This window comes from Hevea brasiliensis, chromosome 10, assembly GCF_030052815.1.
Source record: "Hevea brasiliensis isolate MT/VB/25A 57/8 chromosome 10, ASM3005281v1, whole genome shotgun sequence".
Lineage (NCBI taxonomy): Eukaryota > Viridiplantae > Streptophyta > Magnoliopsida > Malpighiales > Euphorbiaceae > Hevea > Hevea brasiliensis.
This window is the reverse complement of record NC_079502.1, coordinates 14,096,991-14,166,874: the sequence shown is the minus strand read 5'-3', so window position 1 is coordinate 14,166,874 and position 69,884 is coordinate 14,096,991. Positions and strand designations below refer to the sequence as shown.

Below are 69,884 nucleotides of genomic sequence, written 5' to 3'. Positions count from 1 at the left end.
AGTCCTAACGACTGTAGATTCGGGACCTAAAAGCATGGTGGGCTGACCCCTAGTGAGCTAGACTCTATGAGCTGAGCTAATCAAGCTAGATTCAAATGGATCCCTGGGCTAGCCCAAGGAGCTAGACCTTGAGGGGAGAGTCAAGAGGAGCCAGACCCCAATTAGATGGGCCACCCCATGCAATATAAAGTGGCAACTGAGCCAGTGAAGTCTGAACCAAGCTTAGTTGCACTTGAGGGAGGGTGTTGAAATATATGGCTTGTAGGAACAAGTCCCACATTGGCAATGTACAAGAAAATTAAAGGGTATATAAGTGTTAGCAAACCAAACCAAAATGGCTTGGTCATGGAGAGCCCAGTCCAGCATGAGACTTACCTGTTTATTAATCCACACTTCTTGGTCCTTGATTTCAGTAAAAACAAATAAAGTTATTTTATTGCATTAGATATATCCTCACATATTCCAAGTATTATGAAAAAGCTTAGTGTTGGTGGTTGTAAAGTGCTTGTGTATGCTAAAGTAATTGTTGCTGGAAGTTCTGAAGTGTGGTTCTAAATGCTGAGGGTTTAATTGGCATAAATCAAAGGATGCATTTTATAGCAAGTTATGTGAGCCTTTTATCCCTTGTCAGTGGAGCAGCAAGGAACTTGCTTGGTGAGTCTATGATAACTTGTTTTCTATTCGTTTATCTTTTAATACGCTAGGTAATGATACTAAATTTTGGTGGGTTTGAGTTGAGGGAGAGTTTATTATATCTAATTATCTATCAGTCCTTATATTTTTCTGTGAACCATTTTAAGGTCTTCCTGAGGTGCTTTTACATAATCTTCTGTTTTAAATTTAGGTGAGGGATGATTATTCTTTTTCTGTCCATTTTTATTTTTTACTGCAATTTGAGTTTGGTCAAGAAAGCTGTTTGTTTATCTCTCTTGAGAATGCAACCGTGCTGGACTGAGGGAGTAAATAGATTTGCCAACTCGAAGTTCAATCTAGACGTATCTGTTGCTCATTTCATGTGGGTTTAGACTCCAGAGTTTTTTATACGATTGAATACTTGTTGTCATTATACTAAAAATATTGAGATATTGGCTCAGCAGTATATCTGTGTTATAGATGCCAGTTTTCTTATGCGGTTGGTCTGAATTTTTGTTTATTTGTGTCTCAGGTGAGCTTGATAGATAATTTTACCAACAAGAAAGGAATGACAAGTCACTGTTATAGGATAGCTTATCGCTCTATGGAACGTTCACTAACAGATGAGGAAATTAATGATTTGCAGGTATTTCATTGAGGATTGTTCATTTTCATTAATTTATTTATTTTCCCATATGGTTAATAGTCTGAAATATAACTATCACTTGAAAATCTGATTGCAGTGGAATGTGAGAGAACAAGTGCTGAACAAGCTAAATGTTGTTTTAAGATGAGACTTTCTTGGCATCTCAAAATGTGTGAAGTTCTTTGGTAATACAGTTAGAGATGACAAGCCTTTATTTTGTAGCAATTGTCATTTTGTTTGATAAATCCATGCTATTATTTTTGTTCTCTGTAAGGCATCCTGATATATTTTTAAAGGTTTAGTGAAAAAAAAAAAAAAAAATTTTGCATTCATATTCCATACTTTTAAGTTTGGAAAAGAATATCAATAAGTTTTTGTATTTTCATAAGAAGGCTAATTAAGTCCAAAAATTAAGTTTTAGTTCAAATAAGTTTTCGTACTTTCTAATAAGTTTAATAAATTTACACTTAATAAAATATTATTTTTTAATAGTAAAATATTTTTTTTAAATTTTAAATATTAAATATTATTTATTAATTTTAAATAAAATAAAATTAAAAAAAGAAATTGAAAAACATGTCAACAAAAATTGTTTGATATTAAATTTTTTATTTTTAATATTTCTTATTTAAAACCATAAAAAGTTATTATTTTATTATTAAAAAATAAAATTTTATTAGATATAAATTTATTTGGAGTCTGTTTGATTTAATCATAACTAATAGTTATTGTTGATATTTCATATCTATTAATAATTAATTTATATTAGGTGTTTAATAAAATTGTATTTAATAGTTATTTTGTTGATATTTAAAATGATTAATAATAATATATTTTTTATAATTTATTTTAATATTGAGATAAATGTATTATTTATGTTAATAATAAAATAAATATATAATTATTAATTTATTATATTATATTATTTATTTTATTATTAAAATATAATTTTTAGAATTTATTATTATAATATAAAAATTAAAATTAAATAATTTAAAAAATGTAATTGTAAAATAATTCTTTATTTAAATGTGTTTAAGTATCCATATCAATCAAATGCAGTAGCTAAAATTATAATTAAACTTAAAAAAATATATATGTATATATAAATCCAATAACCTAAGAAATAAGCAACAACCAAAGATTTTCTATCATGAAAAATACTTCATTCATCAGACACGTAAGTGTTAAAGAAAAAGGAAAATTGAAGTAATATAATATTGGTCAGATCCATATTTGATTGATATAGAAGCCAGCAGCATATGAGGAAGAATTTATAAATGGATTCTGTAATAATTAAAAATATAGTGGGTATTTTTGTCAAAAGTGCACAACAGTTCATGAACGACTGTATAACTAGTAGTCTTTTTTAAATTTTTATTGAATAAATAAATTTAATTATTTAAATATTTATCAGATATCAATTATTGAATACATCTGATAGTTGATAAACACTTAAATAGCTAAATCAAATATCTCTTAGTCTTAATTAAAAATAAATGGATTTATTTAATTCAAAACTTAATTTTAAATTTATTTAGCCCTTCGTTAAAAGTATAAAGAGTTATTTGATCTTTTTTCATTTTAATTTTAGTAATTATTTTATATAATATATATAAATGATAATTAGAGGAAAATATTAGAATTTCCCAAAATACTATTTATTATTTATAATTATATTTTTTTTCTTATCAAAATAATTTTAGAGTTTATATAAATTTAAAATTTTTATTCTTATTTATATTTAAATTTTACTTAATTAATTTTTTTATAATTTAAAATATTTATTTATATTTATAAAATTAAATATTCTTATATAATATATAAAAGTAGAAAGGTTGAGATTTTCAAAAATACTTTTCATTATTTTTATCATTTTCAAAAATATCAAAAATGTATTTATAGCAATAGGGAAATAATTCATCATCAATAAAATCTATTAATGACAAATTCATATCACTTATCACTAAATACCATTTAGCAATAAAAAATTCGTCACTAATAATTTTAACAAATAGAAGCTTTTTATATATTATCATCACTAATAACTTTTAGCAACAAAAAATTTATCTCTAAGTCCCTAATAATGTCAATTTATATGATATATTATATCTTACTGATAACTTTTCACGATGAATTATTTATCATTAAATATTTAATAATTTTAATTTCTATCATTATAATAATTAATATAAATTAAAATTTTATATTATTTTAATAATAATTCAACTTATATTATAAAAACATATTATAATTTAGTCATAAATGTATAACCTATTGATATTGATAAAAATATAGATTTAACTAAACTTAAAATTTCATTTGTTTCATTTTCTTTAAAAATAAAAATAAAAATATTTTTATATTCTTAAATTATTTTTAAATATAATATCAAAAAATAATTTTTATTAAAAACTTTAATGAAATTATTATAATTTCACCTAAATTTTGATTAATGTGGGTAAATAAATAGAATAAAATTAATTAGAATATTAAATAAAATTAAAAAAATTATTATAATTTTTTTAATTAGTTATATTTTTAAATAAATTTTATTTTTTATATCAATAAAATATTATAATTTATAAATTTATTTAAAATTTTAAAAAATTATAAAAATTATTTATACTTTATTTAAATAATTAATATAATAAAAAATTATAATATTAAATTTAAATGCTCATTTATTTCAAATTTTTATCTATTATTTAATTACTAAATGATTAAAAAAGTCAAAACGATATAATTTTTTTTTCTAAACTTTTTAATTTATTAATTTAATCTCAAACTTTTACATTAATTTTAATTTTAGCAATTAACCTAATTGGATTACTTAATTGATAAAAGTAATTTAAATATTTACCCACATTATTAATATTAGCTAATTATTTTATTTTTATATCAATTTTAGCAATTATTTTCAAATTAATAAAAATATTATTTTAATTAATTTCTCAATCATTTTGAAAATTATAATTGCATTTATTTTGGTTATTTTATTTGTTCACATTTTATGTTTAAATATCTGATTTTTATTTGTTTTAAATTTGAAATAAAATGATAAAAATGATGTGAGTTAAAAGTATAAGTAGAAAGAGATAAAAAAAATTAAAAATTAAGATAATAATATTAGATATATTATTCATTTATTATTTTTTTTTATTAACATGAACTTTGTTATAATTAATAAAAGTAATAAAATTATTGAATATATTAATAAAAATAAAAGGAGTAGTTAAAATTGATATAAATGAAAAAAAAATTGAACTATTTTTGTCAATCGATGACCATTTTCCTGTTTTTAGCATTTTTTTTTCCATATGGGTTTTGTTTTAGCTTTCTCTATTAGTTATTTTATTATTATTATTATTATTATTATTATGAAATTTCAATGAGTCTAAATTCTTATAGAATAATTTTTTTAATGAAAAACATAATCACTTTTCATTATCATATTTGATAAAAAAAAATATTGTCACGACCCAACCTATGGGCCGGACCGGCACTAGAACCTGGGCCAGCCTAAAACTCCTGAGGCCCGTAGTAAGCCTAACTATTCCACAACCCAACTCTAAGGCCCATTTGGGCCCAATTTCAAGAATTCAACCGGATAGAGTCTGGCCATAAAATGGACCTTTTAACGGGGAGTTTTTGACTCACCCGACCTGTAAACACAATATAAAATCAATTAGGGAGCTAAGCTCACTCTCCACATACTCATAATAACATAATGTCCAATGAGAGCTCAGCTCCCTCATCCAATCCAACATACATGCATATAATAAATCTACAGGTCCAACATAGTAAATTATATTACAGACCCATATCAAATAAATATTTCTAACACATGCGAAAATTCTAGGAGTTAACAGAATTATACAAATATTACAGACATTAATAGAAGACCTGCGAAAAAGAAAAGCAGGTTAACCACAACAATAATCCTCCTGTAGCCTGGAAAAATAATGAACAGGAGTAAAATATCAATTTTAACCATAATCTCTGTAGCTATCTAAAGCTAATGCACCATGTGAAGTAAAATGCAACATCGTCATAAATTTCATACAAATCACATCAAAAAGGCAATTTAGAGCTCTTACACACCCAACACTGTCAAACAATACATATATGGGAGCTGATCCCCTATACATCCCTCTTAATCCATCTTCTGCTAGCGAAGATCTCAAGCCGGACTTTCGCTTAATAAACCAATACGGGGTCCCAGCGAAGAACTCCCAGCGAAGGACCGGGTCCTAGCGAAGATCTCAAGTGGTGTCTGCCCGTCCTATCCATATCCAACACTATACCACACGCACGCTAACACACACACTACTCCAAATCACCACAAATGAGCTCTAAAATTCTAAAACTTTGCCCCGCGGTCTTTAGCAATATTACTAAGCAAATGCAAAAGGAATCATAATTTTCTGAGCTACCATGAATATTTTATGGATTTTTAATCCAATTCAAGCACTAAACAATTAAGAAAAAGTAAGGTTCCGGTTTACCTATGCCGATTCTGACCTCGGGAACGCGCTCGAGACGTCTAACAATGGTGGGGTAGCTAAAATCTTGACCCAATTCTGAGACTTTTTCGGCAGCCTGTCTGTCTGATCGAAAATTCACAAATTCGGGCAACCGTCGAATTTCAGCGAATTGAAGGTACCTACACGAAGCCCACAACACGGGGTTTAGTGCATAATTTTTACGGAATTTTCTAAGCTCATTTGTGCTCGGAAAAACATTACGAAGTTTCATGGGACCCATCGAAAAACAGTGTCGAAAAATTTTGAAATTTATATTGTTGCGAAGCTCTCGACAAGTGGAGCATTCTGGTACTCTCGGTTTTCTCGTGGGGTTCACGGGTTGCGAGAAATCTTGCCCAAAAGTAAAAATGGGCTAAAAATTTTCGGACAAAAATTGGACAAACCGCTTGATAGATTTTGGTGTTCTTGGTGTCTATGGAAAGCTCTCGAGGTGTAGATGATGATTGACACAAGACCCGACCCAAACGGTGGCCTGATTGTTCGAATTTTGGCTGGGAAGACGAAACGACGTGCGCGCTCAGGTGGATTTTCGCGCACATTTTTTGGCTGTCTAGGACTTCGGCCGACTGTGGGGAGACACTAGGGCGGCGCGCCGGCGAGGTGGGGAGGGCTGGGTGACGGCAGCGCGGTGTGGGGAGGAGGGAGGAGAGAGAAAAAGGGAGGAAAAGGAGGGACGTCGGGCGCGCGCGAGGGAGAAAGAAGAAGAAAAAGAAAAGGCCGGTCTGATTCAAGACACAAAATTTTAAATTTTTACTTTGCCTTAGGACCAAAAACGAGACCCAAAAATTCCGAAAAAATTTTAGAAAATTCAGAAAAATTCATAGAGTCCAAATATATTTTTAGTTTTGTCACGTGGTCTTTAAATAAATTTTTAAAAATCATCAAAGTTTTATAATTTCAAAAAATCGAACCCTATTTCTAAAATCCGAAAAAATTTCAAATGATTTCCTAAAATTTAAATAAAATAAAATATTAATATTTACTCACAAAATAATAAATTTAAAAATTTGGGGTGTTACATTCTTATCCCCTTACAGAAAATTCGTTCTCGAATTTTACACAAAGCAAAATAAAGTACAGAATTGCACATTGAATAGATAAGGGTACTTGCTACGCATGTTCCGCTTTGACTCCCAGGTACACTCTTCCACTGACTGGCTCCTCCACAAAACCTTAACCATTGGGATCTATTTTGACCTTAGCTGCCTCACTTGGTAGTCCACTATGGCTACAGGTTGCTCCTCAAACGTCAAATCTTCCTTCAGCTCTACTATATCCTACTGTAGCATATGAGAAGGATCAGGTATGTATTTTCTGAGCATGGAGATGTGAAATACAGGATGAACGTGAGAATGGTTGGATGGTAACTCCAACCGGTAGGCAACTGCTCCAACTCTATCAGTAACCTCAAAAGGTCCAATATACCGAGGTGCCAACTTGCCCTTCTTTCCAAATCTCATGACTTCCTTCATCGGAGAAACCTTCAGGAATACGTAGTCGCCTACTGCAAACTCTACATCCCTCCATCTAGGGTCTATATAACTCTTCTGCCTACTGAAAGCTGTTTTCAATCGTTCCCTGACTAAAGGAACTATCTCTGAAGTGTACTGCACTAGGTCTACATCATGTACCTTCGCTTCTCCCATTTCTGTCCAACACAGAGGAGACCTATACTTTCTTCCATATAGTGCCTCATAGGGTGCCATCCCTATGCTGGAATGATAACTGTTGTTGTAGGCAAACTACACCAAAGGTAGTTGATCATCTCATTGACCTCCAAAATCCAAAACACTCATGCGAAGCATGTCTTCCAGTGTTTGGATTGTCCGTTCGGACTATCCGTCTGTCTAAGGGTGGAAAGCGATACTAAAGTTCAACTGCGTGCCAAGTGCCTCCTGCAAATTTTTCCAAAACTAAGAAGTGAACTGGGGCCCTCTGTCAGATATTATGGAAGCAGGAACTCCATGCAATCTGACTATTTCCCGAATATAGAGCCCGGCGTACTGTGCAACAGAATATGTGGTCTTCACAGGCAAGAAATGAGCTGATTTAGTTAGGCAGTCTATAATTACCCATATCAAATCATATCCCCGCGTGGTACGAGACAACCCAGTCACAAAATCTATAGTAATCATTTCCCACTTCCATTCTGGGATAGGGAGCTCTTGCAGCTTTTCTGACGGTCTCTGGTGTTCAAACTTCACCTTCTGACAAGTCAAGCACTTGGACACAAAGTCTGCTATGTCTCTCTTCATGACATTCCACCAATAGCTATCTTTCACATCATGGTACATCTTAGTGGAGCCTGGGTGGACATTGTACAGTGTATAATGTGCCTTTCGCATGATTTCATTTCTGAGATTATCCACATTGGGTACATATATCCTGGAACCTTGCATAAGGGCGCCATCATTAGCAAATCCAAACTCACCACCTTCACCCTGCTGTACTCTTTCTATAATCTTTATCAATTGTTGGTCTCTGTGTTGGGAAACTCTGACTCTGTCTTGCAAGTCTGGCCTCACTGAAAAATGGGCCAACAATACTCCCTCATCTAAAAGATCTAAGATCAGACCTTGATCCATCAACTCATGTACTTCCTGAATCAACGGTCTCTTCTCCACTAATATGTGCTCCAAGCTACCAGAAGATTTTCTGCTCAAAGCATCTGCTACTATATTGGCCTTCCCAGGGTGGTACTGGATGGTACAATCATAGTCCTTCAGAAGCTCCATCTATCTCCTCTATCTCAGGTTTAAATCCCTCTGTTGGAAGATGTACTTCAAACTCTTGTGGTCGGTGTATATCTCGCACACTTCACTATACAGGTAGTGTCTCCAGATCTTTAGTGGAAAGACTACAGTCGCCATTTCTAAATCATGGGTGGGGTAGTTCTGCTCATGCCTCTTCAGCTGCCTTGAAGCATAAGACACTACTTTTCTATTATGCATCAAAACACACCCTAAGCCAACTCTGGAGGCGTCACAATACACGGTATATCCTTCACCACTCATCGGTAATGTCAACACAGGGGCGGTGGTTAGACACTCCTTAAGCTTTTGGAAACTCTCCTCACAATCATCTGTCCAAATGAATGGAACATTCTTCCGAGTTAACTTAGTTAAGGGAGCTGATATCCTAGAAAAATCCTGCACAAAATGCCTATAGTAGCCAGCTAAGCCTAGAAAACTTCGCACCTCAGTGATTGTTGTAGGCCTAAGCCAATTAGTTACAGCCTCAATTTTCTTGGGATCCACTTGAATGCCTTCACTAGAAACCACATGTCCCAAGAATGAGATGCTTTTTAGCCAAAATTCACATTTTGAAAATTTGGCATATAGTTGGTGCTCCCTCAAAGTCTGTAACACCATCCTCAAGTGCCACATGTGTTCTTCCTTAGTCTGAGAGTATACCAAAATGTCATCTATGAATACGATGACAAAACGGTCTAGGAATGGCCTGAACACCCTGTTCATCAAGTCTATGAAGGCTGTTGGTGCATTGGTGAGTCCAAAAAACATCACCAAGAACTCATAATGACCATATCTTGTCTTGAATGTTATTTTGGATACATCCTCATTCCTGATTCTCAATTGATGATAGCCTGATTATAGGTCTATCTTGGAAAAGAATCTAGCCCCTTGGAGCTGATCAAACAGATCATCGATCTAAGGAAGTGGATACTTGTTCTTCATAGTCACCTTATTCAACTGTCTATAGTCAATGCACAACCTCAATGACCCATCTTTCTTTCTCACAAATAGAACAGGAGCGCCCCAGGGTGAAGTGCTCGGACGTATGAAACCCTTGTCCAAAAGCTCCCATAGTTGCTCCTTTAGCTCTTTCAATTCTGCTGGTGCCATCCTGTAAGGCGACATTGATATGGGGTTTGTACCTGGAATAACATCAATGCAAAACTCTATTTCCCTTCCTGGTGGCAACCCTGGAAGCTCCTCAGGGAAGACATCCATGAATTCTCTGACAATAGAAACATTTTCCATGTTGACACCTTCTACAAATGTATCTCTCACCAATGCCAAATACCCTTGACATCCACGCTTCAACATTTTTCTAGCACTAATTGCTGACACCAAATTATATGAAGCCACGCTCTTGTCACCATCAAAGCTAAACTCTTCCACACCAGGTATGTGAAAATACACCTTTTTGTTCCTACAGTCTAATGTGGCGTAATGAATTGCCAACCAATCCATTCCCAAAATTACATCGAAATCCATTACTGGTAGAGGAACCAAGGCTGCTGGGAGGATTCTTCCATCCACTACTACTGGACTACCTAGAAAAATCATATCTACATCTATGTTGTCACTAAGCGAGGTAGCTACAGACAAAGGGCATTCTAAAGTTGTAGGGTTCCTACCCAATCTCATGGCAAAAACTGGAGAGACAAATGAGTGGGTAACACCCAAATCTATCAAAACACGAGCCTCATAGGAACATACTAGAAGAATACCTGCCACAACTACATTGGAAGCCTGAGCATCCTAGAGGGTCAGGGTGGAAACCCGAGCTTGACCCCTACCCTGGGTTGCAGAACCCTGATACTGACTTCTACCTCCTGATCTGTCTCCAAATCCACGTCCTCCTTGTCCTCGGCCCTGTTGGCCACTAAATTGACTGCCTGCCATGCTGGAAGCACCAGGATAAAACTAACGAGGAACATTTGTAACAAAACCTTGTGACCCCATCTGTGGCTTACTGAACACGGACCATTCCCTAGCAAAGTGACCTTGTTGGCCACACCTAAAACATACTCCTGAATCCATCATACAATGTCCTGAATGTCCTCTTCCACACTGTGCACAAAGTGCCAAGGAGGATCCTGAACCAAACCTAGAATTGCTGTATCCCGAACTATGACCACTGCTGGATCCTTACCCTAGTCTGAATCCTTGAGATTTGTGTCTAAAATCACTCTTCTTGTTTCTACTTCTTCCTCTATAATTACTTTGGCCTCCGTTATCCATAGTACCCATGTGGAGAACACCTGAAGAACCCTCTACTCTATTTTTCTTTGCCCTTCCACTGTCATCTCTTGTACAGCTAATCTCAATCTGTCGGGCTCAATTAACTACCACATCAAAAGACTGATCAGACATCATGGCCAGGTTTGCATACCTCCTGTTCAGCCCCTTTAGGAACCTTTTTACCTTCATACTTTCTGTAGCCACTACTGTAGGGGCATATCTGCTCAATTCTAGAAATTCTGTAGCATATTCATCTACAGACCTGCCATTCTGCCTTAAGGCCTCAAAGGCCCACTGCTTTTGATCTCTGAAACTTTCTGGCACAAACCTGTTGATAAACAGTTCCACAAACTGGGTCCATGACAAACCTTCCATCCGAGGTAATATGTAGTCATTCATCCATTGTCTAGGCATAGGCCCTATGACATGCTGCACACACTCTATAAGTCTCCTATCAGTCAACTGTAACTCCATCCCTACCTATTTGCAGGAATCCAAAAACCGATAAGTATCATCTGACACATCATAAGTACCCGGCACCAACTTCTTGAAATTAATTATTTGTTTATAAGGTTACCCTCTTAGTGCAGTGGACTGCTGCTGTTGGGGAGTGTGGAACATATACTGTGCCATCATATCAATGGTTCTCTGTAACCCGGCTAATGTAACTGCCATTAGGTCCATGGGACCCTATGCCATAAAAGACTGATCCTAAACTGGTGGCAGCTGCTCTTCTACTTGAGTAGCTCTAGGCCTCCTACCTCGCATCCTCGGGGCAGGAGCCTCATCCTGTGCCGACACCTCGTCAGACACATCTGATTCTGGTGCAGTGGCAGCTCTCCTGCTTCTACGCATTTTCCTAAAATTCAGCAGCATTAGCCCACAAAATTTCAAAACGGCATGTTACACAACTCTATAGACTTATATTTACACACAATTATATGAAGCAGAAATTAGAAGCAAAAATGACAATGCAAGATGAATGTGGACCCTATTTTCCGCATGTGACTACTAGTAGACTTTTTCCCAATAGTTTAGACAAATATTCCCCATGAATCTAAAGCCTAAGCTCTGATACCACATTTGTCATGACCCAACCTATGGGCCAGACCGGCACTGGGACCTAGGCCAGCGTAAAGCTCCCGAGGCCCGTAGTAAGCCTAACTATTCCTCAACCCAACTCTAAGACCCATTTGGGCCCAATTTCAAGAATTCAACTGGACAGAGTCCGACCATAAAATGAACCTTTTAACGAGGAGTTTTTGACTCACCCGACCTGTAAACACAATATATAATCAATTGGGGACCTCAGTTCACCCTCTACATACTCATAATAACATAATGTCTAATGGGAGCTCAGCTCCCTTATCCAATCCAATATACATGCATATAATAAGTTTACAGGTCCAACATGGCAAATTATATTACAGACCCATATCAAATAAATATTTTTAACACATACAAAAATTATAGGAGTTAACAGAATTATACAAATATTACAGACATTAATAGACAACCTGCGAAGAAGAAAAACAGGTTAACCACAACAATAATCCTCCTGTAGCCTGGAAAAATAATAAACAGGAGTGAGCGTTCGACTCAGAGAGTAAAATATCAATTTTAACCATAATCTCTATAGCTATCTAAAGTTAATGCACCCTCTGGAGTGAAATGCAACATCGTCATAAATTTCATACAAATCACATCAAAAAGGCAAATTGGAACACTTACACAACCAACACTGTCAAATAATACATATATGGGAGCTGATCCCCTATACAGCCCTCTTAATCCAACCTCTGCCAGCGAAGATCTCAAGCTGGACTTTCGCTTAATAACCAATACGGGGTCCCAACGAAGAACTCAAGCCATGTCTACCCCGAAGGACCGGGTCCCAGCGAAGATCTCAAGCCGTGTCTACCCATCCTGTCCATATCCAACACTATACCACAAGCACGCCAACGCACACACACTGCCCCAAATCACCACAAACAATATCGAAATTACAATTAAAATTAATATTTTACTCACAGACTTAACCGCAGTCACTGTGGCGGCTGAGCAGAGGAAGAAGGCTGTCCCGGCTCACCTGACAATTTTTATTATAATTATTTAGTATATTTGACTCAATACAAACTATGAAAAAGACTGAAAATGTCTTAAATCGTGCCGAAAATCCGACAGAGTCTCCCCTATACCTAGGACCTACCCAACCTGCAAAAGGGCTCAAAACGCACTTCTATATCCACAAATCATATACTCACAACTCAATAATATCACGCAGCCCCTCCTGGGCCCATCCAAACAATCATCAATCACAATATGTAAAATTACAGTTTAGTCCTTATAATTGACCCTTTTGCAAAAACTATCCAAATGAGCTCTAAAAATTCTAAAACTTTGCTCCGCATTCCTTAGCAATATTACTAAGCTAATGCAAAAGGAATCATAATTTTCTGAGCTATCATGAATATTTTATGGATTTCTAATCCAATTCAAGTACTAAATAATTAAGAAAAAGTAAGGTTTGGGTTTACCGATGCCTATTCCGACCTCGGGAACACGCTCGCGACGTCTGACAATGGTGGGGTAGCTAAAATCTTGACTCAATTCTGAGACTTTTTCAGTAGCCTGTCTATTTGGCCGGAAATTTACAAACCCGGGCAACCATAGAATTTCTGCGAATTGAAGATACCTACACGAAGCCCACAACACAAGGGTTAATACATAATTTTTACAAAATTTTCTAAACTCATTTAGTACTCGAAAAAATACTACGAAGTTTCGTGGGATCCACCGAAAAATGGTGTCGAAAAATTTTGAAATTTATATTGCCGCGAAGGTCTCGATGAGTGGAGCGTTTTGGTACTCTCGGTTTTCTAGTGGGGTTCACGGTTTGCGAGAAATCTAGCCCAAAAGTCAAAATGGGCTAAAACTTTCCAGACAAAAATTGAGCAAACCGTTTAATGGATTTTGGTATTCTTGGTGTCTATGGAAAGCTCTCGAGGTGTAGATGAGGATTGACACAAGACCCAGCCCAAACGGTGGTCGGATCGACTGGATTTTGGCCGAGAATTCGAAACGGTGCGCGCGCGTAGGTGGGTTTTCGCGCCCATTTTCCGGCCACCTGGGACGTTGGCCGACCGTGGGGAGACACTTAGACGTGCGCCGGCGAGGTGGGGAGGGCTAGGTGGCAGCGTCGCGGCGTGGGGAGGAGGGAGGAGAGAGAAAATGGGAGGGGAAGGAGGGACGTCGGACGCGCACGAGGGAGAAAGAAGAAGAAAAAGAAAAGGCCGGTCCGATTCGACCCGTCCGATCCGGTCCGGTTCGATTCGGCCTGTCTGATTCAAGATACAAAATTTTGAATTTTTACTCTGCCTTGGGATCGAAAACGAGGCCCAAAAATTCCGAACAAATTCTAGAAAACTCAGAAAAATTCGTAGAGTTTAAATATATTTTTAGTTTTGCCACGTGGTCTTTAAATAAATTTTTAAAAATCATCAAAGTTTTATAATTTCGGAAAATCGAATCCAATTTCTAAAATCGAAAAAATTTTAAATAATTTTCTAAAATTTAAATAAAATAAAATATTAATATTTACTCACAAAATAATAAATTTAAAAATTTGGGGTATTACAAATATAGTTCAGTAAAAGATTTTTAATTCAGAGCACATAATATTCAATAATCATTGAAAAAATTAAAAACCAAAAAATTATAAAAAAAAACCCAGTAATTATAATACTAAATTATATTTTTATTACATTTTTATGAACATTTTCTAATTTATTAATTTATATCCTTAACATTTAAAATATATATATATTTTATATACATTCTTATTTCACCCATACTTTTTTTTTAGGTTACCTATAAGTAGTTTTCTCTTTAATCTTTTCAAAATTATGTATTTATTTATTTTTTCATAAAATATTATATTCATTGCACTACATTGAACATAATATTAATGCTAAAATTAAAAAAAAAAGAAAAGAAAAGAAAATTATATAATAATAAATAAAGTTATATAATGTAATCCCAACAAGCATAAATTTTTTCAATAATAATGAGTTAATAAATATAAATACGTAAGTTATTTCACAATTTTAAAATTGCCCATAAAAAATTTGCAAATAACAATTTAATTACTCCTATTTTGATAAAAATCACCTTCCTCAATATCATTGAGGAGACAATGATGAATGTGCAAATAAATAATTATTTATTTTATTATAATTAACTAAAAATAACAATAATGATAAATACTAAATATATTAAATTATTTTTTGATATGAATATGACTAAAAGGTATTACTGTTTTAAACATGAAAAATTATACTTTAATATGCTCTAAATATAAGGCATGATAAAAATAAATTTATGAAAATTTAAATATATAAAATATTGTGTCCCAATAATTTCATATTATGATAATAAATAACTAAATTTAATTAGCTATTCAAAATTAAAATATTGTTATCATAATTTATCATATAAAAAATAAAAATTTACATATACAAAAATAAAATAAAAATAATAAAAAAGCTAGTTATATTTTAAAGGTTGGTTTTAAAGTTTTTTTTATTTTTCCTCTAAACATAGAAGTTCATTGATTGATAATAAAGCTTGGGCTAAGCCCTAAAAACTAAATGAAGCACAGCTCTAAATAACAAAGAGCACCCAACCCCATAACCCAAAAGACAACCCAACTCAATGAGTCCAAGACTGAAACAACAAGCTTGTAGCCCACAATCAAAGCCCTAAACTGACTTGAGTCTTAGACCCCCAAAAAAAAAAAAAAAAATCTAATATAGCAAGATAATAGGTTGCAAACGCCACCATTATGGAGCCAAATGGAGTGTCGCTGAGGGTCTCCACCTTTCAAAGGCCACATGGCTAGGACAGTAAGAAGAGAACTAATAATTTTTCATGGAAATAGGTCTGTGAGAATCATACAGCAAAAATGAACCATGAAGTCGAGGAAAACACATTGCAGGCCAAAGATGATGAACACAACTGTAAAATTGACCAAACAGGATCTACCTTCGATGCCAAAGTTGGACAAGAGAGTAGAGCTCTATCTTGGGTCAATAAGCACCATCTGTGTCGGTAGAGACCTTGAGTTACTTTTCTCTCTTATGTCCTCTCAATAAAGCCTAACACCGCTAAATAGATCCACATAGATCAACATTAGAGTCGATAAACTAAAACACTTGCCCAAGAACCACCGGATCTACCTCAAAACTGAGGAGAATCATTATTTATTCATAATTACCGCTAGGAGGTGGGGAGGGAGAGAACCATTCTTCAAGAAAAGGGGGAAGGTTGTCCCCTGCTCGGAAGGGAAGATGATCGGTGAATTCGGTAGAGAAAGTAAATTAAAACCTCCCCTGCTCGGAAGGGAAGATGATCGGTGAACTCGGTAGAGAAAGTAAATTAAAACCATAGAAAAGAAAACCCTCGAGAGAACTAGATAATTTTTAATATGAAAAAATATGATATAATTGCAACACAATCATTAAACTTAAGAAAACTATATATTTATCTTTATTTTTATATGTGAAAGCTCGCAAATGGGACATTGAAGGATAGTTTATCTATGGATTTTGGATTTAATGGTGACTAATAACAAATTTATTGGCAATTTCATTATTGCAGTTGCATTTTGTTTATAGTATTCATTGTTAGAATGATAAATATTTCAATTAATTCCCTCGTTGGAAATCTATCTGTTATACTTCTCTCTCTCTCTCTCTCTTCTTTTATAAATGAAGTGGTACGAATTACTTCTTGCTTTTGGAACCTATACTGGTATTTCAGAAGTTTAAGAAAATTAGAGAACAAGAACAAGGTTTAATTGAGGAAACCAAGGCCTCTACGTTAAAGCAACGTATTGATATATTTTCTGAGATGTCTTTGGTTGTTTTATTCATATGCTTAAATAGCAGTATTAGCTAACAGCATAAGCTAATTACAAGGCAACAGCCCGACAAATATGCAGCAATTAAAACAGTAAAGAATAATAACAAAAACTAACACAAGACTTATTCAAACATATTATTAAGCCATGTGTCATTTCCCTTCCCCTTAAGCAATTCTCTTGTCCTCAAGAGAGACTTCTGGAAACTGTTCTTTAATTTGCTCGAGCTCTTCCCAAGTAGCTTCCATGGGAGATGAACCTCGCCAATGAATCAAGACTTCTCTTCTATTCCTTCTTATTCTGCTGTACAGAATTGCTTCGGGCTGTGGATTTAGCTCATCATCATCGTCAAACTGAGGCAATTGTGTCTGTACACTACTTCCAGCTCCAAAATGCTTCTTGAGGAGTGAAACATGGAATACAGGATGTACCTTTGCTGTTGCTGGCAGCTCCAACTTATAAGTGACCGCACCAATTTTCTGCAGAACTTTGAAAGGACCATAATACTTAGGAGACAGTTTGAAGTTCCTTCGCACCGCAAGAGACCGCTGCTTGTAAGGATGCATCTTAAGGTAGACTAAGTCTCCTATAGCAAATTCACGTTCTTGGTGCTTCAAGTCGTATATTTGCTTCATTCTGCTTTGCGCATGCTGAATTTTTCTTTTGAGTTCCCTCAACATGTCATCACGATCACCCAATTCCCTTTCCACTGCTGCTACCTTGGCAGTACCTGGTATGTAAGTAAGTAAAGTAGGAGGGGGCCTACCATATACTACCTCAAAGGGAGATTTTCCAGTAGCTGAATGGATACTTGTATTGTAACAATACTCTGCCCAAGATATCCACTTCATCCATTGTTTGGGTTTGAAGCTGGTAAAGCATCTGAGATACATTTCTAGTGTTCTGTTCACCACCTCGGTCTGGCCGTCGGTTTGAGGGTGGTAAGCGGAGCTAAAATTGAATCGAGTTCCGTTCAAATCAAATAGTTCTCTCCAGAATAGGCTGGTAAAAGCTGGGTCCCGGTCACAAACAATTGTTTTTGGCATCCCATGCAGCTTAAAAATATTTTCAAAAAATAATTGTGCAACAAAGGCAGCAGTATAGGGATGAGAAATTGGCACAAAATGAGCATACTTCGACAGTCTATCCACCACCACAAATATTGTTGTCTTACCATTTGATTTCGGCAGCCCATCTATGAAGTCCATTGAAATGTCTTCCCAAATTCGGCTAGGAACTGGGAGAGGTTGAAGGAGACCAGCTGGAGCAGTATGTTCTGCTTTATGTCTTTGGCAGACATCACATTCTCTCACAAAGCTTCTCACCCGTTCTTTGAGATTTGGTGAGTAGAAATTGGATCGGATTCGTTGAAGAGTTTTGAAGAATCCTTCATGGGTGCTGGAATGGAATTGGTTAATGATCTCCTGAACCAAGGCTGAGTCCTTTGACAAATAAATCCTCCCTTTAAACAACAAGATGCCATTTCTATATTCCCATGGTCCAATAGCCTCACCCGCTTGAACTTGCTTTACCTTCTCCTGTAAATCTGGTAAGGATTTTACCTCTTCTTTAATTGAATCGACCCAATTTGGGATTGGGCAAGAAATTGCTGAAATTTGCCCTTCTCCATCATCTTGCTCATCTCTTCGGGACAAAGCATCGGCCACCACGTTTTCCTTTCCCCCTTTATATTGAATAACGAAATCAAAGCTCATCAGCTTAAACAACCATTTTTGCTGAGCTGCCGTGGTAATTCTTTGAGTCCAGAGGTGCTTCAAACTTTGATGATCAGTTTTGACCACAAAAGTTTGGCCAAGGAGGTAAGATCTCCACTTCTGTACTGCAATAACAAGAGCTAACATTTCTTTCTCATAAGTTGATAAAAGAAGATGTTTACCATGCAGGGCTTGACTGAAAAATGCAATTGGCCGCTCCTGCATCAGCACTGCGCCAATTCCTGATCTGGAAGCATCACATTCCACAATAAATTGTTTAGAGAAATCTGGTAAGGCCAGAACCGGTGCCTTTGTCATTGCTTCCTTTAAACTATCAAATGTCGTTTCTGCCATAGGTGACCAGTTAAAGCCATCTTTCTTTAGCATTCTGGTTAGAGGCCCCGCAATTGTACCAAAATGCTGTATAAATTTTCGGTAATACCCGCAAAGTCCCAAGAATCCGCGTAGAGCTTTGGGTGTTGTAGGCTTCGGCCAACTCTGTATTGATTCAATTTTATCTGGATCTACAGAGACTCCACCATTAGAGATTACATGGCCTAGGTACTTAACTTCCCGGGTGCCAAACTGACATTTCTCAATTTTTACAAATAATTGGTGAGCTTGTAAAATTGAAAACACAGTTTCTAAATGCTGGATGTGGTCCTCCCAAGACTTGCTGTAAATGAGTATGTCATCGAAGAAGACAAGTACAAATTTTCTTAAATGCTTTTTGAATACCTCATTCATTAATGATTGAAAGGTTGATGGTGCGTTGGTGAGGCCGAAGGGCATTACCAGGAACTCGTAATGGCCTTCATGAGTGCGGAAGGCTGTCTTCTCGATGTCTGATGGATGAACTCTGACTTGATGGTATCCTGAACGGAGATCCAGCTTGGTGAAATAAATGGCACCCGAAAGCTCATCCAAAAGTTCTTCAATAACTAGTATTGGGAATTTGTCTTTCACCGTATTTTTATTTAATTCCCTGTAGTCGATACACATCCACCAAGAACCGTCCACTTTTTTGACCAATAGAACAGGAGCAGAATAGGGGCTTTGGCTGGGTTGGATTATTCCTGTTGCAAGCATCTCTGCTACTATTCTCTCAATTTCTATTTTTTGGTAATGAGGGTAGCGGTAAGGTCTCACTGAAATTGGTTCTGGGTTTTTTAAGGGAATTTTATGATCATGGGAGCGTTGTGGTGGCAGTCCCACTGGTTCAGTTATGGTCATGCTGAATTTGTTTAAGAGATCTTGGATTTCAGGGTGTAGGTTTGAAATTTGTGGAGTGGTTGAGTCTGACTTCGTAATTTGCAATAAAAAGCCCTTTTTGATGTGTTTAAGCATCTGCTGCATCTGATATGCCGAGATGGCTTGATTCGGAGGAATTGGAGAGCCCTGAAAAAGTACCTGCTTTCCATCTAAGTTGAATGCCATTAAAAGCTTAGAGAAATCCCACACAATAGGACCCAAGGTACGCAGCCACTGAGTTCCCAAAACGACATCATAGCCTTCTAATGGCAATATGTATAAATCAACTGTTATAGGGACTCTTTGAATTAGAATTTGAGTCTGAGTACAAATACCTGGGCTCGATAACTCTTCTCCGGAGGCTACCTGTACTTTTAATTTTTTTCTCATTGTTGGCTCCAATCCAGCTTTTCTAGCGAACTCTTCACTTATGAAATTGTGAGTACTGCCAGAGTCTACTAGGACCATTCCATCTAGTCTGACCACCCTTCCGCAAAGCCGCATTGTTTCTGGTCCTTCAAATCCCGCAATTGCATGTAGGGATATTGCCGGAACCTCCTCAGCGGAATCCTGCTCTTCTATTTCCATTTCGGTGTCATCATCACTGTCCTCAAGGACTGCTTATATTGAAAAGAGCTTCTTGCATCTATGCCCAGGGCCAAATTTATCATTACATTTAAAACACAACCCCAGACGCTTTCTCTCATTGAGCTCATCCCATGTCAGCCGTTTGACAGAACCAGATGCTGGTTGAGATGGAGATCGGACCATCTGAGATGCTGGACGGGTTTGAGTTGGCAGCCCCTTCCCTGAAGCTGAATTCCGTGCTTCATATAACCTGGCAAGTGAAATTGCTTCTCCCAATGTTTTTGGCCGATTGGCCTCGACATCGGTGCGAATTAATGTTGTTAACCCGCTGACAAAACAGCTGACTTGTCTATCCTGCGCCAGTCGCCCCACTTTGGCCAAAAGCTTTTCGAATTGCACCTGATAAGTGTGGACTGTACCCTGCTGTTGCAATTTCGAAAGCTCCCCAAAGAAATCAATGAGCTGATTTGGTCCGTATCGTGCATAGAAACCATCTTTGAACTTTGCCCATGTGACCGCAGGATTCTCTTGCTTCAGTAATTGGTACCATAATTGAGCATCCCCAACCATATGGAAGGAGGCGATGCCCACTCGATCCTCATCGGGGGTTCGATGAAATTGAAAGAATTGCTCCGCTCTACAAATCCAGCTTGTGGCGTCTTCCTTTTCATCAAAACGTGGGAAATCCAGTTTGACCATCTTCGGCGCATAGGAAGAGGTAGCTACCGAATCGTTGGATCTAATTCGGGATTCCGGAGTCCGAGGTTTTAGCTCAGTGTGCTTCCCTTGAGAAGATTGGGTAGCCAGCTGATCCATCCTGACGTTCAATTGGGAAAAGAGTTCTTCTAATCTCTTCGCAATTCCTTCCTGTCCCCCAGAAAGGGACTGAACTGTCTGTTCCAATTGCTCTACTCTCTGGTCCATCCCAGAGCTCTGATACCACTTTGGTACGAATTGCTTCTTGCTTTTGGAACCTATGCTGGTATTTCAGAAGTTTAAGAAAATTAGAGAACAAGAACAAGGTTTAATTGAGGAAACCAAGGCCTCTACGTTAAAGCAACGTATTGATATATTTTCTGAGATGCCTTTGGTTGTTTTATTCATGTGCTTAAATAGCAGTATTAGCTAACAGCATAAGCTAATTACAAGGCAACAGCCCGACAAATATGCAGCAACTAAAACAGTAAAGAATAATAACAAAAACTAACACAAGACTTATTCAAACATATTATTAAGCCACGTGTCATGAAGCCCTTTCATTGGTCAATAAAATGAGAGCTTGAATACATGAAGAAACATTCTTCAAAAGAATAGATTCAACACAATTACTAAAGGGTAATTTAGCTAAATGATGAGCCACCATATCTAAAACCCACACTTTGAGCAAGAATATCATCCACCATTAGTTGAAAGGGATTAAGAACTTGTCTTTTTTGTTGAGTGCCTTTATTAATGAAAGGTAATGAGATTCCACCAAACCACAATCTAGTGAAATTTTCATTCTATAAACAAGAGCCAAACTTTCAGCAATTAAAACTTAACAACACCCAATAGCTCTTCTAAAAGCCAATAACATAACTTCCCCTCTCATTTCTTAGCACAGCCCCAAACCCCACGTAAGTCCCTCCTCTAGAAATTACTGCATCAACGTTTAAGGGCTTGTTTAACATTACTAGTATATTTTTAATTATATTAATTTAAAAATATAAAAAAAATTAAAATTAAATTTGATAAGTTTTAATCATTAAAATATTAAAATAATAAAATAATTTTTTTTAAATTATTATTTTAATAATATCTAAAATTACACTTTTTTAGAAAGTAATTTTGACCCTTCAACCTAAATACCAAACAAGCACTAATTCAAAAGGTAAAGAAATAGGTGGCTACCAACTATTTGGAGTAGCCATCTAACAATAAATGCAACCTCGATTCCCTTACCCTTGTCCCCTCACTACCCAATAATGAATACCGAAACAGCCTTTGATTTTGGGGATTCCAAATCATCGCTTAAAGAATATACGCCACAAGCTCAAAATCTACTATTGTCAAATTTGTTTTCAACAAACAAACCCACTCACCGATGGAAGAGCAATTAACTAAGTCCACTCTCAATCTAAAAGGCAACATGAACCAAATTCCTAAGGTCCAACAACAATTATTAAAAATTGAATCAAAGTCTTCACACTAAACCTACATTGGCCATAGCATGCGCACACATTCACTCCTCATTTAATTAGTATAAAGGAACATTGCAAACTATATGTATACACTTTCCATAAAAAAATGCTATAGTTTAGGAAGAAGACAATAATTCCAAATCTTTTTCCATAAACTAGATATCTTCATGTGAAGAAGCCAAAGGGAGAAGTGATCAAACCTAAAAATCGAATTAAAATGACTCAGTTCGATTTTTTTGGTTATAAACCTTTAGTGCTTAGCCATAACATTATGTTTTGGAACAAATTTTTGAAGGTAAGTTAGGGGATTTTAATGTAACAGTTACATGCTATACTTATTTAGGAGGAAGGTTTTAGGGGAGGGTAAAGTTTTTTAGGGTTTTTAGAGGTTTTTACCTCAGTTTCTAAACCTACTAAATTGGAGTGTTGGGAAGGCTTTCATAAATTATATATTATTTATTTCCACTAATATTTCATTAAAAATTAACGTTAACCTATTTTAGTCTCCTATCTCTTTTGTTGTTCTACTTATATTCGTATGAGAACGGTTGTGTGATTGTTGAATTTTTTTCGGATCTCTCCCCATCTCAATTTCTCTCCTTTATAATAAGCCTATGCTTTTGTATTTTCAACGTCATCTAGGTTGGCTGCTGTTGGAGAAGATTTCGAGTTAAATAAATTAGTCCTAGGACTCTATATTTTTAGGCTTTGCTCTATGTTTACTGAGAGTTGTAGTACCAAGTTATGTGTACTGAGCTTGTATTTTGTAAGGCTATGTTCATCAATGCAATATTTCAATATTTCTATTGGTAAAAAAGTTAAAAAGATAGTAAAAGATATCTTTGAATAGTATTAAAATATATAACATATTATGTTATGATATAGCTTATTGTTTGCATATATGGAACTATTTATTCCAATATTATTATATTAATTCCATGCAATTCAGATTTAATGAATATCATTTTAAAAAATTATTAGTCAAATAGATTCAAATCTTTAAATTGATTATTTATTGTATTCAAAATGTTTAATTTTAAATAATTTAATCATAACTTTTAAATTTAATTTTAAATAATATTATAATTAAATTATTTAAAATTAAAAATTTTGGATACAATTAGTAATATTATGAAGAACCAATAATTCTTTTAAAAATAAATAAATTAAAATTTATTTAAACCATCCTTTACTACTTTTCTCCCAAACATAATAACATTAAAACTTTTACTTTACCTTCCATTTAAGATCTTACCTTAAAAAATCATGGCTCACAGTACTCCCTAGCAAAGTGTAATTTTGCGTCTCTCTGGAGCAGCAAAGCCCTGGTGGTGAAAGTCTGAAGCAGAACACAGAAATATCCATGGCAGTCTCTTCTTGTTGGCGCAGATTATCATCCCCTTCTCGCTTTCGTTTCATTCGTTACTTATCTTCTTCTTCTACCTCTCCACACTTTGATCCTCCTCCTCCAATTACTCCCCGCAGAGTGGTCGTCACGGGTAACACAAAGCCCATCGAATATACTTTTGTACTTGTTTAATGGTATTTATGTAACTGGGAAGTTTTCTGTTTCAGGTCTAGGCATGGTGACTCCTCTGGGTTGCAGTGTGGATGCGACATGGCTGCGGTTGATAGAGGGAAAATGTGGGATAAGAGCAATAACACCTGAGGATCTCAAAATGAATAATTTCGATATGGAAACTCAGTTGCACACATTCGACCAGCTGACCTCTAAAGTTGCCGCAATTGTGCCCTGTGGAACCGGCCCCGGTGAATTCAATGAGGAATTATGGCTTAATTCTAAGGTATATAAATTCATATCAATCAGGTTCATTTCGGGAACAGGACAACAAATATTATTGTAATTTGATTTTCCGCTTATTTTTATTGGTTTGCTAGTGGGATTATTAAATAATTTGTAGTGGGTCGATTTTGAACTTGGTTAATATCAGAAGAACGAAGATGGGAATGTTGGACCAGGAATCACTGAAGAGACAGAGATAAAAAGCGCTCGCGCACATACACACACATATGGGGGTAGAATAGTTTAGTTTAGTTTAAGGCAATCTTAATTCTTCCGCAACAGTTAGCTTGTCTTACTGTTTGCTAATTCATGCAGTAGCATCATGCTCCACCCTGCTATCTTCAGTAGCATCTGTAACATTATAATTTGTGTTTCTCAGGATCATCGATCGATTTCAAGGTTTATAGGCTATGCACTATGTGCTGCTGATGAAGCTGTAAAAGATGCAAAATGGGTACCCACTGAACAGGAGCAGAAGGAAAGAACGGTAATACTTTGTCATCTGTAGCTAGTTTGTAATAGCAATAGCATGCATATTTTTCACTTCTTTGATGATGCATATTTTCTTTAACATGAAGAATACCAGGGTGTTTCTATTGGTGGGGGAATTGGAAGTATCACTGATATACTGGATGCTTCGCAAATGATTTGTGAGAAGGTGAGCTTATTATCCTCCTTTAATGTGTTCAGAGAAGAAAGAAATTCTTTCTTTAATGATTTATCACCAATACTACTTACTATCACATTATCACACATTTGTTGCAATCATCATTAGCTCCTCATCTTTTTTTGAATTGGCTTGTGAGTGACCTATGTGCTAGTGGGAACATTTAACCTCATATCTGGACTCTTTCAATGCAGAGACTTCGTCGGCTTAGTCCATTTTTTATCCCAAGGATATTGATCAACATGGCGTCTGGTCATGTGAGTATGAAGTATGGATTCCAGGTGTGTATATAATTTCCATGTCCATTATTCTTTACATAGTTGACACAAAATGAGTTATGAAGATTTATCTCTTCAGCGTCATTAATGCTTTGATAAAAAAAATCATTGAACTGTAGCTTATCTCTTTAAACGTAGTAGCCCTTAGATCATTAATGAAAATGAAGGTTATGAGCTAGAGCTAAAATGGGTAGGTGACATGCTATGATTGTTCACTTTTCTGGTTATGCTATGAAAGGTTGGGTTGTTTAATAGAAAAGGCAGATTATGAGGGGACTGGAGTGCGTGCATAATAAAGTAAAGCTTGTTTTTCCCTATAAACTTCCAGCTCTTTTTTCACCATTCAATTTCTCTGTGACCAAAATTACATTTTCAGCCTCTTGAAGGACATTCTCATTTATATCGACAAAGCGACATATTCCCACATGGTCAAGCCTTTCTTTTGGATATAGGGACCAAACCATGCTGCTGTTACTGCTTGTGCTACTGGGGCACATTCCATTGGTGATGCTACAAGGATGATTCAATTTGGTGATTCGGATGTTATGGTGGCTGGAGGCACAGAGTCCAGCATAGATGCTTTGTCAATAGCAGGATTTTGCAGGTTATTAACTTATTATATTATGAAATTGTATACAAACTGCTTACTGAGAATCATACTCCGAAGCATTTTCACTTTTGCTCTTGAAAACTTGCTAAAATACTCTCTGTTCAAGAAAGTAAATTTAACGTGTACAGACTGTGACGGTCAATCATTTGTTTAATGCTAATGCATGGAAACTAGGAAATATTTTATTCTGCTGCGCACTCATCTCTTTCTTTTGAAGTGAAAATATTAATGTGATTAGGAACTCAACGTTAGCCTCTGGTAGTTGCTCAGCAGTGAGCGTAAAACATTTATGATCTTTTCCACCAAATCCCTAATTTGTAGAATTCCTTGACATTGTTTTGAGATAGAAAGAATTCCTTGACATTGATATTTCCCTAAGGGCTCATTTAGATAGATGAGGGATTGAAATAAATGAGTAGTTGAATTTTAGATTATGAATAAATCGGTAAATGAATTTGAAATTAGGTTGATAGTTTATGATTTTTCTCTTAAAATACAAATCCAAATTCACTTTGATTTTCAAATACACACTTATCCAAATGGAGCCTAACTTTTTTATAATTGGGAAAAATTCTCAAAGTGGCATCCTGATTCTAACTTTAGCCATTTCTCTTGCTGCCTGGGTTTCAGCTTTATATGCTGAAACTTGAACGTCAGTTGTATTAGACACATCTAGATTGCAAGTTCCTATAAACTTGAAATGAACCTTGAAGTGCAATGTTAAAATCTTGGGATTCCAATAAAGTGATTACAAGTTTGATGCTTGAGAATGGCTACTTTATACAAAATAGACTGTAGGAAGGAATATTTAGATGTCCCTTCGCACCGTACTTTGATAGAGCCATAGGAAGTGATCCTTTTCTATGATACTTTTCTTCTTAATTCTTAAAAGTTGGGAACTACAAGAACAAAAGTTTTGGAAATAAGCACCCATTTAGGCTCTTTTTAATGCTCTTCTATCAAAGAGGTGGCATGACATGTTGTGAGACTGTAGCAATATACCTAGAAATTGCAGTCATATGCTCAGTTTCTAGAGTAATTGATTTTACTTGATAATATCTGTACATTTTTAGCATAATGTATATGAAAATATTAAAGAATAGTATTGTCTCCACTCTCAAAATATCCCTTCTCAAGGACATAGCTATTAATTGCTTTAGGACACAACTATTAATATGAACAATAGGAAGAAACTACAACCACAGGCTCCTTTTGTTGTCCATCCATCAGTTAATGGTATGATATGTTTAAAAAAAATATGATATGTTGTAAAAAATTTTATACTACCATCACCGATATGCCTATGAATTATGAAATGCAGTCAGATACATGGTCTGTTTGCATTTAATGATGGCTTTAGGCTTCATTTTGGTTGCTATTGCGCTTAGCTGATAGCCATTTCATGCTCAATTCCAGGTCAAGGGCTCTGACTACAAAGTACAATTCTATGCCCCTAGAAGCTTCTCGGCCTTTTGATTGTGATCGAGATGGATTTGTGTAAGCACACATTTGTAACAGGTCTAATTTTCAAGTTTGTCATTCTTTTTTGTTATTATTACCATCTAATTATGCTTTGAGGTCAGGATAGGTGAAGGTGCTGGTGTCCTTGTATTAGAAGTAAGTTGAGACATGTCTTTGTTGAACTTGACATTGCATTTCTGGTACCACTGTTAGGTTGATTTCTTTTTCTTGCTTTTATCTTATAAAGGAACTTGAGCATGCAAGAGAACGAGGAGCCAAAATTTATGCAGAGGTTCGGGGCTATGGGATGTCAGGTTGTTTGTCAGAAACATAAATTTATAAATATTCTATTGCCATATTTGGTTAATTGTTTCATTTCAAAGACAATGCTACTGTTTAGGTGATGCATATCACATTACTCAACCACATACTGATGGAATAGGAGCTGTTTTGGCCATGACACGTGCCTTAAAACAGGTGAGGAAACTATTAGTGGTACGGTCTTTTGTCTGTCCAAGATTAATTATTGAGATGTGGTGCAACATTGTTGAAAATGTAGCTGTATTAGTTGCATGGATTACCTCTGAGGAGGAAATGTGAGATGATTGTTTGAATTGTTAGACTAGCTTTTGTGCTTTGCTAATGATGACAGCATGTTGATTAAGTTCTTCCTAATACTGTTAATTCTGATGTCAAATATTCAAATATCGCTGGTGTTTTGTTGTAACATGCTTATTTCTTCATCAATTGCAGTCTGGTCTTCATCCCAATCAAGTGGATTATATAAATGCCCATGCTACATCTACACCTTTGGGTAAACTTGTTGGTCCTCCACATTTCACTTTTCTTTCAATGTAAGAGTGGAAATATGGAGAATGTCAAGTGTGTGTTGAAACTTGTGTATATGTGGTTCTTGTTGCATTATTATCTCATCCAGGTGATGCTGTGGAAGCCAGTGCGATCAAAACCATATTCTCTGAACATGCAACATCAGGTGCCTTGACATTGTCTTCCACAAAGGTAAATTTTAGGGTTTTAACATGTAATTTGAGGAGGGTGGATATAGTTTTTTTATTTTTTTTGGGCATAGAGATTGTTTGTCACAAAATATTTTAGACATAATTAAATGCCACAACTTATGCATTATTCATGTAGCCAACCCCAACTAGTTTGGGGTTAAGGCTTTAGTTGTTGTTGTTATCTGAAAACAGCGTTGAATGGTTTTCACAACCCTTCTTTGATTTCTGCATTAATGCATACAGACAAGTAACCTGGTTGAGAGATGAGTTTCTCGAGCCTCACTCCTGCAGAAGGAATTTTGGAAGTTACATTAGTCGTGATTAAGGAATGTCATTGTACTAGTCAGTGGGATGATTAAGGAATGATGTAAAATTTCTTCACGATAGATATGTCTCTTTAACCATTTTGATGGTTCCAAATGATGCTTCTTAGTTGTCGTGGTCCATTCCTTCAAACCATCTTGATGGTTCCAAATGATGCTTCTTTAGTTGTCATTGTCCTTCCGCCCCAAAACCAACCACACCAACCCCCCCTCTTCTTTCTCTCTCTCTCTCTCCCCTCCGTGTTATTTATCCTGCTTTTTGGGAAAAATAACATATAAGTCAAGTTCTATCTTACAAAGAACAGTGTTCATCCATGTTTCTTACCAAATATGTGCAGTGTTTGTGTTGATTTTATGAAGTACAAATAGGAATGTGGTCATTTTTTTTGTTGTTTTGATAAAATTCAGGGTGCCATTGGCCATCTCCTTGGAGCAGCTGGTTCTGTTGAAGCAATTTTCTCAGTTTTGGCCATACACCATGTAAGCAATTGCATATACTTGCTTCCTTCTTGATTAAGATAAAACAAAGCAATGCCACAGTATGAGCTATTAATTAATTAATTACCTGCTTGACTGTAAATCCAAAGCCCATTGCACATGCGTGCATGTGTAGTGTCTGTGCATGTATCAAAAGACGAGATTTTCAAGTATTAGGTCTAGTTAAGTAATACCATGTTCTTTTATCATACGTACTCCTGTATCACCGTATGGCTGAAAGGGGAAAATTGTCTGGGCTTGCCTTTTGCTTCAAAAGTCCCACTCCAAACATATTGCTTCTTTACATAACTTGTTTGTGAACTTGTATGGTTAAGAGCTTTCACAATAATAATGCTTGGTTTGCCACGTTTCAGGGCATTGCACCATTGACTCTTAACCTCACTAAACCAGATCCCATCTTCAAAGACAAGTTCATGCCATTAAATGCTTCAAAAGAGATGCCAGTGAGAGCAGCCTTGTCAAATTCCTTTGGCTTTGGGGGAACAAATGCATCTCTGCTGTTCACCTCTGCTTCGTAGAAGACATGATTGGGCATGTGCAAATTCCCTTGATCTGGACTACTGACATTGTAGGATATCTTTCTTCAAACTATTAATTGAATTGAAACATCTACAGTTTCTAGGTATGGTGCCAATCAAGTGACATTCATAGCAATGCTTGTACCCATTAATCATTCTTTATATACATGTTAAATTGGATGACATTCAAAAAATTTTGATACTCTTTGACTGGATTTGTTTAACCAGCTAACCAGAACTGAATGAATATCTACCAGTGGTCAGATCTGATATCACGAGGCTTGTTTCTTGCCAACTTTGCCCCAGCAATGTCACTGAACCTACACAAAGGCTTCTTCTGCCCTGTTTTACATAGCAACATGCATATACAAACGCAAGGTTGTTCTTTATATGAGCTACTGATGGCCTAACACATACCACTATTGTTGAACATCATGCTTATGTTTATAGGAATCATTTTTTCTCTTTGCCTCCCTCAAGGAGTGTAATCAGTGGTACTGACAATTTCATAACTGTGCAAAAGGAGGTTGTCTAATAGAATGCAAATTGGAGTTTTACCATCTAAATCAACTATAATGAATTTCAGACAGTATCTCAATTTAGGGATATGTAGCAATAAGATACTTAAATTTTAATTTGTAGTACAAAATTTCCTAATCTTTAATTTATATATATAAAACCTCTTATAGACTTTAATAGCTAATGTTTAGATAATTTATGTCGATATGATATTTATTAAATTGAAAAATTATATTTTCATGAACTAATAGTATCAAGTAAACAGATTATGAGTTACTAAAATGTTAATATGTGCAATTTTAATTGTCGTTGTCGTGGTTGTAGATATATAGCAAATACGATTAAATTTTTTTTTCGATAAATATCAAATTAACGGAGAAAAAAATATAATTTTTAATAAAACAAATGTCTCATTAGTCAAATAACCTAAAAACTGACAATTGAATATTATAGCGGATTTTCTATTACTTAAATTAAAGATTAAGTTTGTTACTTAAATTAGATATTAAAGAGTTTTGTGTTATAAATTAAAATTTAAATATCTTAATATTATATACTCTTAAATTGAGATACCCTCTATATAATTTACCCCCATAAATTTCTAAAGTTTTGCTTCAAATTAATCGTCCTTGGTGCTAGTGTCTGATTCTCTTTTCTGAACTAATCAGCTTTTAATAATTCCCAAGAAAAGATTTCTGTGTCTGAAGGCCGAGCATTGAAGTTTTTCTTTGGGCTGAATGGCTTTTCTGGTTCCTTTGAACGCCCTTAACCATCTCAAGTCAAGACTATCTGAAATATGATGTGAATCCCTTAGAAGAAAATCTCCCTCCCCACTCCTCAAATTGTCAAAAAAGGCACCAACGCCGAATCCCTCGAGACCTTTTGTCATTAGAACCAGACAACTAAATTTATTTCAAAACTAAATATGCAATTTGCTTTAGCGGATATCATCCCACAGCGTTTGAAGGTCTAAACTGTTCCACCATATATATGCTCTCTGTAAAATGTCACAACCTTTAAGTATGATATGCAGCTTTTATTTTACTACCAAATTAGACCAGTCCACATCCCATTGACACATGTTTAGCAGTGGCCCATAAAGTTCCTTAAAGGAACCAATACTTTACATATTGCAAAGACTGATTACATTTTTCTACAATTTCCTGACAGAAACAATGAACCATGATTTATTTTTTAAGAGTACATTGATTTGAAACCTTCTGTTAGAGGAACAACTTTTGCTGACACCTTGGATTGCAATTTCGATACAGCTTGACGGATGTCCTGCAATTAACACAACCAAGGTTCAGCTATTAATCTAATCGGATAACTCAGGGGATGGAGGGAGACTACTAGTGAGATTCAAATGGTACAATCTGCAATATTCTTGAACACGGGGAATTTTTAGACAAGCCAGGTAATTTGACTTGGCCAAAAAATACATGAATTAAGCATCAATACTTTCTCCTAAATTAAAGCCTCTCCTCTACATATGGCATCACTGGAATCAGAATTTTTCTCAAGTAGCATCTGAAGTCTGTACTCAAGTTATTTTATTTCCCTTGCACTCATTCCTTTTCTCCATGGGTTTGGACATTTTCATTTTATATCATTCAAGAATTGGACTGATGCACTCCAGACAAGCCTAAAAATCTCTACCAGCAAGTTAGAATCATGTCGTTAATTCCTTCCTCTCTCTCTCTCTCTCTCTCTCTCTCTCTCTCATGGGGGTTGGGAGAGAGAAGGGTTGGGTCAGTGTTTAAAGTAAGAAGAATCCAACCTTGATCCATAATAAACAAACCCACTATTTATTTTCTAACAATATTTTCCATATGACTGCAAATGCAAGGTGGGAATCCCCTGAAGCAGCACATGCAAATTGCAAAGTTCTTTTTTTGGGGGGGAGAAATGCAAAGTATCATATTGGATACTAATTTAAAACAATATAGGTAAATTAAGATTTTTTGCTCTTTGTATATTACAACAACTTGTACAACTTAATTCAATTTAACACTCACCTCTATACTGTAACGAGAAGAAAAATGAGTCAACATGACAGCTTTATTCCGAATCCATTCAGCATTTTTGATAATCTGCAGATTAAAAATCACCTCAGATTGCAATTTACATTGATGAATTTTTTAAGGTGAAGGCATCGAAGTAGTTAAAGGGCAATGTAAAATGAGAGCGAGAATCAGCACTTCTACCTCGTACAAATGAGTATGACCATGTTTTTGTGCATGTTCTATGCTGAAACCATCATCAAGGAAAGTTGCCTGTTAGAAAGCAATTCAGCATCAGATTTAATACTTCTACAGATTATTTGTAGCATATAAAAAGTATTTTCTGTTATTTTACAAAAAGGATAAACAAGAATAAAGAAAAACACCAGTAATCAGGCATAAAATCCACCACCAGATCACAATAACACGAGGGCATTTCTTCGTGAAATGTTCAAATATCCTCTTTTTCAAACATGTGCAAGACCATCTCAGAATTAAACCATCCATGCCTAGTTACACCCTTGGATGGAAACCACCTAAAATCTAAAAACTTGAAACAAGCAAATTTCCCTCTCACGCAAAAGAAGGAATTTTGGGATAATTGTAGGAAAATAAATTTCAAAGATGAAATCAGAAAGGCCATGTTCAGAAGTACACACATCACAGTTCACGAATCTTAACACCTCTATACCTCAGTTATGAGAATTTTTGCTCTCAATGCATCTGCATTACGTGGATCAAGCATGTACTCTGCTGTGGTATCTCCAGTAAAGGCCACCTCTGGGGACAATATTATATCTGTAATCTAAAAAAAAAGGAAAAGACAGGCTGAAAGAATATTTAGACCCGGAAAACTTAATCAAGACCCTGTTGGAGAAATTACAAACCTCAACACCTGACTTCTTCAATTTCTCAATCTGTTTCCCTTTGAGATGAATATACTGCTTCTTCAACTTTTTTCTAATAGAATAGATAACATAACCCTGGAGAAGATCAAGGAAATTTAACATTTTTAGTCTAAGCCCTGTCAAAATTTCAACCATTCTAGCATGAGTTTTGTCAACACTGTCATTGGAAATGAGACATGTCTAGCAGTCTGTGGCACCTTAACATGAGAAATATTGAGTCGCATGAAAAAGCCCAAAACCATTTGTTTCTGAAAGATGTGTCTACCAAAATTGGGATTTATATATGTAATGGTCCAACTACTTGTAAGCCACTTTTTTCCCCCATCTGTAAACTATGAACTTCTTGAAGAAACAAAAGCAAATCTCAATGAAGCACACCTGACTAGGTATAACATGCTGGGTTCGAAATGGTCGAACTACAATATCATTCCGCAATTCATATGTTTCACCTGAATTTGAGGTTAGGAAGTTATTTACAGATTAAACATTAAAACTAACAGATATAATACACAAACAACCAACTTAGCAAACCAAAGCAACAAGTGACATACCCACATCCAATGCAACCAAATCAAGATTCAATTCCACTTGCCCCATGGCCCTGTGGATATCAAAAAGCTTCTCAACATCCTGTTTGATGCAAGGGGGCACAAATATAGTCGGAGGTTTTAAGTTGTACAAACCACGACTAGCCACATACATTGGCAGCCCACCCTGAGTAGACGATAAAAAATAAGTTCATCATAAAATGTTATACAAAGAAACTCAAGAACACAACAAGATAATGGTTTTAACAAAAACTACCCTGGAAACCAAAAACCATTTATAAAAACATGAACATAGTCCAAAACTAGGGAGAGCAACAAGTGGAGAATCTCACAATGTGATCGAGGTGGGCATGAGTAATGAACACGAAGTTCTGGTGAATTGCCCTTGTGGGACATCTCCCAATATCAAAAGCACACTTGAACTCCGGTATAATTAAACAGGTCTCTTGGCCCCCAATAGAGATTCCCTCGATTGAGTAACCTTCCAAGTCGACTCCTTTACGGGTGACCGCGGCACGGGCCTTTTTGTACTCCTCTTCTTCCTCAATTACACGACTTATTGCCGATAAATAACCAGAGGATTGGAGGGGAGTTGAATTTATGGGTCTTTTGGGATGGGTTTGGAGAGGAAATTGATGGTAGGTTGGTGGTGCTGCTGGTTTAGGGGAAATGGGATGGTTGAATGGGAAAATTGAAGGGATTTTGGGGGGTGATATGGGGAAAGAAATTTGCATTTTGGGGGAGCGGTGGTTTTGAATTGAGACAAGATTGCATTAAGAGAGGTTTTAGAGAGGTTTTCCTTTTTCATTACACTTTGTGTATAGCAACGGCAGAGATATTTACGCTATGTTTTTTTCTTGAAGATAAGACATTTCATTTTTGGGCACTGAATATAGTTTTTCTTTGATTAAAGTCATTTTTTAGTATAACTTTATTTATTAAATATGATCATAATAGAAAAATGTTATAATTTTATCTTCTCATTTTTATTTTCATCAAAACATAGAAAATACACAAACAACTTAATTTCCTTTCCTAGAAAAAAAGATTTACAAAGAAAATAATTATTTTATTTTCTATAAAAAAATGTTATTTTCCTTACAATTCCCCTCACTTTTCCTTTCTTAATAAACATCTCAACAAGCTCTTTTTGTGGAACAGGCCAAAAAGTTTCAGTACTATTTATTTCCATTTTGTCTCTCTGGCTTCAAATTAATAAACTTGCAATGCTTTAGCTCAGGAAGCCATTGTATGTACTGCTGAAATCATTTGGATGGAAGATTTATCCTCATCTGTTATGTTAATTATTGCTCTTTCGGATCTACATTCAACTGATTCTAATTAATGCAATCTTTCTTTTGTTCCCAATAATAATAATAATAATAATAATAATAATAATATACCTCCCAAGTTCAACTCTCCCTTCCTCTGTTGGTAGTTTGAATGAGTCAATAAGTCCTATTCTACAGGAGCTATTTTCTGTTAGTTAATATATACTCTTACTGCTATATTTAGCATGTTTTAGCAGATATTTCGTTTTTTCTGTTTGTAGTAAAGGCTATATAAAGCCTAGCATTTACTTCAATAAATATCACGTTCAAATCCAATTGTTCTGGTTTCTGTTTTGTTTCTTGTTAAACCTCACATCCTTTGTATATAACACTATTGTTATTTATTATCTGGCTGGTAGTTAATTTTATAGAAAGTTTCATAAATTTCTCCTTTTTTTTCACTTGAAATTCTGTTTGTTTCACGAAATTTTTCATAAAAATTGTTTTTTTAAAAAATATTTTTTATAAAAATATTTTTTTATTATTTAGTTACAATATTAAACTAATGATATATATTTATATTATACGTATAAATTGTTTGTTGTAAAAATAATTTCACTGAAAAATAGTTTGAATATGGGTATATCAAATTCTGAGTGTATCAATTAGAATGCGCTTCTAACTTTTAAATCAGATGATTGTAAAAAAGTACGATTACACTAAACGTAATTTTGCTTTTATGGTAGAGTAAATTAAAATATAAGAAATTGTCTCGCTAAAAAGAATTGAAATAAAAAATATATTACTTGATTGAAAGTAAATATAATACTTGAAAATTGAAATCATAAAATACTTGAAAATTGAAATCATATTAAAAATTGAAATGGACAATACTTGAAATTTCAAAGCGACAGTTAGAGTATTGAAATGATTAGACCTTCGGAGTCTTTTGTTAATTGATTTAGTTGTTGATTGTTAGATTGGTTGTTGAGTTGTTGGCGGCTTTTAATATTATTATTCATATCATATTTATAGTTTTTCTTGCAGGTACTTGAAAGAATTTAGAAGTTATTTGCCTTCTATTTATTTATCAACTTACCTCAAGTATTTAATTAATTAAATCAATGAAATAAAATTTTTTAAATTAATTTTACATAATTAATAATAAAAATAATTATTTTGGTTAAACGCACTATGCACAATATTTACACTCGTTATTTGTGATTTAATTTATTTTCATATAATTTTTTGCTAATTTTTCATACACAATTATAAGATCAAAGAATATTATTATTTCAATAAAAATACTTATAAAATAAAATAAATAAAATATAAATAAGTAATAACTGAATTTAAATAATAAAAATAAAAATATTAGGATAATAATTATCTTTTGATAACAATTATGATATATTTTTTACTTCTATCTTTAGTTTTTTGTGTTGATATGACACGAATTATTTTTAGTGATTACTAAAAATTGAAATAAATAGATAATTCAAATTATTATTGGAAGAGAAATAAACAATTAAAATTATATTACGTTAACTGATTTAACTTAATTTTGACTATTAAAAAAAAATTTTAAAACTATGCTAAAATTGTTTTAAAAAAACTATAATTATAAAAATTTGAAAAAAAATATTTTTTTAATATTAAGCCTTTAAATTACATGTTACCATTTACTATTAATTACGAGTTAAGATTTTTATCTATATAAGTATTCTTTGTAATAAGACTAATATTTTAATATGTTAATATATATAAGTTAAATTAAAAATTAAAAAAATTGAAGTATTTAATATATATATATATATATATATATGTCACACCTTACCCCTCTGTAAGGCATAACATAATCTCGTAGAATACCTAATGAACTACCGAACTTCACCTACCGATAACTCATTAAGTACCCTACAAGGGATTTTAAAACAATTTTCTTATTTTTGATAAGTGGTGAGCATTTCTAATAAGTATTTTAAATATGTAATTAAGTTGAAAGCTAGTTGGAAATTTTAGCCCATTTTATTTTTCCGTAAATTTAATAAAAATTTTGACAGAGTTCCCTCTGCATTTTGAGAAAACAGTTCTTCAAATACCTGTAAAAAGCACTTCTAAAAATTTTCTCAACAACTGCTTCAATTTCATACGCAATCTCAATCAAGTTCTCAACACATTTATCAACTTTCAATTTCAAATCCACTATCCAATGATCATCAAAATACTAACAATCCATTTCATTTAAATTAAATAAAATAGTTCCATTCATATTTCGTTAGAAACAAAACAATTTAAATAGATCATTACAAAATTTACATTAAGAGAATTTCAAACTACAATATATATTACAACTTTATACAAATTTTATACAACTGCTCAAGACCCATTTTTTACATGTCCATACATTTATGTGCAATATATACATCAAAAGAAATATTTACAATTAGGGTATAAATTATACCTGAAGACTTTAGGCTGAATGATCCTCAATTTTTAGCAGCTCAGTCTGCTGCTCCTCTAGTCTCTGTATCTACGACAGCAATAAAAGCTATCGCTGAGTACTAGGACTCAGTGGTACACAACATACTAAAATAATCTTTATGCAAAAATAAAATCACATTTATTCAAAAATTTGACTAAACATGAGCATTAAACACAAAACATGAATTATGAGATTTTAATGTAAACCACGTTCATTTCGAAGTATCAAAACACATTTCATAAAACCCACAGTTAGATCATGCCATTCGAAACAAATAGAATCTCAATAGCCAGAGGCTAAAGAGAAATCACATCACAAGGCTAGCTAGCTCAAATATATGGATATCCATTCACATCCTCTTCTACTGGCACACCTCAACACTTCTCCAGAGAAGGAATCAAAATTCGAAACTAATTACCCCCACTAGTCGTGCTAGTGAGGTGTTCAAATATATAGTCATGACACTGTGGTTTCAAAACTTATCTTAACGATTTGCTAAACATTGCTATTTCAAATATACACAATAACTTTCACAGTTTAAATCAAAACATTATAAATAATGTCACAAATAAACTTTCAACAATTCCAAATCACAAGTAAAATACATATTTCGTTCACTTTATCAATGAATTTTAAAGCATGAAGATGTTGTGCACAAACCTCAAGCGAGTCGTCCCTTAGCCTCGACTCGGTTCCTCGGGTTCCTTCCCGATATTCTTTTCAACTGAAACACACAATTTTACAATGTTTCAGTACTAAAACTTAAGACAAATCCAAAATAAATTTAGCTTCATATTTACCTAGTTCTAACGTGTTAAATTCGACGTTCTCGAAATTTTTGTGTTTCGGGTTACTATTCACTACACTATTCAAGTCAAATAGTTGACTTTCTAAGGCTTAATAGGTATGGGAACTCCAACTTCACCCACATACCACATTTTGATCATTAAATTTGTTGGTTTTGGTCATTTTCTCAAAGCTTAGGTCTTTTAGGCAAAATTGTCAATTTTCGGTTTTGGAGTCCTAAGTTGCACTGTTTCATTGGTCCTTTTACTGTTGGAATTTGGAAAACCTTCCTTCATAGAAAATGTTCCTTATTGTCTTAAGTGTATTCTCATTTTTGAATCACCCCAATTGGAGTTTTGTAGCTCAAGTTATAGCCAAAATACAATTACTGTTCACGTGCACTGTTCATACTGCAATTTAGGTTCTGGCAGATTTTTGATCTAATTTCGTTCAGTAATTTGATCAAGTTAAGTCCATAATTTGGTCTAATTTCCTTCATACGAAATGTTCTACTATGTCTTAGGTTTCCATCGGTTCAAGAATCGCCTAAATCGGAGTTTTCTAGAGAGAGTTATAGCCATTGGAACTTTACTGTTCAAATGGAAATCTGCAGTTTTGCAGGTTCAGTAACTCAAATTTGCTCAATCATTTGATTAGGTTAATGGCATAATTTGGGTTGGTGTTCTTCATAAAAGTTTTAGATCTATATCTTATCTAATTACTGGTAAAATTTCATGTCATTTTGACCTTCCTAGCTCGAGTTATGACCAAATGAACAAATACTGTTCATTTGGTCAGTTTGTGCAGTGGCAGCCTGCACTTAACCAACTTTGGTCAATTGGTTCACTAGGTTTTGGTCAGTTTTTGGCTATGGTTCCTTAATCAAAATTGTGCTATTTTATGTCTATTTTCATCCCCAATTGGTGGCATATCAATTGGACTTGTAAAATTTCCGTTTTGGTCCTTCAAAGTTGGCTTGGTCATGCTGCCAGCAGCAACGAATTTAACTTTCATTCTCACAATTTCCACACATCTCTTTTAGTCATTATTGACCATTTTTCATCTCACAATAGACCAAAGTCATCATTTATGTATTTCTCCAAAAATTTGCCTCAAAACCCTAGGTCTCCAAACCCTAATTACATTAAAATGTTGCATTTATTCCCATTTATGCATTTCCAACTTACTACCATTCTCATGCAAGCTTACTAACACATTTAATTCATTCAAAATACATCAAACTCTCCCACATCCATGGCTGGCTGAAATTCCAGTTTGTTCTTCCCCATATAAATTTTTTAAATTTTAAGTTTATTTACAAGTAAATCAAGCTATAAACACAACTACTAAAGTTCAAATTTACAAATGGATGTGCTTACCTCACTTGAATTTGAATTCTCTATTTTCTCTCCTCTTTTCTTCTTTCTTTGATGATCAATCTCCTTTTTAAGTAACTAAAACAAGTTTTTATAGGTGAATTTGGGGTAAGGTAAGATCAAATGGGTGTTTAAAAGTTTGAAGTAAGCTTTAATGGTGAAGTTCCCATTGAGGGCTCATGGAGAAGGTGGGGCGGCAACTTGGGAAGAGGAAGGGCTTTCTAAAATTTTTTTTTCTTTTCTTTTCTTTAATCTTTATCCCTTTTTGAAGATCAAAAATCCTAATTACTAAATAATTTAATTAATTTCTTTATAACATCATGCATGATGTCATCACCTTTGACTTTTCCATCTTCTTTTTCTTTTATTTATTTATTTATTTATTTTTCTATTAGTTCTTTAATTTAATTCTCGATTCTGAAATTTTCTTTTCTCTGATTTTATTTGACAGTTAGGTCAGGAGTCAGCTCTCGGGGTCAATTAACCAAATTGCCCCTCGCCGGTTCAACCCGGTTTGCAATTAATTCAATATTTCTTCCGGCTCCCTGACCTAATTATTTGACTGGCTTAACAGTTCTTTTTCGTGATTTTCTCTTTTCCACTGTGTTCATAAGGGTCCTAAGGACGGCAACGTCACTTTTTACAGTTCGAAATTTGAGTTTAAAATGACTTCGCAGTCATTCCCGAGAAGGTCACCCATCGCTGTGACTCTCGGCTCGTTTAACTTCTTCTGTTCTGTTTTTCTTATTTATACTTAACTAATTGAACATTATTAATTATTTGTGTTTATGGTTCTAATCCCCTTAATTGTCCGGACCGACACCGATCACCGGAACAGTGAAATCTACCAGGCTATGCAAACGGGGTGTTACAATATATATATATATATATATATATATATATATATATATATATATATATATATATATATATATATATATATATATGAGATGTATTGATGAAAACTTAAATTATATAATTTTAAAATACATTGTTATATTTATATATCATATATTAATTTTATTCTTTAATATAACTTTAAATATTCATATATTTATATAATTAAATAAGATTAAAAGACAAAAAAAAATCAAAACTTTTTTGTCAATTATTAATTTTAGTAAAAATATTTTATTTATTTCAATTGAATCATAAACTTTTCCAAATATTTTCAATTTTAATAATAAATTTAATTAAAAACAATTAACTCATCAATTAGTAAAAATAATTTAAAATTTTTTATTTATTATCAATTTTTGCTACTACTTATATTTTTATTAATATATTCAATAATTTTAATATTTTTATTAATTTTAACAAATTTTATATTGATAAAAAATAATAAAAGAATAACATATCTAACATTATTATCTGAATTTTTAATTTTTTTCCTCTTTATTTCTACTTATACTTTTAATTCACATCTTTCCTATCATTTTATTTCAAATTTAAGAAAAAAAATATTTAAATATAAAATATGAACAAATAATAAAACTAAAATAAATATAACTATAATTTTTAAAATGATAAATAAATAAATTAAAATAATATTTTATATTAATTTGAGAATAACAGTTGAAATTGATATAAAAATAAAAAATTAATTAATATTAATAATGTATGAAAATATTTAAATTGTTTTTGTTAATTAAGTAATTCAATAAAAATGAATAAATATTTAAATTGATATTATGATTTTTTATTATATTTTAATTTAAAATTAAAATTTATTTTTATTTTAAACAATTAATTATCCAAATAAAAATTAAATAAATTTTATGAATAGTTTTTTTTTTTTAATTTTTAATATATTTATAATATTTTATTGAAGTAAAGAATAAAATGAATTCAAAAATAGGGCTAACTAATTAAAAAAAATTCTAAGTACTTTTTAATTTTATTTAAATTTTAGTTGATTTTATTAAAATTATAAAATTAGTGTTAATTTTATTTTATTTACCTAAATTAATTTAATTTTATTCTATTTACCTAAATTAGTCAAAATTAATAGGCAATTATAATAATTTTAGTAAAATTTCAATATAAATTATTTTTTAATTTATTATGTTAAACAATAATTTTACAATATAAAATTAATTATTTTTATTTTTATTGAAAACAAAATAAATAAAATTTGTTTATATATAAAAATAAATTTTAAGTTTGATTAAAGTTATATTTTTATCAATATAAATAATTAAAAAAAATCTATAAATTTATGATCAATAATTTAGTTTATTTACTTGAATTCGATCAAAAATTTAAATTTTTAATTTTAATATATAATTAATGCTAAATTTTTATTTAATTAAATATATATATTTATTTGCTTATTAATTTTATTAAAATAAATTAAATAATTTTTAATGAATTAATAACACTTATAAGATTATAATTATAAAATTATAATTATAAAATTACTATATTATTAATTATAATATATTTTTAGTACAAGTATAATTATAATTAAAATATTATTAAAATTTTAATTCATATTAATTACTATAATATTAAAAAATAAAATTATTATATATTTAATGACAAATAATTTATCACTAAAAGTTATTATAGATAATATATAGTGTGATAGAATTCGCACTTAAAAGAATTTAGTAACACATTTTTTGTCGCTAAAAGATTAGCGACAATGCTTGGAAGACATTGATTGTCAAAATATTAGCGACCATATTTTTGTCCTTAAAAAGTATTAGCTATAAATTTATATAAATTAACACGTTATTGTTTTTAATAAGCATTATTGGTAACAAATTTTCTATCTATTATTATAAATACATTTTTTTATGTTTTTATAAATAACAGATAGATAAATAATATTTTTTTATTTTTATTTTTTATTTATTAATTTTTTTATTTTAATTAATTATTTTTTATAAATTTTTTTATTTATCTTAAATTTAGTATAAGTGAGATTAAGAATTTTAAATTTATATAAATTTTAAAATTAATTTTAATAATAAAAATATAATTACAATTAATAAATAGATTAATAATATTTTTTTATTTATTAATTTCTTATTTTAGTTAATTACTTTTTCATAAAACTTTACATTTAATAGAAGTTAAATATAAGTAAGATTAAAAATTTTAAATTTATACAAACTATAAAATTAAAAATTTTAAATTTATATAAATTTTAAAATTAATTTTAATAATAAAAATATAATTACAATTAATAAATAGATTAATAATATTTTTTTATTTATTAATTTCTTATTTTAGTTAATTACTTTTTCATAAAACTTTACATTTAATAGAAGTTAAATATAAGTAAGATTAAAAATTTTAAATTTATATGAACTACAAAATTAAAAATTTTAAATTTATATAAATTTTAAATTAATTTCAATATAAAAATATAATTATAATTAATTTAAAAAATAAAAGTAATTTTGGTAAAGCTAATGTTCTCCTCCCCTTTATATATTTATATATAATACGGATTATCAAAATGCAAAAAATAATTATCCTTGAAAATTTTGAGTAATTTAGAAAGTTATTTTTCTTAAAAATAATTTTTTTTATTAAAAAATTTTTTTATTGACTTATTTTATTGAAGGTCTCAAACACTAAAAAATATAACAAATATTTCTAAAAAAAAATTCATAAAAAAGGGGAGTTTAAATATCTATATTTTAAAACAAATATATAGTATTATAATTGTTTGATTATATAACACCACAATATGACTTAAAAGAACGAATTTTTTCTAAATTTATTATTAAAAAAATATCAAAATTTGAAGTTGCACAAATATAAAATGCCTATTCACGAATATAGTTGAATGTTTATAATAAATTTTAAGATTTTTTTTTAATATTTTTTGGCATCTTATATCTATATTAGTTGAGAAATTCATTTGAAACTTATAATTTATTTTTTTTTATATTTATTAATTTACCTATAATTCACTTGTAAATGTTATTCAAAAAAATTTATTTAATCAATTATATAAATTTAAAAATTAAAAATCCTATAAAAATGAATTTTTATCGAACTCGTTATCCGAGGCCGGGACCCAAATATGGATCCATGGCCCAATATGCAGGTGAGGCGGCAAAGCTTGACCCGTATAGCGATTGCCTTGCTACAAAAAAGCTAGGGCTGGAACTTTCAGAAGCACGACAAGTGATTGATTGATTTCTATTTGCGTCTTTTGGGACTACCAGCGCTACCTCTCACAAAGGTACCTTTTTTGTTTTTTTTTTTTTTCTATTTTTAATCCTTTTTCCTGCTTAATTTTCTTCAAAGCAGTTTCAAGTTTAGGTTATTTTTACAAATTTTGTTTGTCTATGTTATTCCGTTATCGATCGGTTTGTTATTGATTTCAATAAGATATGGGATTTTTGTTTTTGATTGGTTTGGGTTTGGGGTTTGTTTCGGATTCGTCTTTTCTTTTTTGATCTGGGAATTGTTCAAAATTTTGATTGTTGATTTTTGATTTTTCGTTTGCTTTTTTTTATTTTTTTAAAAAATTATATGATTCGAAAATTGGGAAATTTTGGAGTTACTAGTTTTCTTTTTTTTTTTTTTTTAATTTTCTTGTATTTTGCTTGAAATTTGTTGTTTACTAAAATCTAATTATTTTTTTTTTGAATTAACTCAAAGGTTTCGTTTTCCACATTAGGAACTGAATTTATTGAACAAATTGTTTATCTTTCTTCAATTTGTTGTATTCTTCCTGGGTTTTATCTTTTATGCGGATATGTATGTCCAATAATTTCTTAGTTTGAATGAAATTAGTTTTCAGTTCACAGCTCTGTATGTATTGTAAATCTCAAAATAGCTGATCTGGTGTTTGTGTGGTGACAGAATCAGAAATCATGCCGAAGAATAAGGGAAAGGGAGGTAAGAATAGGAAGAGAGGAAAGAACGAAGCAGATGATGAGAAACGTGAGCTCATCTTTAAGGAAGATGGACAGGAGTATGCCCAAGTGCTTCGCATGCTTGGTAATGGCCGTTGTGAAGCAATGTGTATTGATGGGTCCAAGCGTCTATGTCATATTCGTGGGAAGATGCACAAGAAGGTTTGGATTGCAGCTGGTGATATCATACTTGTTGGGCTGCGTGACTATCAGGACGACAAGGCTGATGTTATCTTGAAGTATATGCCAGATGAAGCTAGGCTTCTAAAGGCCTATGGTGAACTTCCTGAGAGCACACGTCTCAATGAGGGTATTGCTGGAGGTCTTGATGAGGAGGATGATGGTGCTGGCGATGATTATATTGAGTTTGAGGATGAAGATATTGATAAGATCTAGAGTTTGGAAACTGACTCTCTTTCTGTTTTATGTTTAGTTTATGAAGAGAGATGGTTCATGAGAGTGTCTAATGTGATATTAAAATACCTAAACGAGGGTTTGTGCTTTATAAATTGGAATTTGAGATGTTAATTTGATCATATTTCATGTAATACCTATTGTTATCACTTCTAATCGTGTCCTCATTTGTCCTTGTTTTCATGAATTTTGCTGCTCTTATGTGGTTGCTTGGCCATTATTCTTGTGTTGGTTTTTAATGGTTTTTCCCTCCCTTTTCAAATTTGTTGTTATGCAGTTGTCTCTCTCTGTTATCTACTTTGGTTGGGAGGTCAAAAAGTTTTTTTTTTTTTTTTTTTAAATTATCATTTTAAATATTGGTAAAAAAACAATTTAGAAAAAGATGATTATTAAAATATTTAAAATATGTTTTTAAATTAATCATATTTAAGTTTTTTTTTTCAATATTAGGAGCGAAGGCTGTTTTCTGTATGATTTGACTCTCTCTGTGTATTCATGTTGGAAATAGGTATTCTAAGGTTTTGTTAGTCATCAGCTTTTGCTGCTGATTTGCTTTCAATGGATAAGGAGAGCAGGAGCAGGGGTGCTTGCTTTGGAAGTTAATAGATGTTCATAAGTTACTAAACATAGGATTCATATTCGAAGACTTCTTATGGTGCAAGTGTCGTGTCAAATTTTATTTTTGCATGCTCAGGTCAAGTAAATTGCATTTGCATTTGCATTCCACTTTGTGATTCAAGAAGGTTTATGAATATAACTTTTAAGAAGATACATTTACAGGGCCAAGTTTGAAGTCCACACATTATTCGCGTAATGGACAGCAAGTGGTAGGAGAAGAATTACATGAGCTAAAACCTAAAGCACTTGCTAAGAAGATAGCATCTCTGGCTCTGCAATTTATTTCTTTTTTGTTGCTTTGCTCTTTATTTTGCTCACTCTCCTTGTGGCGCTCTTTCTTGATAATCTGTACTAAGAACATGAAAATAGAATCGAAACAATCTGATTCATCATATTATGATGAGCTGCCAAATTCAGATATTGCATCGAGTAATTCTGACCTCGTTCAGGCATCAGTTGCTTGGTGCTGTTTTCCGCCTTGATATGGATCTCGAAGACTTGAGCCGATTCCCAGGGTTGTTAAGTCATCATTGTGATTTTGCTACAGTCATTGATAAGCTATCAAATTGTAGAGAAACCTCATTATACCTGTGGCTTGAATGGCTTATTTGTACGACTTCCAACTGAGCATTCTGAGAGTCGGGTTGCTATCCACCTTTCTAGCCAGCTACAACCAATATTGGGTTCTGTATCATCAGTTCTGGTCTGTTTTCTCTTTGAATAGATTCTTAGGTGGTGTTAATTAAGCACTTTAACACAAATTCCTATTCTAATTCCATTCCAGGAAGGATTTAATCATGCCTGTTGTGCAAAAGCATAAGCCAGTGCTCTCTCGCGTCTGTTTGTTACTTCCAACTGGTTCTGAATCCGCTTTTTGGTTATATTGCCGCTTATTGTGCTATTATCTCAGTCTTCCTGTAATAACTCAAACATCGTAAATCACATATCTATTTATGTAGGGATTAGTTAATGGAGGAAGACACAACGGTTTGCAGCTTTACCTTTATCTTCAAAACAGGAGTTCTGGCTTTCTTTGGCATCCGGTGATGAACAGCCGCATTTTCCAGTTGAACTTAGAGAACTTCCACAGAATTTCCAGTCTGACCTTGGATTGATGTGCCTACAGAATCTCTACTTGACTTTCCGCTTCCATAAAAAGCTTCATCTTGCCATCGTTTGATTTGATTTCTTCACTCACACGTCTAGTCTGGAATTCAAGCACACAGATGCCTATTAGGATCAGAAAGTCATTTTCCTGCAAGATATCTAATTGCAAGGGAGGGAACAATATCTATTTCTAAGGCTTGAGCTTCTTGAGAGCAAACATGTCATTTAACTTCTCTGATCAATAGTTTCTTTTTAACAATCTGCAATGGCTTGGAAGTTCTTGAATACATTGATGAAGCTAAAGACTTCGATTCAGTCACAAACCAATGGAACGAGTGAAAAAAAAAATGATCTTGATATAATAATTTGCATTTTGTCGGAGCCTTAGTATTGAATGCTGAGGATTTTCATTTTTTCAGGTAATATGAGAATCATATCCTCTTATTCTTGCTTAAATTCAGTCCAACATAAATTCAAGATATAAATATATGGAATCTATATATTCAATAGATGGATTCAACTATACATATTATTTTTTGAGTTTATGATAGATCAGGTATAGGTAAGAAAAATTCTTCAAATTGAGAAATTCTTGCCTATACTCATACTTCACTATACATCATATATTTTGAGTCTATAATTGATCAAGTCTAAGGTCTAAGTAAGAAAAATCATATTGTTGCTGTAATAATATGAAATTTTGGCACAAGATATATGCAAATGGAAGAAGTTGTTGAGATTTTCAAGTTCTCTCATCAGTCTCTTTAAGAACAATTTGCTAAGGGCTTGAGAAAATTTTGGTTGGAAAAGTTCATAAAGATATCATTAAAATTCAAAGGACAAATATTTATGATATATTTTAATGCCATGAAATTTTATTTTATTTTATTTTTATTTAATATTGTTTTTATCAATATTTTTTTAAAAATAATATTCTTATGGTATAAAATAATTCATTATATTATTACTTATGTTTGTGAGAAAAATAACCTTTTTCTTTCTGTGTGTTTTATACTTCCCTCCATAATAAAATCTTATCTTTTAAAAAAAAAAGTTAACATAATAATAATAGTAATAGAGTGACAATGGAAAAAAATAGGAATAATTAAAAAAATAATTAAAAGTTATTAAGTTGGAACCAAGTTTAGTTAATACCTTAATTGAGCCTTATAATAAATAAATAAAAATTATTTTTGAGATAGATGAATTAATTAAAATATAAATAAATGAATTAATTAAAATATAAATAAATAATTGACACTTCTAAATTTATGAATTTTTCTTATCTAAACTCAATTAACAGGAGATTAAAGATACAAGATACATAGTGAGATTATATGATTATATCTCAGGTTCAGGTAAATCAAATTTGGACAAAAATTTTCTTATAAAGAGTTAAATTAATTTAAAAAATAAATAACTCAAACATATTATAACAAAAAAAAATTATGTTTTTGTGATTAAAGATATAATTATTATTATCTAAAGACTTGACTTGTAGACTTGTGGACTTGTAGTCAACGTGATAAAAAGTTTCATAAATATCTCAATTTTTTTTTTCTCACTCAATTATCTATCAGCTTCTTTTGATCTGCCTCTTTTTAGGAAGCAAGGAGGAGATTCTTTGCAGAGTCCTTTGGTCTACCTCTCACAAAGGTTCTTCTTCTATTTTTAATGCTTGTCTCTGCTTGATTTTCTTCAAAGTAATTTTAATCAAACTAATATTTAATTTCATGTTTTGATTTGGGTTTTGCTTCAGATTCTTTGTTCTTTTTTTTTTTTTAAATCTGGGAATTGTTCTAAATTTTGAGTGTTTATGAGTGATTTGATCAGAAAATTCCTTTCTGATCCTCTTTAAAACTTGCCTGGAGTCCTTCTTGATTTGTTGCAATTGTCATGATTAGTATCACCTTTAATTTTGTTGTACTTTACTTTAAATCTAATTAATTTGGTTTTTGTCTTAATCAACTAAAAAAAAAAAGAAAACTTAATTTACTGAACAAAGTGTTTATCTTTTCTCCAATTTATTATATTCTTTCTAGGTTTTATTCATGTGGAAATGTATATGCAATAATTGCAATTCACAGCTTTGTGTATATTGAAAAGGGCAATTTACAATTAAGTCTTTGAGATATAATAAAATTTACATACTAGTCTTTAGTATGTTTTTGTGTAATATTTTGATTCTCAAAGTATAATTCTGTTAATAAATTAGTCACTACTGTCTAAATTGTCTGTTCCTTAATTGTTTTTCAATTTAAAACAATTCAATCCTTAAAGTTTTATGTTATTAACAAAATAGTCCCTTAAATTTTACTTTATTAGCAAATATTCCATACATTTAAATGCTATATTTAAGTAAAATAATTATATATAATGTTTAAATATAAAATAAATAATTACTTAAATATAAAATTTAGTTGAGTGGACTATTTTGCTAATAAAACAAAAATTTAGAGACTAAATTATTTTAAATTGAAAAGCAGTTACTAATTTGTGCATATTGCTATACTTTAAGGATTTATTTGTAAATTACCATATTGAAATTCTAAAAATAACTGATCTGGTGTTGATGTGGTGACAAAATCAGAGATAATGCCAAAGAATAAGGGAAAAGGAGGTAAGAATAGGAAGAGAGGAAAAAACGAAGCAGATGAAGGGAAACGTGAGCTCATATTTAAAGAAGATGGGCAAGAGTATGCACAAGTGCTTCGCATGCTTGGCAATGGCCGTTGTGAGGCCATGTGTGCTGATGGCACCAAGCGTCTTTGTCACATTCGTGGGAAGATGCATAAGAAGGTTTGGATTGCAGCTGGTGATATAATTCTTATTGGGTTGCGTGACTATCAGGATGATAAGGCTGATGTTATCTTAAAGTATTGGAGATATGAAGCTAGGCTTTTAAAGTCCTATGGTGAACTTCCTGAGAGTACACATCTCAGTGAGAGTATTGCAGGAGTTCTTGATGAGGATGATGATGGTGTTAGCGATGATTATATTGATTTTGGGTTTAATTGCACTGATCCATCTGGATCGTTCATTGAAGAATAAGAGGAGAACAAAGCGCCAATGGTAAATGAAGTTGTTAGAGCTGTAAGAGTTTCCTTAGAGACTCAAAAGTCAAAGATATTTTGTGTGTTAATTTTAGTTAGTATAATGTTTAGTGTAAAGGAGTGATAATGCATAATTTATGGAGTAAATTCTGAAAAGTAATTCTGCAGTAAGTATGGCTCATATACTGCTTTTGTAATGTGTCTCTTATACAAGGAGCTTTATGTTAATGAAAGTGTGTGAGTGCATATGTTCTATTCCAGAAAAACTTATGGTTAGTTCTCTCATTTTTATGCTATGAAATTCAACAGAAGTGCATGTTCATAAAGAAAGAGCTTGAACCCTAGGTTGAAGAACCGAAGAAAGGGAGAGAATTCTCTCTCTAAAAAAGAGAAAGAATGGAGAGAGATTTGTGAAACTGCTTTTCTTGCTATGCTTTATCTTTCTAGAGTTGATACTGATAACCTAAGAACTAGAATCATAGGCAGAGGAATTTGCTTATCCTGTTCAAGAAAAAGATGTAAACATCTTTAAAAATGCACACATCTCTTATGTGAATATAAGTATCTCCTTGTTTCAAATCTAGAATTTTGCAAAAATTTAATTTAATTAATTTTTTTTTATCAATTTAAAAAAATTTAAATTTTTTTTAACTTAACAAAATATTATTTTTAAAGAAATAAAAATCAAGTATGACCGTGTAAGAATTTTTTTTTCTTTGTAAATAATTTATTTTAAACAAAACTGTGAACATAATTGAATAAAAGAAAAGAAACATTTCTTTTTTTAATAATGAAATTATAACTTATTTACAATCAACATCCACTTTAAAATAAAAAATTAAAATTTTTTTTTTCTCTCATGATACTTATGAAAGCATCTCAAATAAATAATTAAAACCATAATATTTATTTATTTTATTTTAGATTTCAAAGAAAAAGACATACCAACTAAATTTAGAGCTATTCACAGGAGTAAAGAATTAGAAAAATTTTGTGTTAAAGAAATGAATAATTTACTTGAAAAAGAATTAATTAAAATTTAAATAAATAATTAGGATATCCTTGTGAATTAGAAAAATGAATTACTTTAAATGCAAATAAATAGCTTAGACATCAACTTATCACAACTATTAAAAAAAAAAATCATTTGTGGCAGAAGATAACACTGCTACAATTATTATTATTATTATTATTATTATTATTATTATTATCCATAAGAAAATTAAAAGAGTGGATATTCAAGTTTAACACTTATTAAATAAATAATATGATTTTAGGCATTAGACTAGGTCAGGCTAAGCGATAATAGTAAATGTAATAGAAAATTTCACACATTAGTCAATTTTTTTACTCAAATATTTATATTTTAAAATAAATATATCATACTATAAATTATAATTGATTATTATATCCACAATATAACATAAGAGAACAAATTTTTACTAAATTTAATAGTAAACTATCGAACTTTATAATCTAGAATTGATTATTTATCAAATTCTTAAGTTTCAAAAATATAAAAATGCCTATACTTTAATTTTTAATAAATTTTATAAAACCATCTTATGCAATTTTTTTTAAAAATATTTTTGACATTTTATTGGTTGCAATCATAATATAAGTTAAAATCTTTAGCAAAAATTATAATTAAATTATCTAAAATTAAAAATTTTATATAAAATGAGTAATACATGTAAAAGTTTCAATTTATTTTACCGGCCTAATAAATTTTATAACCTCATTTTATACAATGTTTTTAATATTTTTGACATTTTATATCAATATTAATTGAGAAATTCATTTAAACTTATTATTATTTATTATCATATTTATTAATTGACATAGAATTCATATGTAAATGTTATTAGCAAAATTTTGACTCATATTTAATGAATTATATAAAATTAAAAATATAAATTCTATAAAATGAATTTTTATCCAACCCATTATCCTAGGCCAGGGCCCAAATATGGATCCTTGGCCCAATATCCTGGTGAGGCGGCAAAGCTTGATCCGAATAGGATTTGCCTTCCTACAAAAAGGCTAGGGATGGAACTTTCAGGAGCACGATAACTGATTGATTTCTATCAGCTTCTTTTCGTCTGCTTACGCTACCTCTAGCAAAGGTAATTTTTTATTTTTTCTTCTTTTTCTATCTCTAATCCTTTTCTCCGCTTAATTTTCTTCAAAGAAATTTTAATCAAACTAATATTTAATTTTAGTTTATTTTTTACGAATTTTGTTTCTCTATGTGATTACATCATCTATTGGTTTGTTGCTAATTAAAATACGAGATGGGATTTTTTGTTTTTGATTGGTTTTGGTTTGGGTTTTGTTTCTGATTCGCTTTTTCTTTTTTTCTGATCTGGGAATTGTTCTATATTTTGATTGTTGATTTTTATTTTCACTAATTGGGAAATTTTGTCGATTAGGTTCTTTAATTTTGTTGTATTTTGCTTGGAATTTGTTGTTTACTAAAATCTTAATTTGGTTTTTCTTAATTAACTCAAAGGTTTCGTTTTTCCCATTAGGAGCTTAATTTATTGAACAAATTGTTTATCTTTCTGCAATTTGGCGTGTTCTTCCTAGGCTTTTATCTTTTACGTGGATGCTATAATTTCTTTGTTTAAATGAAATTAGGTTTTCAATTCACAGCTCTGTATATATTGCAAATCTCAAAATAGCTGATCTGGTGTTGGTGTGGTGACAGAAGCAGAAATCATGCCGAAGAATAAGGGAAAGGGAGGTAAGAATAGGAAGAGAGGAAAGAACGAAGCAGATGATGAGAAACGTGAGCTTATCTTCAAGGAAGATGGGCAGGAATATGCCCAAGTGCTTCGCATGCTTGGTAATGGCCGTTGTGAAGCCATGTGTATTGATGGCTCCAAGCGTCTATGTCACATTCGTGGGAAGATGCACAAGAAGGTTTGGATAGCAGCTGGTGATATCATACTTGTTGGGCTGCGTGACTACCAGGATGACAAGGCTGATGTTATCTTGAAGTATATGCCAGATGAAGCTAGGCTTCTAAAGGCCTATGGTGAACTTCCTGAGAGTACACGTCTCAATGAGGGTATTGCTGGAGGTCTTGATGAGGAGGATGATGGTGCTGGTGATGATTATATTGAGTTTGAGGATGAAGATATTGATAAGATCTAGAATTTGGGAACTGATTCTGTTTCTATTTTATGTTTAGTTATGAAGAGAGATGGTTCATGAGAGTGGCTAATGATATTAAAATGCCCAAACGAGGGTTTGTGCTTTATAAATTGGAATTTGAGATGCTAAACTGATCATGTTTCATATAATACCTGTTGTTATCACTTTTAATGGTCCTCATGTGCCCTTGTTTTCATGATTTTTTCTGCTCTTATGATTTGTTTCTTTCTTTGTGTATTCTTGTTGAAAATAGGTATTTTAAGGTTTTGGTTAGTTGTCAGCTTTTGGTGCTGATTTGCTTTCAATTAATAAGGAGCAGCAGCAGGAACAGGGGAGCCTGTTTTGGAAATTAATAGATGTTTCATAAATTGCTAAACATAGGGTTGATGTCCAAAGGCTTCTTAAAAGGCAAGTGTCATGTCAAATATTATTTTTTCATTTCTCAGGTCAAGTGAATTGCATTTGAATGCCATTTTATGATTCTAGAATGTTTATCAATTTGACATAATAACTCTTAAGAAGCTCCATTACAAGGCGAAGTTTGAAGTCACACACAAGTGAAATGGACAGCAAGTAGTAGGACAAAGTTCCTTGGCTGATGAAGTCACTCGAGAAATTATACAAGAAGCTAAAAGCCTAAAGCAGTTGCTAAGAAGAGGCATCTTTGCAATTGATTTCCTTCTTGTTGCTGTTCTCTTTATTTCGCTCACTCTCCTTTTGGCATTCTTTCTTGATAATCTATACCACATATTATTAGAACAAAAAAGGAGGATTGAAACAAACTGATTTATCATGTCAAGACAAGCTGTCAAATTCAGGTATAACATCAAGTAATTCTGACCTTGCTATGCACTTTCAGGCATTGGTTGCTTGGTGCTGTTTTCCGCCTTGATATGGTTCTTGTAGACTTGAGCCTATTCCTGGTAGTTGTTAAGCCATCATTGTGATTTGCTGAAGTCATTGATAAGCTATCAAATTGTAGAGAAACCTCATTAGATCCACAGCTCTCCATTTCTTCTGCTACATCAAAAAATCTCTTTCTAGCTGGCACTCTGTGACTGCAGCTTTGTGGCTCGTATGGCTTACTTGTCCGACTTTCGACTGAGCATTCTGAAAGTCGGGTTGCCATCCACCTTTCTAGCCAGCTCCAACCCATATTGGGTTCTGTATCATCAGATCTCGTCTGTTTTCTCTTTGAACAGATTCTTAGCTATAAAAAGATTGGATATAAGTAGTGTTAATTAAGAACTATAACTCAAATTCCTATTCTCATTCCATTCCAGGTAGGATTTCATCATACCTGTTGTGCAAAAGCATAAGCCAGTGCCCTCTCGCGTCTGTTTGTTGCTTCCATCCTGTTCTGAATCCTCATTTTGGTTATATTGCTGCTCACTGTGCTATCATCCCAGTCTTCCTGTGATAACTCAAATGTGGTAAATCATATATCTATTTGTGCAGGTATTATTTAGTAAAGGAATGCACAACAATTTGCAGCCTTACCTTTATCTTCAAAACCTGAGTTCTGGCTTTCTTTGGCATCCGGTGATGACCAGCCGCATTTTCCAGTTTAACTGACAGAAATTCCACGGAATTTCCAGTCTGAACTTCGATTGATGTGCCTACAGAAGCTCTACTTGGACTTTCCATTTCAATAACAGGCTCCTTACCATTGTTTGATTTAATTTCTTCGCTCAGACGACTAGCCTGTAATTCAAGCACACAGATGTTTATTAGGATCAGAAAGTCATTTTCCTTCAAGATATCTAATTGCAGAGGGAAGGTGTTTCTGCCAATATGAGCTAACCAGATAGTTTCTGAATGCTGACTGGATGATGATTGCCGCATCTTCTTGCTGGAATAAGTTGGAAGTTGAATTATGCTTTTCCTTGACAGTATCTTCTTTGGGAATTTCCTCTTGCACAGGCTGTGTAACTGTGGCCTCTGAGCTCTTGATTGAAGCTGAATCTTCCTTTGCAATAACTGAATTAAACTCATCACCGCAGAGGTATGATCTAACAACACTCCACCTTCTCTTGTCACCTGTACTGCTTCTACCCTGAAGTGATCCATGCACCGTCAATGAACTTGAGAGTTGGAAAAAGATACCCTTACAGCTACAATTAAAATCATAAGTAGAGATAAAGATTGTGACTTACACTATTATTGCTTTCATGAGTTCCAACAGAGCGGTTTCTAGAGAAGACACTCTTAACCAACTCTCCAGTGATACCCATTTTCCACCTAGTAATCCCAAGCCAACATGCACTCAAAATAGGCTGTCTGCAGTTTATATTGAAACCATGCAAAGGTACTGATATCCCTTTAATTACTACTGATATTGAAGAAAAGATTGAAACCTGCAAGTGACATATTTCACTAGGTCATCTTCAGTACAATAATAAAAGGGCTGACTGGTGTGGTCTGGTCTGGAATATGTTACAAGATATTGATCTTATAATAATGCATATGTTAGCTGTAATGAAGTGGATAATCAGCAAGGTTTACAGAGCATTGGAGCTGGAATTTGGGCACTAAATCACAAAAAATAATTAGTTGTACTAGTAATAATAGAGACTGAAAAGTAAAAGATTAGATAGAAAGGATTGATGGTTTTTGAGCAGTGCACAATTTTATTTGCTTTTACATCCACTTTTTGCACATGGGTCGTAGCAGATTGGCCAAAATAAAGTTTGCTTTGCTTGCTGCTGGGGCTATGTCTGTATTCCACTCCTTTTTTTGGGTTTCTGCTCCTGCCCTCAAGTGGCCCTTCTCTTATTCTATTGACTTGAAAAACATGTCAATGATTTTGGAGACTTGTGAATAACATGCTACTAAAGCATCTTATAGCGAGGGACTGTTTGGTTTTGATCGTTTCTTTGTGTGCTTTATCAGGTTCAACCATATTTCTGTCTTTGAGCTTCTGATTAGCTTTCAGACCAAAGAGTTTCTCATGTATTGTTGCGGTACAGTGAGAACAAATGCCTTGTGCTTGTGGGCTTTTGTTTTAGATTCAAGTAACTTGCACTTTTGCTTGTAATATGGGAAAAAGATTGATCATGACTTGCTGCTGTTTTTGCAAATATTCAAGTAACTTGCACTTTTGCTTGTGACATGAGAAAAACATTTTTTTTAATTACTAGTTACAGACTATTAAAAAATAATTTAAAATTAAATTTAATAAATTTTAATTATAAAAATATTAAAATAATAAAATAATTTTTTTAAATAACTTTTTTTTAATGATATTTAAAATGATACTTTTTACCTGAAAAATAGTTTTAACCTTCTAACATCAATGCTAAACAGAAATTCTGTAACTCTCTTCTATATTCAGAATAAATGCATTAGATCTAATTAACAATAATTGTTTTTTTTTTTCACAATTATATTTTAATTGAATAATTTTAAATTTAAATTTTTTTATAAATTTCAATATATTTATTATAATCTTATTCAATTGATTAAATTAGACTTTCGATTTTAATAATTTTGATCAATTTTTATTAATAAAATTATAATAAGAGAAAAAGACAATAATTGTAAAGTTAAAATAAAATTGAATCAATTTCCATCAATTGGATAAAATTATATTAATTAATTTAATTTAATCTAAATTATTCAAATTAAAATGATTAAATTAAATTATAACTATATGAAAAAAAATTGCATTTTATAATACATCTTTTATATAATTGAAATTAAATAATTATTTAAAAAAATTATTTACAATAATAAAAAATTAATCATATTATTATAAAATATATGAATAACATATATTGACAAATTTTATAAATAAAATAGATTTTTAAATATATTTTATAATGATGTATTTTTTTTAATTGTAAAGGATATGAATAATCCTTTTAATTCTTTAAATTAAAAAATTATTTTTTTATTATTTACAATTGAACACATTTTTCGTATTTTTAGTTATTTTTCATAAAAGTGAAAATTAAAATTTTTGTTAGAAAATAAAAATAAAAAATAAAAATTTATTTTCTACAAATAATTCATTTTCAAAAATTAAATATTAATTATATAATAAAATTAATGAAATTAAATAAATTAAGTTATTTTTATTAAATTCACATAGCACGCATAGTAATATGTCTGAATTAATGATTAACAGTCACATTTCACAATCTAAATATATCAGTATTACAGAAAAAAAAAATCATTTAATTCATTATGAGAAAAATAAAGAGGGAAAGTTGAAATATAGCCCAAAATCTTTGCTTTATTTTTTCATAATAATTTACTAATTTTCTAAAGGAAATTTATTCCCATTTGTTTATAAAGCAGAGATAACTGTTTCACCATTTGTTTTTTTTTTAAATATTAAATAAATAATATAATTTAAATTAATTTATTATGAGTGTATTAAATTAATATAATTTAAAAAATAATAAAAATAATTCATTAATCAACTTATTTTAAAATTTAAAACTAAATAATATATATTTTTATATTCTTTATTAAGTACAAAATTATATCATTCACTATTAAAAATATAAGATATTATGATATTATATTCTTATGAATGAATATTTTTAAAAAATAATTAATAATTATTTAAAAAATTTAAATTTAATTTAATTTTAATATAAATTTAAATTACATTTAACAAAATTAGTTAAAAAATTTATTATTATTAATAAAATTAGCAAAACTATTATTTTGGCTCTTAAAATATGAGCTAATAGTTATATAAGTTTTAAAGTATTTCAAGATGCAAACAACCCTTTAAATTTTAAAAATAGATTAAATAAATTTTTTTATTATTTTAGAGATAAATAAATTTTTTAATTTTTAAAAATAATTAAAAAAGTTTGAAGTATATTTGACTCTAATATAAATTTAAGTAAGACCATGTACGAAAATCTTTTGGTGCATAAATTCATATTTTATTTACAATATTTATATTAATAAGTTGTTAAATTGTTCAAAAACCATCTTATATGAACTAATAAAATTTTTTTTTGAATTATATGGTAAAAAATAATTTATCAATTTACTCTAAAATATAGCATATAAAATATTATAAATAAAATAAGTAAGATTGCTAACGTGCACTCAATACACTAAAAGATTTTTACACATGATTTTAATTAATTGAATTTATATTTGAGATAAATTATAATTTAATTTTTTTTTATTTTTTAAAAATTAAAGGATTTATTTATTTATTAAAAATTATTTAATTTATTTTTAAAAATTAAAAAAATTTATTTACTTATTTTAAAAATTAAAAATTTAATTAAATTTTAAAATAATTTAAGAATTTGTGACACTAACGCTCTGTTTGGGTGGGGGTGAGGGAATGGTAAATAAGGATAAAGAGGGGTAATGAACTATTATACCTCTGTTTGGGAAGATATGAGTTAGTCAAGGATAAGGGTAAGTAAAGGTAAGGCTTACCCTCCCTTACCACTCAAATCTCAATTTTTCTTACACCCCAAATTAGGGTGTAAGCAGGGGGAGGTGAGAGCTGAAAATTACTTTATTTTTTATTTTTCTATTGTATCCTTAATTTTTTATTAAAAATCTAATTATACCTATTAAAAATAAAACTAGCTTACAACTACAAATAAATATTTTCTCTCTCAAGTGGTCATACATAGTTTCTCTGCTTTCAATCATTTGTTTTTAAATAGTTTACTATAATTATTATACTTCAATTATCATTTTTTTATTTATTCTTTCAATAGTTTACCTCAATTATTATATTTCAATTATCATTTTTTTTTCTAAATAATTTATTTTTTATTCAATCTTTATTAGATTTGTACATTATTATTTTAATTTATTAATTTTATAATTTATTTATAGTAAATTATTATTTTTTACAAATTTAAGATTTATCATAATAAATTTACCATTTAATAAATTATCTAATAAAAAAATATTTTTATACTTCTAATAATTATTTATTCTTCTCTCATCTCTTTCCAAACATGAAGAATATACATTAACTTTCCTTATCTTTTCTTTAATTCACCCCTTCCCAAACATAAGACTTTTTTTATTGTAATCTTTTTCGACTTTCCTTCTTAGACCTTTCCTTTCCTTATCCTCCTATTAATTACCCTCCCCTCACCCGGTACAAACCGAGCCTAATTCACATCACTTTTACCTTTACCAAGCACCCTTAGCTTTCCCCATTGAATCGGTTCAACAACCGGACGGGTTTGAAAACCTCGTTAAAAATCGTCCACCGAGGATCCTCTATTCCTCCTCGAAGCTGTTCCTAAGCGCGGAAGAGTCTAAATTCAAAGACTTAGGTTTTTTACTTCGTCAGCCGTGGAGCCATGGTTATGAGTATTGAGCTTTTGAAATCGTTTTGCTTACTGAAATACATGAATTAGCGAAGCATCTGGATTCTGAGGGCCACAAGATGAGTATAGTGCCAAAGGAGACCATAGAAGTGATAGCGCAAAGCATTGGCATAAACAATTTGAGTGAAGATGCAGCCCTTTCTCTCGCTCCTGATGTCGAATATCGCATGCGTGAGGTCATGCAAGAAGCTATCAAATGTATGCGCCATTCCAAGAGGACTATCTTGACCTCTGATGATGTTGATGCTGCTCTCAACCTCAGAAATGTCGAGGTATTTGAAATGCGTAATCAGTTATTAGAGTGTCATTGTTTCTATTGAGGGTTTTTGCTATTTTCTCTTATTGTACAGAATGTTTTAGTCTTTGAGTGAGAAATCATCTGAAATTACTTCTGGTTATTGGGGCTGTTTGTAAAGTAATGAAAGGGCTTATTCAAGTTGTAAACTAAAGAAAATAGAAAAAAATGGGAAAAGGAGAGGGTGGGGTTGGGATGGTGGGGTGGTGGTGTGTGGAGGTGGTGTTGTGGTGGTTAGAGAGAAGTATTCAACCATTATTGATACAAATAACCATGCAAAATTAGGAGAAATTCAGAGAATTCACGGGGTTTAACTCAACAATTGATTTATCATCGAATGAGAAATGTTATAAAATTGAAGACTCTTAACTATAGCTCTTATATTCCATCCATCAAAATTGATATTTGATCCGTGTTGGGCAATAGAATAATCTTTCAAGTTTCAAGTATCACTCTTTTCAATGTGGTTGTGTGCTTTTCTTGTGCAGCTTTATATTTAAAATACCAGAACATGGATTTCTTATCAAGTGCTTTTACATTTAGAGGTGCTATCTTAGTTGAGTGCATTGTAGTTCTGGCTGAATTCTGTAACTCAATGCCTGTGATAGGGAATGGGATGGATTGATTTGTGGGGTGTTATGAATACAACTGCTTGTGTGTCGATTTTAAAAGTAATACCATGAATTTTTGAAACTTGTCTTTTAAATCTTATTCTGTTTAATTTTCTTGCATTAGCCAATATATGGCTTTGCATCAGGTGGTCCTTTGCAGTTCAAAAGAGCCATTGGTCATAGGGATCTGTTTTACATTGACGACAAGGATGTGGATTTTAAAGATGTAAGGAATTTCTTGGTTTATTAACTACCTTAAATGGAAATTTTTGGATCACTGTTTTGATGTCACAATATTTTGGTTTGACATGTAGGTGATTGAAGCTCCATTACCAAAAGCACCACTTGATACTTCAGTTGTTTGTCACTGGCTAGCTATTGAAGGTGTCCAACCTGCTATACCTGAAAATGCTCCATTGGAAGGTCAATCTCTTTTCTGCAGACAGCACTGTTAGTTTTTATTTGTGTACTGGCTACTGATACCACTTATGATATTATGTAATTAACTCATTCCATGACCATTTATACTTTAGCATGCTAGACTACATGCCTGTAATGGACTCTAAGAATTTGCTGGTTAAAAGCACTTTTGGTTTTTAAATTGTATGATATTATGAAGTGGTCTTTAAAAGGTTAACGGGGCTTGTAGTATCATCTACATTTGGTGTAAACTTGACCTTACAAATTTTCAAATAGAGTGGGTCTTTAAAGGCTCTTGTAAATTTGCTTTCGCATTGTGGTGTTATATTTGTACAGTCATATAGTGGATTGGCGCTATTCTATTTCCTAACTGTTAGAACTCCTTCTAGAAAAAAAATACTCTTATAATGATGACATGAAGTTGGTTAATGAATGTTATTTTAGTTTTGTCTCAATATTGGCCTGAGTTTTGAAGCTAATATTTGATCGGTCATGCTTTGTCTATAGTTATTGCACCTCCTTCTGATGGCAAAAACAGTGAACAAAAGGATAAACTTCCTGTTGATATTAAATTGCCAGTTAAGCATGTACTATCTAGGGAGCTTCAGGTATAGATATGTTATCAATATCTTTTATTATTGTCCATGGGGCAGTTTAATTTATTATCTCACTTTTCTTCTGGCTTTTTGCAGTTATACTTTGATAAAATCACAGAGCTTACGTTGAGAAGGTCTGATTCAGCCCTCTTTAAAGAAGCGTTGGTGAGTTTAGCCACTGACTCGGGACTTCATCCGTTGGTTCCTTATTTCACGTGCTTCATAGCTGATGAGGTAATAATGTCCTTTGTGTCACATGCAAACAGATATGGAAAGCTAGGCTGCCATGTTTTACTCATTTTTAACTTTTGCTTCTCTAATGATACAGGTTGCTTGTGGTTTAAATGATTATAAACTTCTCTTTGCTTTGATGCGTGTTGTTTGGAGTCTTCTTCAGAATCCTCACATTCATATTGAACCTTATGTAAGTTACTGATCATGTTTATACTTAATACTGTGAAATAATCTACAGCTTGAGGTTTATTGACTTGACAGTCAAGTTGTTCAAAATTCTATGTAATTGCTCTTCTGGCATGTGTCAACATTGATGCAGAACTGAGATTGCCTTTCAAATGGTCCTTCACTGGTGATAGACTATTGCTATAATTCCGCTAATGAGACTAGCTGCTATCCATTTGACCATTTATTGTGATATGACAAATTTTGTTTCCAAATATTCTTTGTTGCTGGCAAAGTTTGAGTTAGAAATTTATCCAACAGAAACAATGTCGGGTTTACATTTAATTTTACAATGGTCGTCCCTTAACAACTGAACTTAATAGGCTGTGGTTCCAATTACATGGCGACATGAATCCTTGGCTCTTTAGTTCCATTTTGTGTTGTCCTGTATTAATTAGTTCTTTACTAGGCAATTGTGCCTTTTTCCACTGCCTCTCACTACATCTTTTGGACTTTTTCTTGCCCATTTTGTTGCTTGTCTTAAACATCACTTCCTGAGGCATTCAATCACTTCTTTTGCAAGTCAACAATCTTTAATAATCTTGTAACTATTCAATAGATGGATGGCAAATTCCATTTCCAAGCCCCTAAACTTCTTGAGTTCTGTTTATTGAACCTCTATTCTTTAATTGTGTGCTATTGAGCCTTCAAACTTTTCAATTTAAGGGCATGGAGGACTTGTTTAATGGCATAAATAAGGAAATGGAAGATTTGTTAACAGAGATTTAAGAAACATTAAAAAGATTTGCTCTGGATTTTTACTGTGGAAATTATTGAGGTTGGAGGGGAGGGGAACCATTTCCAAGCCCATGGATTTTCCAAGTTTAGTGTATTGACTGGTGCAATTATTTTTTTTTAATGTTTCTTACATTGCAGTTAACAAATTTCTTTTATATATATATATTTTTTTATTTTTTCTGTTAAATATGTCCTCAATGTCATTCAATTGAAAAATTTGTGGGCTCTGTAGCACAAAATTTTAGTATAGGGGTTCGACAGAAAAATCTTGAAATGTTCAAGGGGTAGAAAATGGGTTTTTCCTAAATGCATATACTTAGTAGCTTGCATGAAGAAGGTGCAATCTTTGAAATTGAGAGAGTTGGATTTCTTTGCAGCTACATCAATTGATGCCATCTGTAGTCACCTGCCTCGTTGCAAAAAGGTTAGGGAATAGATTTGCGGACAACCACTGGGAACTCAGAGACTTCACTGCTAGCCTGGTTGCCTCGATATGCAAAAGGTAACACTTCTTGAGTTTTCTTTCTGTTCTGCATGCAACTGAAGTATTTAGTCCTATTCTTGATTGGCAACACCCAGCACTAATACATATCCTTATGTATGCAAAATTAATCTTAATTGAGGCTCAAGCACTAGCTCATCATCTGCCTTGCCTCTTCACATCTATTTCTTGTCATCCGGTGCCTCTTTATTTATTTCCCTCTTAACCAATCTAAGCCAGCATTAGCAATCCATTGTGATCTTTGAGAAAAACTGTTGACATTGGTGGATGCTGAGCTAAATCTAAATTCCTGTCCGATCTTCTAAATAATATTTGGAAACTGAGATGCCTGGACTGATCCACCTATTCAATTGTTTTGCCTTCCTAGCCAATCTACTCACTTGAAATGTTCATCGTGAACTAGTCTGCTTTATGTCTCATATTTGGAATTCAAGTTTTTAATTCTGTTGCAGATTTGGGCATATTTATGGCAGTCTCCAGACACGTTTGACAAAAACTTTGCTCAATGCACTTTTGGACCCAAAACGGTCACTGACTCAGCACTATGGTGCAATTCAAGGGTTGGCAGCCCTAGGACCTAACGTGGTATTTTTTTCTCTCACAATTCCAGCAGATAAAATTTTACATGCTGTTAAACAGTTAGTTGAAGTATATGTCCTTAGGTTCCTTAGAACAAATAACCCATAAAAATTTTTTCAATGCATATTTATCAAATGGTAAAATGAAGAAAGAATTGTGGTTCATGGTTAAGAGTGGTCCAACTTTTGTTCTTGGCAAAGGTATAGATAACTTTATCGTTCTAATGATAATGTGTTTGTAATGGGGATGAGAGCAAAAATCATATTACATAGATGCTAATTACTGATGAAGATATTTGGATGTGTCCTGCATTTTAAAAACCTAGATCCTGTTAAGTTATGGCTTTTCTTAGGGTTAATTTATGTGGGCCACTGAGGTTTGGAATTCCAGTTATATGGTGATATTTTATCATAGATCCTGTTAGAGATTATAAGCCATCTAATTTTTCATGCATCAAAGAATGAAGAGGTTTCTATTGTAAGCTGTGCTTATCCTCGAAGATAATTTTCAGCTGAAATGAAGTTTTAAGAAATGATATTTCAGGCCAATTGCTCTTGTTTAGTCTCTACTGTTGGAGTTCTGAGGAAACATGTTTAAATAATTAATGTAAAGGGACATTGGAAAGATTTCTGCCATGTTCTTTTTCTGCTTTGTTACTTTGCAACATAAAGACAGTTAGGAGATACTTTGCTGTAAAATCAAGCAAAGGTGGTTTACTGGCTAGCATCAAGCATTTATTTATGATGAACCATTTAAATGTGTCATCACAATTTGGAGTACAACCACCTTACCTCTGCTGTCATCATGATTTTGTGAAATAGATTTCTGAGTTGAGGAAGTTGAATTTGATGCTTATTAATTTCCCTGTGAACATATTCACTTCTACGTAATTTCTTTTTTTTTATTTTTAACCATTTGATATGGAAAGTGAATAACTCATGATCCCTTCATTCTTTTTGAAGTCTTTTAGTATTTTCTTTCCCTTTCTAAACTGTGGTAATCATTAAACTAGTTAATTGATATTGCCTTTGGTTCTTGTCATCAAGGAATTTGATTTGTTAATGATTATTACTTTACAAGCAGGTTCGCCTTCTTGTACTGCCAAACCTCGAGCCTTATCTCCGAGTTCTAGAACCAGAGATGCTTCTTGAGAAGCAAAGGAATGAGATGAAGAGGTATGAAGCTTGGCGTGTTTATGGAGCATTGCTGGTAAGTACTTCTTAAATAGAGATATGATGTTTGTCTGGTAGAAGTCTTAAGGTGGCTATGCATAGGGTGTAAGTGTAACCAACCACTCATTTTCATTTTCCAGCGTGCAGCAGGAAAGTGCATATATGACCGTCTCAAGATTTTCCCACCTTTGCCATCACCTCCAGCACATGCTGTGTGGAGGGACAATAGAAAAATTGTTACATGTTCAAGTAAGTCTTACTGACTTTGCTTTGTGATTGAAATTATGGCATTTTAATACTGCATTTTATGTTTTTCACATTCTAATATTTCAGTTCTTTGTGAAATTTAAATTCCTCAAATTGCATTTTTTTATGTTTCCAGTTGCAGTGATCTCTGTGGTTCAACATGTAATAATCTTGTTTTTTCTTTGCTTATATTTTTCTCACCCCCATCCTGCATTCTCTCTCTCTCTCTCTCTATATATATATACACAAACACAATTCTTTCCCCTCCTACTTCCCTCCTCTTCCCACCCCTTTCCTTTCTCCTTTTCACTTTTCTTTGGACAGAGAGAAGAGTTGTTTTTTTTTGGGGTGGAGGGGTGTTGTGGTTTGAGACGGGGGTGGATTAGTGCAAGGAATTGGCATTTCTTAGGCTCAGTGTATAATAGGAGCATACTTAATGCATTCATGTGAATTGGTTTTGTCGGTGACAAAATAAATTGGGGATGTATATTCATCATGGAGTGATGGAGATGGATCCTTGCAGAAGCATACTTATAGATATTAATAATTTCGGTTCGGTTCGGTTTTTTTTTTAATTTTTTATGAAAATAATCGAACCGAACCGATTAATCGAAATTATCAAAATTATAAACAAAACCGAATCGATTGAATTTTAAAACCGAACCGATTGAACTGAATTGAATCGGTTTGGTTTGATTTTTCGATTTAAACCGAAAACTGCTCTCCCCTACTTCCTAGTGAACCAAACATGAGTACTCACATTTCTGAGGAACTCCAACATTCTGTACCTATTTCCTGCAAAAAAACAAGGCAGTAATTTCTTTTCTCCCTTTGAAAATCAAGATAAACGCAAGGCAGGCACAGAGCACTTGGAACAGCCGCCACCAAAGAGGTTAGCAACTGATGGTCCAGTTGATGTGGTGTCAACAGACTTATCACCATCACATATGCCAGGCGAAGCAATCACTCCAGCTCCTTCAAATGATTCTAATGTGGGCCCATCCACATCTTCTGCACATATGCCAAACAGTAATGACTTGGACCGCAAAGTTGAAAGGGGGAAGGGAGATCATCGATCTATGAAGACATCGGCCATCCTCAATCAGGTGTGGAAGGATGATTTGAAATCTGGGCATCTAGTGGCATCACTGTTTGAACTATTTGGTCAAGGCATTCTCTCGTTCATTCCAGCCCCTGAGATGTCATTATTCTTATGATTTTATTCTGAAAATCTGTTATATGTAAGATGCAGATCTAGATGGAATCATGTATATTATTTAAAAGGAGATGGTCTAGTTCAATCTGAATGAAATTTTTATGGAAGGTTTTACATTAGTAGATTTTCTATTTATCATCATGATTGTTATCGTCTGTTCTCTTCTCACAATTCTTCACATTTAAGCTTATGATTGAAACATTTTGATTGGAGTAATTTCCAAGTTGCTATTAACAACGGGGTGCTCAAAGCTAGCTAGAACTGAATTTGAACCATTTTTTATCTCAATTACAGAACAAAACATTTATTTTAAATTGGTAAAAGCTCTAAGCTTTGCATACAATGGAAAAATTAAAGACAACAAAAAAATATGAAGGGTAATTGAGTTGCAGTATAAAGTTGAAGCAGAGAATGGCAAAAATCTAAGCAGAAGCAGAAGCAGACTCCCTCTCCACAGCTTTCTTCAAGAGACTATCCTCTTCCAACACCATCTGAACAGGCAAAAAACCCAACCCATTAGCCATGGCCAGCATCATCAGCTTGGTCTCTTCTTTGAACTCCTCCAAATCTACTCTCCCATTCGAGTCATGATCAAACTGTTCAAACAGAGAACCATAAACTCGAGCCAGCTCTTCTGGGTCTCTCTTCACATCGATCCCAAAGTGAGTCTCGAAAACCCTGAGACTCTGCAGCTCCTTCATCATTTCTGCAAAGGAAAGAAGACCATCTTGGTCTGTATCAAGGTGAGCAAAACGGTCACGTATTGATACAGTGAATGCTTCTTCGTCCTCCACGAAGTTCACAATGGTGGCACTATCCAAAACTTCCACACTCATCCTGCTTTTCTGCTAATGGTAGAACCAGGGAATCTGAACTAAGAATCAAAAGCTTTATAAAAGAAGGGATTTGATTTTGATGACAAATCAGAAGTTGGGTTTGTGTTATATAGAGAGAGAGAGAGAGTGTTGAAATGAAGCTAGAGACATGAACGTGTTGAATCACTATGCATGGGTAGGACATGGGTACGTGGTTTCCAAAACAATACTGCTGCTTTTGGTGCCATGCTTGTATTCTTTTGCTTTCTTTTTTGTTTCTTTCTCTATGCTATTATGCTATTGCCACTTGACTTTAAAAACCGACCAAATGGTCCAAAACTATTTCTTTCTTTGGTAAACTGCCTTAATTAAATTAGTTGACGTTAACAATGGAATTATTAGTCATGATCTAGAGGGAGACTATAAGAATTATTTAATCTATTGATTTAAATCCATTGAAACAGCCTGTTGATTAATTAGTTCACTAATCCAACAATTTCAGTTGTTTAAACTCAATTGGTCTTAATCCAATTTCCAAAACACGTTGGTTCCTGTGTAGAACTTTCAGTGGGCAAAGTCAAAAGAAGTTGACTAGCTAAACCATCAATTCTAACCTTTTCTTTTCCATTCAGAAACAACGAGACCCACAGAGAGAGACGTCAGGCTAATTAAAGGAAAGGGATGGCTTTAGTGGACTCCAAGAATTTGCTGCTTAAAGTGTATATATTATATTATAATGTGGTTTAATTGATTATATTCTCTTTACTTTGATGCCTGTTGTTTGGAGTCTTCATCAGAATGCTCAGGTTAACATTGAACTTACGCAAGTTACCCACCACGTGTAAACTTAATAGATTGACGGTGCCACATAGGATGTAGTGGGGTCAAATGACCCACTAAAATTTTTTCCCATATATATATATATATATATATATATATATATATATATATATATATATATCTGTGTGTGTAAAAATTCATATATATTTATTATTTATTATTATTTTATTTTAATTAGATAAAAGTAATTTAGTATATTTATAAAAAAATATATTTTATTAGATGGCCAGTTTATTTATTTTTAGATATATATATTATTTTTAAAATTAAATATATGTATGTAATCTGAACAATTCAGTTCAATAATAACTCTTATCTCATTTTATACCTAATAGAACTCTTAAAATATATATACCATGATCAACTCTTCTACTAAACTTTGCTCTCAAAATCTATTTATCACATCATTTTTCTACCAAATACTTTCAATAGGTATTTTCATCATCTTTATTTATTGTTTTATATATATATATATATATATATATATATATATATATATATATATATATATATATATATATATATATATACACACACACCAAGGACGCACCGGGATCGAAAGGGGGATGAACTAATAGGGAAGAAGCAATAATCTAGATCTTGAATAATATATAAATAACTAAAGAAATAAATAAAATGCACAAGAAAGGAAATTTTCAGAAATGAAAATTAAATTTGTAAATTAAAGATTAAATATATATATTCTATAGGCGGCAGAGCTAGTGTGACACCCCTTACCCGTGTACAGTATATCCGAGTAAGCAATGTCACACGGTGTATCGGCACACTCTATTTTACCTTAATCAATTTTTGTCATAGTTTTGAATATAATTTATGAAATATAATTTATTTTAGCCATTTATTGAAATTATTATTTATTTGAGGTTCCGAAAATTTTATAGGAAATCCGGCAGAGTACCAACTATAAATAGAGAAAACCGTTCTTCGGAACCTGTGAAAAACACTTCCAATATTCATATCTCATCACTCTCAAACTCCAATATCAAAATTTCAACATTTTTCAATTCCATTTCTCAATTATTCATCTCATGTGATAATCAAGTACAATTCACATTTTCCATTCACAAACACAATTTTCATTATTTACATGAACATCAAAATACATTACATAAGTTCAAATACATATGAGAAAATAGAAATTAGTTACAAAATATCAAAATAAAATCTAGTGTCCTACCAATGCACTGTGGAGGGTGAGGTGACACGGATACTATGCAGAGCTGCAGGATGGACTCACCCAGTCTGCGGTCTACTGGGCTCACGATCAGTATCTCCAGAACCTACGCGTGGCAAAAGCAACGCGCTAAGCAATGATGCTTAGTGGTGCAATAATAAAATAACAAGAAATAACAAAAAATAAATATGTATTGAATGTGCATGTCTTATTTGTTTTGTATTTGTTATATTCATTTATTTCATTAACTTTGTCCACTTTCATTCATTTGGTTGCCCAAGTAACCTATCTTTGGGCATCGAATTTGGATAGCAGATGGCACCTTTGGGTCTCAAGTACATCGGGCCGTCACACCATCGGTCACATATGTATCTCCGGTGTGCAGCAATGCTAACAAGCTGTAAATAATATTAGGCACGAGGCCAAGTCTCAACACAATATCAAAATGGCTAAAAGCCATAAAATCACAGAATGGCATAATGCCATGTGCAGTACTGCTAACTGAACCCTATTGGCATGCCAAACTATCCAAACCAATCTTGTTAGGTATACTAGGGCATTTGTTACTTTTGAATTCTTCAATATTTGAATTTCAAGTTTTGGTGTCACTATTCATTTCATTGGTCAACAAAAATATTGACTTTTGGATAGAAAATAGGTGCATTGGTTTTAACACTCCCAATATACCACATTTTGCATTTAAAACTTGTTGGCATTAAGCATTAATACCATTTCTAAGCTTAAACCAAGGGAAGCAGAATTTTCAGTTTTTGTAACCCAACTTTACTGTTCCATTAGGCACTATTGCAGTGGGAATTTGAGGAAATGGTAAACATGAAAGTTGTTCCTTATTTTGTCTAGTTGAATTTCCTTTTTTGAATCACTCCATTTGGAGTTTTGTAGCTCCAGATATGGTCCAAAAACCACAGCTGGCCGGATTTCAAATCTGCAGAATTTACCAAATCTACAGTATCATGAACAGTGACTGCCACTGCCTTGTTGGATAGATTCTGGTCATAATTTGGGGTAGGTTTCTTCATGAAAGTTGTTTGTCTATATCTCATCTTATTGCTGTAAAAATTTCAGGTC

The 69,884-nt window shown here is 32.4% G+C and overlaps 9 protein-coding genes across 18 annotated transcripts in view; 6 read left to right on the top strand and 3 right to left on the bottom strand.

The window, feature by feature from the left end:
• Positions 1-1,578, top strand: part of LOC110652872 (phenylalanine--tRNA ligase, chloroplastic/mitochondrial) — a 5,616-nt gene extending 4,038 nt beyond the window's left edge. The window contains exons 9-10 of the mRNA XM_021808485.2: positions 1,166-1,279; positions 1,377-1,578. Coding sequence (XP_021664177.2) covers positions 1,166-1,279; positions 1,377-1,427 — 165 coding nt within the window. The 3' untranslated portion in view covers positions 1,428-1,578. The remainder of the gene's footprint in view (positions 1-1,165; positions 1,280-1,376) is intronic.
• Positions 1,579-23,695: 22,117 nt separating this feature from the next.
• Positions 23,696-30,231, top strand: LOC110651308 (3-oxoacyl-[acyl-carrier-protein] synthase, mitochondrial). Of its 3 annotated transcripts, none has more exons than XR_002494151.2 (15): positions 23,696-23,967; positions 24,044-24,273; positions 24,652-24,759; positions 24,859-24,930; positions 25,134-25,220; positions 25,670-25,821; positions 27,244-27,324; positions 27,411-27,444; positions 27,536-27,602; positions 27,689-27,765; positions 28,042-28,102; positions 28,226-28,308; positions 29,039-29,110; positions 29,482-29,750; positions 29,904-30,231. XR_002494151.2 is itself a non-coding variant. In XM_021806601.2 (14 exons), exons 1-14 carry the CDS (start codon positions 23,832-23,834, stop codon positions 29,644-29,646), a joined length of 1,425 nt encoding a protein of 474 aa, XP_021662293.2. In that variant the 5' UTR covers positions 23,696-23,831; the 3' UTR covers positions 29,647-29,782. The 3 variants fall into 3 exon arrangements, 1 of the variants encoding a protein (XP_021662293.2); XR_002494150.2 differs by having other exon boundaries at positions 29,875-30,231; XM_021806601.2 differs by lacking the exon at positions 29,904-30,231 and having other exon boundaries at positions 29,482-29,782.
• Positions 30,232-31,170: 939 nt separating this feature from the next.
• On the bottom strand, positions 31,171-34,471 carry LOC110651309 (tRNase Z TRZ2, chloroplastic). Its single transcript, XM_021806603.2, has 8 exons — positions 33,957-34,471; positions 33,628-33,790; positions 33,455-33,525; positions 33,056-33,151; positions 32,860-32,973; positions 32,373-32,441; positions 32,184-32,258; positions 31,171-31,449 (listed from the first exon to the last, which is right to left on the bottom strand). Exons 1-8 carry the CDS (start codon positions 34,356-34,358, stop codon positions 31,360-31,362), a joined length of 1,080 nt encoding a protein of 359 aa, XP_021662295.2. The 5' UTR covers positions 34,359-34,471; the 3' UTR covers positions 31,171-31,359.
• Positions 34,472-43,585: 9,114 nt separating this feature from the next.
• LOC110657890 (eukaryotic translation initiation factor 1A) lies at positions 43,586-44,995 on the top strand. Of its 2 annotated transcripts, none has more exons than XM_021815321.2 (2): positions 43,586-43,746; positions 44,373-44,995. In XM_021815321.2, exon 2 carries the CDS (start codon positions 44,384-44,386, stop codon positions 44,819-44,821), a length of 438 nt encoding a protein of 145 aa, XP_021671013.1. In that variant the 5' UTR covers positions 43,586-43,746; positions 44,373-44,383; the 3' UTR covers positions 44,822-44,995. The 2 variants fall into 2 exon arrangements, with proteins under 2 accessions (XP_021671013.1, XP_021671014.1); XM_021815322.2 differs by lacking the exon at positions 43,586-43,746 and adding an exon at positions 43,756-43,826.
• Positions 44,996-48,085: 3,090 nt separating this feature from the next.
• Positions 48,086-49,887, top strand: LOC110657891 (eukaryotic translation initiation factor 1A). Its single transcript, XM_021815323.2, has 2 exons — positions 48,086-48,220; positions 49,155-49,887. Exon 2 carries the CDS (start codon positions 49,160-49,162, stop codon positions 49,613-49,615), a length of 456 nt encoding a protein of 151 aa, XP_021671015.2. The 5' UTR covers positions 48,086-48,220; positions 49,155-49,159; the 3' UTR covers positions 49,616-49,887.
• Positions 49,888-51,589: 1,702 nt separating this feature from the next.
• On the top strand, positions 51,590-52,947 carry LOC110657893 (eukaryotic translation initiation factor 1A). 4 transcript variants are annotated; one of them, XM_021815329.2, is made up of 2 exons: positions 51,590-51,743; positions 52,328-52,947. In XM_021815329.2, the coding sequence occupies exon 2, from the start codon at positions 52,339-52,341 to the stop codon at positions 52,774-52,776; it is 438 nt and encodes a 145-aa protein (XP_021671021.1). In that variant the 5' UTR covers positions 51,590-51,743; positions 52,328-52,338; the 3' UTR covers positions 52,777-52,947. The 4 variants fall into 4 exon arrangements, with proteins under 4 accessions (XP_021671021.1, XP_021671023.1, XP_021671022.1 ...); XM_021815331.2 differs by having other exon boundaries at positions 51,613-51,743; positions 52,273-52,947; XM_021815330.2 differs by having other exon boundaries at positions 51,625-51,743; positions 52,258-52,947.
• Positions 52,948-53,189: 242 nt separating this feature from the next.
• LOC110657892 (protein IQ-DOMAIN 33) lies at positions 53,190-55,849 on the bottom strand. Of its 3 annotated transcripts, XM_021815328.2 has the most exons (6): positions 54,933-55,828; positions 54,581-54,832; positions 54,277-54,480; positions 54,077-54,190; positions 53,618-53,986; positions 53,249-53,514 (listed from the first exon to the last, which is right to left on the bottom strand). In XM_021815328.2, the coding sequence occupies exons 1-6, from the start codon at positions 55,008-55,010 to the stop codon at positions 53,425-53,427; spliced, it is 1,107 nt and encodes a 368-aa protein (XP_021671020.2). In that variant the 5' UTR covers positions 55,011-55,828; the 3' UTR covers positions 53,249-53,424. The 3 variants fall into 3 exon arrangements, with proteins under 3 accessions (XP_057985180.1, XP_057985181.1, XP_021671020.2); XM_058129197.1 differs by having other exon boundaries at positions 53,190-53,514; positions 54,277-54,832; XM_058129198.1 differs by having other exon boundaries at positions 53,190-53,514; positions 54,277-55,849.
• Positions 55,850-58,946: 3,097 nt separating this feature from the next.
• On the top strand, positions 58,947-66,086 carry LOC110657894 (transcription initiation factor TFIID subunit 6). 2 transcript variants are annotated; one of them, XM_058129195.1, is made up of 11 exons: positions 58,947-59,383; positions 60,142-60,243; positions 60,332-60,440; positions 60,945-61,045; positions 61,130-61,267; positions 61,362-61,457; positions 62,608-62,732; positions 63,185-63,317; positions 64,392-64,520; positions 64,624-64,732; positions 65,573-66,086. In XM_058129195.1, the coding sequence occupies exons 1-11, from the start codon at positions 59,171-59,173 to the stop codon at positions 65,944-65,946; spliced, it is 1,629 nt and encodes a 542-aa protein (XP_057985178.1). In that variant the 5' UTR covers positions 58,947-59,170; the 3' UTR covers positions 65,947-66,086. The 2 variants fall into 2 exon arrangements, with proteins under 2 accessions (XP_057985178.1, XP_057985179.1); XM_058129196.1 differs by having other exon boundaries at positions 58,951-59,383; positions 64,395-64,520.
• A 101-nt stretch (positions 66,087-66,187) lies between these two features.
• On the bottom strand, positions 66,188-66,913 carry LOC110657896 (uncharacterized). The gene has a single exon (XM_021815338.2). It carries the CDS (start codon positions 66,779-66,781, stop codon positions 66,368-66,370), a length of 414 nt encoding a protein of 137 aa, XP_021671030.2. The 5' UTR covers positions 66,782-66,913; the 3' UTR covers positions 66,188-66,367.
• Between the last annotated feature and the right edge of the window lie 2,971 nt (positions 66,914-69,884).

What these genes read in the sequence shown, in the direction of transcription:
- LOC110657890 (XM_021815321.2), top strand. Translation starts at nt 44,384, where the DNA reads ATGCCGAAGAATAAGGGAAAGGGAGGTAAGAATAGGAAGAGAGGAAAG.
- LOC110651309 (XM_021806603.2), bottom strand. Translation starts at nt 34,358, where the DNA reads ATGCAAATTTCTTTCCCCATATCACCCCCCAAAATCCCTTCAATTTTC. An exon ending in ATGCCCACCTCGATCACATT is followed by an intron (nt 33,791 to 33,956) that starts GTGAGATTCTCC and finishes TCGTCTACTCAG; the next exon opens with GGTGGGCTGCCAATGTATGT. An exon ending in TTTGGTTGCATTGGATGTGG is followed by an intron (nt 33,526 to 33,627) that starts GTATGTCACTTG and finishes CCTCAAATTCAG; the next exon opens with GTGAAACATATGAATTGCGG.
- LOC110657894 (XM_058129195.1), top strand. Translation starts at nt 59,171, where the DNA reads ATGAGTATAGTGCCAAAGGAGACCATAGAAGTGATAGCGCAAAGCATT. An exon ending in ACATTCATATTGAACCTTAT is followed by an intron (nt 61,458 to 62,607) that starts GTAAGTTACTGA and finishes ATTTCTTTGCAG; the next exon opens with CTACATCAATTGATGCCATC. An exon ending in AAAAATTGTTACATGTTCAA is followed by an intron (nt 64,733 to 65,572) that starts GTAAGTCTTACT and finishes TTGAAAATCAAG; the next exon opens with ATAAACGCAAGGCAGGCACA.
- LOC110657896 (XM_021815338.2), bottom strand. Translation starts at nt 66,781, where the DNA reads ATGAGTGTGGAAGTTTTGGATAGTGCCACCATTGTGAACTTCGTGGAG.
- LOC110657892 (XM_058129197.1), bottom strand. An exon ending in CTCAGGTTTTGAAGATAAAG is followed by an intron (nt 54,191 to 54,276) that starts GTAAGGCTGCAA and finishes GAGTTATCACAG; the next exon opens with GAAGACTGGGATGATAGCAC. An exon ending in CTTATGCTTTTGCACAACAG is followed by an intron (nt 53,987 to 54,076) that starts GTATGATGAAAT and finishes ATCTTTTTATAG; the next exon opens with CTAAGAATCTGTTCAAAGAG.
- LOC110651308 (XM_021806601.2), top strand. Translation starts at nt 23,832, where the DNA reads ATGGCAGTCTCTTCTTGTTGGCGCAGATTATCATCCCCTTCTCGCTTT. An exon ending in AATTATGGCTTAATTCTAAG is followed by an intron (nt 24,274 to 24,651) that starts GTATATAAATTC and finishes TGTGTTTCTCAG; the next exon opens with GATCATCGATCGATTTCAAG. An exon ending in AGGAGCAGAAGGAAAGAACG is followed by an intron (nt 24,760 to 24,858) that starts GTAATACTTTGT and finishes GAAGAATACCAG; the next exon opens with GGTGTTTCTATTGGTGGGGG.
- LOC110657893 (XM_021815329.2), top strand. Translation starts at nt 52,339, where the DNA reads ATGCCGAAGAATAAGGGAAAGGGAGGTAAGAATAGGAAGAGAGGAAAG.
- LOC110657891 (XM_021815323.2), top strand. Translation starts at nt 49,160, where the DNA reads ATGCCAAAGAATAAGGGAAAAGGAGGTAAGAATAGGAAGAGAGGAAAA.